The following is a 72089-nucleotide window of genomic DNA, read 5'->3' as shown; positions in this document are numbered from 1 at the left end:
GAGCCCCTAATTAGAAGTTAAATGCTCATTAGTAAATAAACCATTAAAGGACTTTTGAAAGAGCATCCCAGTTAAAAGCAGAATGAAAGTGAGAAGGGTGGGATACCAGCAGTTTGTCCACTTTAGTTGAGAGGTATCTAACATTTATACAATATATTGTTTAAGACAGGTAAAGGATTTATTCTCTAAAGCAACTCTGGCAAAGCTGGCCATACACAATGGAAGCTACAAACAGGAAAATAAAATTCCACTAAATGTTTTGAAAATATTCATCATGCAAATGGAATGTAAGCTCTTTGGGGGTATGTACCATTTCACTTTGCTTTGTATCCCCAGAACATAGCACAGACCTTACCAGCCTAAATGCTCAACAAACCCTTGCTGATTTATAGGTTGGTACCAGATAAGCAGCATTCAGGCAACTAGAGCCCTCAGACTATATTCATGAACCCCAAAGTAGGAAGAGCCAAAGTAGCCCAAGAAAACCCAAGACTTGCCCTCAAAAATGGCTTGCCTGGAACCTTAACTCAAAACATTACGTCTCAGAAGCCTCTTTGAAGTATTCTATGTACATAAACTATTGCTACCTGAGGTCATAGAGTGAGTGGAAAATCCACAGATATGACAAATGCAGAAAAACTGTTTGTCAGCTTATTAGATTTTCCAAGAACTTTTGCACTTTGTGCTGTGTCTTCAGTCTAGAAAAACTGTAGTTTTGGTAACCTTAACAGTGTTGGAGAAGACATGGCACTGGTGCAGAGCCAGTACTCAGGGAGCTGCTCAGTTCCTCTTCTTCCCAGCTCCCAAGGACATTTTTTACATGTCCCACCCCTCTGTCCAGCTGACCAAAGCAAGCACTTTCTTCCTCAACTCTCTCCTGTAATCTGGGGCTCCAAGACAGCTTGCATTTGCCTTCTGGGCACTTGAACTCTGAAAAGGTTTACCATTGAGGGAAGGACTGTGATTTCATAGGTACAAGATCTTCTCAGGTGAGGAAACTTTCTTGGTTCAGCATGTTCTCTGCAATAGTCTTAGAAAAGTAGCCTGAAAAACCTGTGAGGTTAAGTGACTTGCCCTGGATCAAACAGCCAACATGCTTCAAAGGCCGGACTTGAACACATCTTCTTGTCTCTAAGGCCAACTCTCTATTCACTACACTAACACTGTCTCTTTGTAATTCTGTTAGGAAAGGAATAAAAGAAGCAATTTTCCATCTAGATTTATTCTATAAAAAGAGACAAGAGTAACTTCAGAGTTGTTCTTTTAGTATTGTCTCATCAAACCTAACTATTTTTAGTTGCTCTATTATTTTTGTTTTAAAAATTATTACACACTTTGTAATCATTTTAAAACAGCCATTTCAATATGCAAAGAACAAAAAAAAGAATAGTATATGAAACTGAATGTCTGTTATACACAGTCCATTTACTCCCCTTTTTCAGAACCAACTTTAGCTTCTTTATTTTAAATTTCCTACTTCTAAAACAGGATCCTAATCAATAAGGGTTTATAGGATTTATTGAGTGCCTCCTGTAGCTTCTATTAGCCCTGTGCTTTGCTTTACTTTGTGGGGAATAGACACCACAGGATAAGACAAGGTCCCAGTCAAACTGGTCCAAGAAGAGTTGTTGAAGGCCTAGGGCAGTAGCAGTAGAAATGGGGGGAATCATGAACAGAAATTATCAACTTCAAAGGAAAAATCAATACGACGTTATGACCTACACACCTTAAATAAATTATGGATCAATATCATGGGTTTTTACATCATAAAAAAAAAGATAACCTGGGCTGTACACTGTGTAAATGGACAAAAAGTAAACAGAATTCTGCCTATTAGATGGTTCAGTCTACCCTGATTAAGTGAGGTATTAATGAACATTATGCTTTGACCCATCTCTGCTCATACTCCTAGCACCATCTGCTGTAGAGAAAGGGAAGGAATGCTTGAGATTTATTTCTAAATTTTGATAATCATTTGCTTTTACTGACAAAAAAAAACCCATAGTCTGTAAAAAGAAAGTTCATCAGAATCCTTACTCTGCTGTGTTGTACAGTATAGCCTCATTTATGTAGCCTCCATTATTTTATGATTTAGTAAAATTAAACTTGTATAGAGCTTAAAGATACCTCTGTGCTACTAACAAAATAGTTTACTAAGCAAACTTTAAGTACAAACAAGATTATAAAGAGATTTCTTAACCTACTTGTGAGTAAATTGGGGAATTGTGGGGAAATGGCAGGTATGCTGTTAGAGGAATTCAGGTCTCACAGAAACATACAGGAAAAGTTTTTTAAATCCACTAGTAAAAAAAAAATGACCTATAAATTTAGAACCTGGAGATTTAGATAATCCAGGGCAGGTAAAAGATACAGAAAACAAAAACACAGTTCTGAAAACAATGGGGGGAAACCTCCCAGCAAGGGGGAGGCCTTGGGTCAGAAAAAAATTTTTTTTTAATTTGGGAAAATTCACAATTTAAAAGGAGAATTAACAATTTTCAAACATTTTAGTACTCTTGTTGTCCCCCTCCCCATTTTATTTGTCATTTTAATTTTTTTTTATTTTATACAGTTCTCAGTTTTGTTTTATTTCTCTTTTTAAAAGATTATGCTAAGGGCTGCCTAATAGATAATTCCTAGCTGTGTGACACAGCAATTCACTTAACCCCAAATGCCTACCCTATGCTACTCTTCTGTCTTAGAATTGATATTAAGACAAAAGATAAGGTTTTTAATAATAAAAGATTATTCTGGACATATCTAAATGGATTGTCTAATTTCTATGCATGGGGAGAGGCATGAATAGATTTCTTTGGATTTTTGCCCACCTGCCTCTGAAGGAGATGGATCCTTGATTGGAATGGAGCAGAAGGACCACAAGGATACCACTTTGTTCTCTTCTGACAATAGTAAGGGTGTGTACTGAACTTGAATTATATCTATCTGTCTTCTCTAAACATTGCTGATCTGTGGGCATGGTTTTTTCAATTTGAAAAGCAACAAATTTATACATACCTTAGAGGACCACTTTACCCTAAATTTCCCTATCAGTATAATTTCTAAGCCCTAACTCAGATATTGGCTGCTCTGAGTTTAAGGTACTCTGTCAGCATATACTCAAAGCCATATGGGTAATGTTCCCCCTACCAGTGAACCAGAAGACACATTGGTTTTTTATTTCATTTTGTTTTAAAGCTATTTCTGACTGATTGACAAGAAGTTCCACCAATATACATATAGGTTATACCTCTAAGATACCATACCACCAGTGGGAGGACATCTTTGTGAATGTGCCATGTGCTACTGAAAAGAAGGTGTATTCCTTTTTATCCCTATTTGTTTTTCTCCATATATCTACTAACTCTAATTTTTCTAAGATTTCATTCACCTCTTTTACCTCTTTCTTATTTATTTTTTTATTTGATTTATCTAAATTTGATAGAGGTAGGCTCAGTCTCCCACTAGTATAGTTTTACAACCTATTTCCTCCTTCAATTCTACTAGTTTCTCCACTTGAAATTTGGGTGCTATACCATTTGGTGCATACATGTTGATTAGTGATATTTCCCCATTATCTATACTCTCTTTTATCAGGATGTATTTACCTTCCCTATCCCTTTTAATCAGGTCTATTTTTACTTTGGCTTTGTCAGATATCATGATGGCAACTCCTGCCTTCTTTCTGTCAGTTGAGGCCCAATAGGTCTTGCTCTACCCTTTAATTCTGAGCTTGTGAGTATCTACTCACCTCATGTGTGTTTCTTGTAGACAACATATGGTAGGATTCTGGATTCTAATCCACTCTCCTATTCATTTAATGGGTGTGTTGTTATCCACATAAGCAGGAAAAAGGCAGGAAGGTCACACATGCCTAGAGAATGCATGATTAATGTGTGCAGGGGAAATGACACCAGGAACCTGTGAGATCAAAGCAACTCACACCTCCAAATGCTATAGATTTCCCAATATCATCATGCTACTATTCATGAGACTTTAATTATTCACCTCTTCTGGGCCATCTACTACATCCTGCTTCTTAACATCTGTACTCCAATGAGTCACTCTCTCTGACAAGGGATATAGGGTTTGTTTGTTTTTTTTGTGAATAATCTAGGGCTGTGTTGGTGAACCTATGGCACACATTCCAGAGAGGGATGTTCCCTTTACCCTCTCCATGTATGCCTGAAGACATTTCTCACATCAACTGTTCCTCTGCCCAGCAGCCCAGTGTGAATGCTTCCTCCCTGCCCTATCTGGGGTAAAGCATGGGGCTCACATATGGCATGAGGATGGAGTTTGGGCACTCTCTAAGAGGTTCACCATCACTGATCTAGACTATAAGCCATCCCACCCAGTTGACCAATCAGACAAAGCTTGTAAAAGACACTGGAATTTGAAGATCCTGTACTTCTTGAAGCTGTTATAGGGAAGATTACTTTAACCCCCATTACCCTACCCAATTATGGCCCCTCTTGTCCTATGTAAACTTTAGTGCTGAGCTAGGTAGACAGTACTGAAAAGGAATAATAACTTGTCCCTTCCTTAACAACAATCTTTTGTTACTGACATTTTATTCTGTCTTCTGCCAAGTATATAGTTTCATAGATTTGGTGGTAGAAGGAACCTTAGAGTTTATCTAATCCAACTTCCCTTCTTTTTCAGAGGAGAAAACAAAGCACAGGTCTAGTTAAAGCCTTATAAATTTGAAAAGGCTGAATTAGCTAACTTCCTAAAAATCAGAGCTATCTAAAAATGAAATGGTATGCCCCTTGTGGTAATCAGTCCTGGAAGGTATCCAGGCATTCAAGGATGTTATCAAAGCCTTCTCTTGTCTGTTGAATAGTGATTGTATTTCTATACTATCAAGAAAAGTAGGACATGAGAGAAGACTTCTGGGTAAGCATGGTAGCAGTCTAAACATGGGTCACTTCCTCTCCCCATCACACACCGACAAGGACTACCCCAAAAGACGTTAAGAATCATTTGCAGAGGAGCAGAGGAGTACAGTAAGGCACAGCATTGAAGGTGCATGGGATTGGGGCTTTTCCAGTGTATAAGAGGGTCAAAGGGCTTACACCAAATGTGAGCAGATCCACCCTCCCCCAACCCCACCTACAGAGCCAGAGCCAGAGTCAGTGCACGCCAAGATGAGCGAGCAAGGGGCACCTCTGGAGTGAGCAAGGGGCACCTCAGGGTCCTTGGGAGCTAACTAGGACCACAGGGGACACACCCCTGAAAGCAGCTAGGCGGGAAGCTCCAGTGCAATAGAGAGCACAGACCTTAGGTTCCCAGAGCCAGTGCACCTGCCAGAACCAGGGAGAGAGTGAGGAGTACTTCTAGAGTGAGCAAGGGGCACTTCCAGGTCCTTGGGAGGTGACAAGGACCATCGGAGAACTACCCCTGAAAGAAGCTAGACTGGAAACCCAGGCGGGCAGGAGAGCACAGACCTTGAGTGCCCCTGGGAAGGTAGCCTTGAGAAGAGCTGCACAGGACTGTGGAGATTCGAGAGCTTGCCTCAGGCAAAATCCTTGCTCCTTAACTCCATACACAGAGAACTTGCCCAGCTGACTCAGATTTCTAACTAAACAGGGAAGGGAAAACATCCAGGAAAATGGCTAGTTGTGCACAGGAGCCTCAAAATCCTCCCCCTCCCCCCAACAAAAAAACAAACAAACAGAAGGCTGTGACCCTTGAGAATTTTTAGGGAGGGAAAAACCCAGCTACAAAGGAAATACTGGATGAAGTTCAAACAAAGGCAAAAACCTAAAAAAAAATGGAAATTGTCCACAAGCCCTGGAAGAATCTCAATTGGAGCTTATCAAAAAGATGGAAACCTTCTGGAAAGAGAAGTGGGAAATGGTTAAAAATAATGAAGAAATCATAGCTGAATACCAAAAGGTTAAAGCAGAAAACCAGGCCTTAAGGACCAGAACTGAGCAACTGGAAACCAATGATCTTGCAAAATAACAAGAATTAATGAAGCAAAATCAAAAGACTGACAAAATAGAAGAAAGTATAAAATATCTCACTGACAAGGTGACAGATCAGGAAAACAGAGGAAGGAGAAACAATTTGAGAATCACTGGTCTACCTGAAAAATCAGAAATAAACAAACCTTGACACCATACTACAAGAGATCATCCAAGAAAACTGCCCTGAAGTTCTTGAACAAGGGGACAAAATAGACATTGAAAGAGTTCATAGAACACCCTCTACATTAAACCCAAAAAACAACTCCTAGAAATGTAATTGTCAAATTCCAGAACTTTCAAGCTAAGGAGAAAATCCTACAAGAAGCCAAAAAGAAACAATTCAGATACAAAGGAGCACCAATCAGAATCACACAAGACCTGGCAGTTTCCATACTAAAGGACCACAAGGCCTGGAACACGATATTCAGAAAGGCAAGAGACTTGGGTCTTCAACCAAGAATCACCTATCCAACAAAACTGACTATATACTTCCAGGGGAAAGTATTGGCATTCAACAAAATAAAAGATTTCCAAGTATTTGTAAGGAAAAGACCAGAACTAAGTGGAAAGTTTGATGTCCAAACACAAAGATGAAGAGAAACATGAAAAGGTAAATATGAAAGAGAGGGAAAAGGAGAAAAGGGTTTTTTTTTTATTCAAACTCTCTTCTTTAAGGGCTACAATTAGATCAAATTATATATATTATTATATGGGGAAAATGTTATTTGTAACTCTAAAAATGTTTTCTTTATTATAGTAAGTACAATAATCATTCATAGGAAAAACTTGGGCCATTAAAGGCTATAAAACAATATGCAAAAAAGGGGGTGGGGGAATCAATGATGGTACTAAGAGATACTTGAAGAAATAAAATAAATAGAATAATCTTTGTCACAAAAAATACACACAGGAAGGGGAGGGAAAGAATACTCTTATAAGAGAGAGATGAAGAGAGTGCTAATAGGTAATACTCAAATATTACTCTCAGTGAAATCAATTCTGAGAGGGAAGAACATCTAGATCCATTGGGATCTTGAAGTCCATCTTATCCTACAGAGTAAGGAAGAAGGGGAAACTAAGGGGGGTAGGCGAAGGGAGTTCAAAAAAAAGGGAGGAGAGGAGAGGGGGAAGAGAACTTAACAGACCCTAAAAGAACCAAGAAGGGAACAAAAAGGGAGGGGCCAGAAAGGGAAGCATATCAAGGGAGGGGAATAGGGAGATTGACTAAAAGTAAACCACTGGTTTAAAAGGATATAGCAAAAGAAGAAAGGTCAGAACTAGGAGAGGATATCAAAATGCTAGGGAATTCAAAAGTGACAATCATAACTTTGAATGTGAATGGGATGAACTCACCCATAAAATGTAGATGAATAGGAGAGTGGATTAGAATCCAGAATCCTACCATATGTTGTCTACAAGAAACACACATGAGGTGAGTAGATACTCACAAGCTCAGAATTAAAGGGTGGAGCAAGACCTATTGGGCCTCAACTGACAGAAAGAAGGCAGGAGTTGCCATCATGATATCTGACAAAGCCAAAGTAAAAATAGACCTGATTAAAAAGGATAGGGAAGGTAAATACATCCTGATAAAAGAGAGTATAGATAATGGGGAAATATCACTAATCAACATGTATGCACCAAATGGTATAGCACCCAAATTTCAAGTGGAGAAACTAGTAGAATTGAAGGAGGAAATAGGTAGTAAAACTATACTAGTGGGAGACTGAGCCTACCTCTATCAAATTTAGATAAATCAAATAAAAAAATAAATAAGAAAGAGGTAAAAGAGGTGAATGAAATCTTAGAAAAATTAGAGTTAGTAGATATATGGAGAAAAACAAATAGGAACAAAAAGGAATACACCTTCTTTTCAGCAGCACATGGCACATTCACAAAGATTGACCATATACTAGGTCATAAAAACATGGCATACAACTGCAGAAAAGCAGAAATACTAAATGCAACCTTTTCAGATCTTAAGGCAATAAAAATAATGATCCGTAAGGGTACATGGAGAGCCAAATCAAAAATTAATAGGAAATTAAATAATATGATTCTCCAAAATCGACTAGTCAGAGAACAAATCATAGAAACAATTAATAATCTCATTGAAGAAAATGACAATAATGCGTCATCCTTTCAAACTCTATGGGATTCAGCCAAAGCAGTACTCAGGGGAAAATTTATATCCTTGAGTTCATATATTAACAAATTAGGGAGGGCAGAGGTCAATGAATTGGACATGTAAATCAAAAAATTTGAAAGCAAACAAAATTAAAACCCTCCAGAATAAAACCAAATTAGAGATCCTAAACATTAAGGGAGAAATTAATAAAATCGAAAGTGATAGAACTATTGAACTAATAAATAAGACTAGTAGCTGGTATTTTGAAAAAACAAACAAAATTGACAAAATATTGGTCAATCTAATAAAAAAGAGGAATGAAGAAAATCAAATTACCAGCATCAGGGATGGAAAGGGAGAACTCACCCTCCAATGAAGTGGAAATTAAGGCAATCATTAAAAACTATTTTGCCCAATTATATGCCAATAAATATACCAATCTAGGTAATATGGATGAATATTTACAAAAATATACATTGCGTAGATTAACAGAAGAAGAGATAGAATTCTTAAATAATCCCATAACAGAAAAAGAAATTGAATAGGTCATCAAAGAACTCCCCAAGAAAAAATCCCCAGGGCCCAACGGATTCACAAGTGAATTCTATCAAACATTCAAAATACAGCTAATCCCAATACTATACAAACTATTTGACATAATAAGCAAAGAGGGAGTTCTACCAAATTCATTTTACGACACAAGTATGGTACTGATCCCAAAGACAGGCAGGCCAAAAACAGAGAAAGAAAACTACAGACCCATCTCCTTAATGAACACAGATGCAAAAACTTAAACAGGATACTAGCAGAAAGATTCCAGCAAATCATCATGAGGGTTATTCACTATGATCAGGTGGGATTTATACCAGGAATGCAAGGATGGTTCAATATCAGGAGAACCATCCACATAATTGACCATATCAACAAACAAACCAACAAAAATCATATGATTATCTCAATAGATGCAGAAAAAGCCTTTGACAAAATACAACACCCATTCCTATTGAAAACACTAGAAAGTATAGGAATAGAAGGGTCTTTTGTAAAAAATAGACTCGAATACAGGACTACAATCCCCACGAGCCTTTGCTCCACTTCCCCAGAATGCCTTGTAATCTCACCTGGGCTGAGATCGAGAAGGTATTTAAGCTGATTCAAAGGCTTTTGGGGGGCTCTCTTGGCTCTTTTGGACTTCTGTTTTGGAGCAGGCGAGTCTCTTGCGTGATGTGAGGTTATTTTGTCTAGGCCTCTGGCCTAGGCACATGTTTCTTACTTGTATATTCTTTAATCTTTAACCTTTAATAAACCTCTAAAAAATATAATACTTCTTGCAGAGAGAAACTAATTTCTACCTGCCTCAGTCTCCCCATATTCCCTAAAATTTAATCTTTACACTTTCCTAAAAATAATTAACAGTATCTATCTAAAACCATCAGCCAACATCATCTGCAATGGGGATAAACTAGATGCATTCCCAATAAGATCAGGAGTGAAACAAGGATGCTCATTATCACCTTTATTATTCAACATTGTACTAGAAACACTAGCAGTAGCAATGAGAGAAGAAAAAGAAATTGAGGGTATTAAAATTTGCAATGAGGAGACCAAGCTATCACTCTTTGCGGATGATATGATGGTCTACTTAAAGAATCCTAGAGAATCAATTAAAAAGCTAATGAAAATAATCAACTTTAGCAAAGTTGCAGGATTCAAAATAAAACCACATAAGTCATCTGCATTTCTATATATTTCCAACAAATCTCAGCAGTAAAAATTAGAAAGAGAAATTCCAGTTAAAATCACCCTAGACAATATGAAATACTTAGGAATCTATCTGCCAAGACAAACACTATATGAACTATATGCCAAGAACTATATGAACACAACTACAAAACACTTTCCATACAACTAAAACTAGATTTGAGCAATTGGAAAAACATTAACTGCTCATGGGTAGGACGAGCTAATATGATAAAAATGACCATCCTACCCAAACTTATCTATTTAGTGCCATACCCATTGAACTTCCAAAAAACTTTTTTACTGAATTAGAAAAAAACCATAACAAAGTTCATTTGGAAGAACAAAAGATCAAGGATATCCAGGGAAATAATGAAAAAAATACAAAGGAAGGTGGCCTTACAGTACCAGATCTCAAACTATATTACAAAGCAGTGGTCATCAAAATAATTTGGTACTGGCTAAGAGACAGAAAGGAGGATCAGTGGAACAGACTTGGGTTTAGTGACCTTGGCAAGACAGTCTATGGCAAACCCAAAGACCCCAGCTTTGGGGACAAAAATCCACTATTTGATAAAAACTGCTGGGAAAATTGGAAGACAGTGTGGGAGAGATTAGGTTTGGATCAACACCTCACACCCTACACCAAGATAAACTCAGAATGGATAAATGACTTGAATGTAAAGAAGGAAACAATAAGTAAATTATGTGAACACAGAATAGTATACATTTCAGACCTTTGGGAAGGGAAAGATTTTAAAACCAAGCAAGACTTAGAAAGAGTTACAAAATGTAAAATAAATAATTTTGACTACATCAAATTAAAAAGTTTTTGTACATACAAAATCAATGTAACTAAAACCAGAAGGGTAGCAGCAAATTGGGAAACAATCTTCATAACAAAAACCTCTGACAAAGGTCTAATTACTCAAATTCATAGAGCTAAACCAGTTGTACAAAAAATCTAGCCATTCTTCTATTGAAAAATGGGCAAGGGACATGAATAGGCAGTTTTCAGATAAAGAAATCAAAACTATTAATAAGCACATAAAAAGTGTTCTAGATCTCTTATAATCAGAGAGATGCAAATCAAAACAACTCTGAGGTATTACCTCATACCTAGCAAATTGGCTAACATGACAGCAATGGAAAGTAATGAATACTGGAGGGGATGTGGCAAAGTCAGGACATTAATGCATTGCTGGTGGAGTTGTGAATTAATCCAACCATTCTGGAGGACAATTTGAAACAATGCCCAAAGGGCACTGTCTGCCCTTTGATCCAGCCATAGCACTGCTGGGTTTGTACCCCAAAGAGATAATAAGAAAAAAGACTTATACAAGAATATTCATAGCTGTGCTCTTTGTGGTGGCAAAAAATTGGAAAATGAGGGGATGCCCTTCAATTGGGGAATGGCTGAACAAATTGTGGTATATGTTGGTGATGGAATACTATTGTGCTCAAAGGAATAATAAAGTGGAGGAATTCCATGGGGACTGGAACAACCTCCAGGAAGTGATGTAGAACGAAAGAAGCAGAACCAGGAGAACATTGTACACAGAGACTGATACACTGTGGTACAATCGAATGTAATGGACTTCTCCATTAGTGGCAATGCAGTGATCCTGAACAATCTGCAGGGATCTATGAGAAAAAACACTATCCTCAAGCAGAAGATAATCTGTGGGAATAAAAACACCGAGGAAAAGCAACTGCTTGACAACAGGGGCCAAGGGGGATACACGATTGGGGATGTAGACTCCAAATGAACACTCTAATGCAAATACCAACAACATGGAAATGGGTTCGGATCAAGGACACATGTGATACCCAGTGGAATCGGGCGTAGGGCTATGGGAGAAGTGGCGGGAGAGGAGGGAGGAAAAGAAAATGATTTTTGTATCCAATGAATAATGTTTGAAATTGACCAAATAAAAATAAAGTTTAAAAGTTAAAAAAAAAAGAAAAAGAAAAGTACTGCGACAGTGAAGTCTCACGATTACTCTTTCAAGATATCTAAAGAAACATAACTTACCTCATGTGACTTCAGAGGGTGTGAGTAGTATATTTGGCTACAAAGGAATGCAGAGAGTGAAAAACACCATTGGAGCTGTCCAGCAAACTAATGTGCTATGAGCAAAAAACAGTGAACTCCCTGTAGCTAAGAATGTTAAAACAGAAACTTTAGTGCATTTTATTTCCATCTGCTTCTGCCTGAACTAGGCTGGTAATGACAGTTTATGGGTTGGATGACCATATTTTTAACAGTATTATAGAGCAGATACTTCATTAGGTGGAAGGCAGGTCAATATGACCAGATCCCTTCCAAATCTAGAATTCTATAATTTATCAGCATCAACAAATGTTGTTCTGTCATTTCAATTATGTCCAACTTTTCCTGATCCTGTCTGGGGTTTTCTTGGCAAAGATACTGGAATAGTTTGCCACTTCCTTCTATAGATCATTTTACAGTTTTGCAAACTGAGGCAAATAGGGTCAAATAACTTGCCCTGGGTCATCCAGTGAATAAATGTCTGAGGTTAGACTTGAACTCAGGAAGAGAGGTCTATCTAACTCCTGGCTCAGAACTTTCTCCATTGTGTTGATAGCTGCCCTATGAACAAACATAAAGTATCATTTAAGGGCAGCTGTATACAAACCATGCATATAGGTCTCTTTGGATATAAGATTGTCAGTGGACCTACGCTGGAATATCAACAAAAGGAAACAAAGCATCAATCAAAAAATGGAATGACAGAATGGAAATTTAGAAGAGTTAGAGTTTAATGAGATCATCAACTGTGAGAGAGCAATTAGGTCTGAGAGTTCATTGGTATTACTCTAGTTGTTTTTATCTTTCTTTTTTTTTCTTCTTTATTATGTTCCAGCCTACTTAAGAATAACACATAATGGATGATAAAGTCATCTCATTAACAAATAAGGAACTAGAATCAGACCCAGAACTGAGAGATCATAGAGATCATCTGGTCAAATCTCTTACTTGGTGCATAAATTTGCTATATAATATTCCCAGCAATTGGTCATTTAATCTATTGATTATGAGATTTAGAGATTATTTAGACTATTCCTTTTTATACTTAGATATCAAAGTATTCATTTTACATATTGGAAAACTGAGGTCTAGAAAGTGAAGTCAACTTACCCAACATCATGCTGTGACTTAGTACAGAGTTGGGATTTTAACTCAATCCAAATCCAATGTTCTTTCCACTAACCACCTTGCCTTCCTTTAAACTCAACCCAAGAGGAAGAGTATACTATTTGGGGGCAGTTCTATGTCTTAAAAAGTTCTTCCTTATATTAAGCTTAAATTGACTTCCTCTAATTTCTACCCCTTTGAACATCCTCTAAAACTTCCCAGAATAAAACTAATTCTTTTTTCCAGATAATCATCCTCCTGGTGTTTGAAAACAGTTATATTCAAAACCCAAACAACCACAACAGAACTTGAAGGGATCTAGAATCAGATTGCAGACCACCATGGAAAATGATCATGTAGATCATTTTCAACACTTACATCACAGTGTAATTGCAAGGACTTAATGAAATAATGTGTATAATGCTTTATAAACTTTAAAATTTAGCTATGATTATTTACAAATTCCTTTTTTGAAGATAAATAACATATTACATATTTTTGAAGATAAATAACATATTACATATTTTAATGACAGTTAAATAATGTATTATATTTTTATTATTTAATTATACACTTAATTATTTAAATATTAGTTTCTACTTCCCCCAGAGAAGTGATATGGATAGTGAGTTTATTTTTCTTTTGGACTTCTCTTTTAATCATTCTGTTTAGCCTTCATATTGTGGTTTTAGAGTGAAAAGGGATGTATTAGACACTATCTAGTAGAACCTCCTCATTAAAAAAAAATTCTTACTTTCTGTCTTAGAATTGATACTAAATATTAGTTCAAAGGCAGAATAATGGTAAGGGCCAGGAAATTAGGATTAAGTGACTTTCCCAGAGTCACACAGTTAGGAAGTATCTGAGGCCATATTTGAACCCAGGGCCTCCCATCTCCAGATCTGGCTCTCTATCCACTCAGAAACCTAGCTCCCCCACAACCCTCCCATTTTACAGATGAGGAAACTGAGCCAAGAGGAATTAGGTAATTCATGAATGGTAAAAAATAAGTAGCAGTTATCAGAGATGGGATCCAAACACAAGTTCTTATACTCCAAAATCAATATTCTAACACTACCTCTAATGTCTGAAAACTTATTAGTTGCTTTTGTTGATTATGGGCTATGCCTTACTAGATAAGAAATTGATCCTTTTAAGCTCAAATAAAGCTTCTTTGTTTGTATAAATGGAAATCTGTCAAATTAGTTTCCAGCCAATTCTTTAGTACATTCTCTAAGCTTATGATATGATATTAACTCAGGAGATGACACAAATATAGAAATCCAGAGAAAAGTATTTATTTCCTTTCAATAAAGAAAATATATTACCTGAGGGATGAAATTAAGATCTCTCCAATTTGGTAATTTCAATATAGGCAAGGTGATCTATACAGCAAAAAGTATTATCCATTAGCAAATAAACAAAAAACAATTGATGGTGCTATACATCCTATGGAATCAGTAACATTCTGACAGTTAAAGCAAGATAAGCCTAAATTACAGCTTTTCACCAACACTGATGGAGCCAAGACCATGACACACAGAATCCGTTATAAAAGATGGCCTAAAAGTCATTTACTAAATATACATACATAGTTTTTGCTCCTTTTGTTACTACATACTTTTTCTTGAAAGTAGAAGAAGGAAATTTTTGATAAATTGTTCATCTGTCTTCACTGGCAAATATTGTTCCTGGATTTCTCAGTGGTTTCCAAGTCTAAGTCCTAGGAGGATAGTTTTATAGCTAGAAGGCTAGGGTTGTGGCTATAAGCCTATGGCCTAAGCTAAAACTGAACATGGCTCAGAGTCCTTCTTAGCTTTGGATCTGAGAACAGGTACCTTCAATCCAAGAGACTGTGGAAGAGATTGACCATATTCACTACAGAATCTTTGGAATTAAGGCAGTGTTCCCCATACCGCCCTCCTCCCACAGAAGTCCTGTTCACAGTTGTCCTACTTAGTGGCTATTTCCTATTTGTAGAAGATAATACCAAACCTAGTGTTCTATGTAAATGTAAGCTCTCTTTTGGCAAAAAGTCTCATATAAGTAAAAGTTACAAAGGAAATTTGAGGAATCCAATTTAGGCCACTTGAAAGAAACTTTTAGTGCTGTGTATATATAGATAATACACATTGCCAGAGATAATTATGGAACTTATCTAAATTTTGAGGCTTGAAGAGGTTGACAATATTGCTTCAAATTGCTTCAATATCCCTCTAATTTTATACTGTAAATTTTCTACAGTAAACTTGTGCCTTATAATACTTTTTGCTGTTCTGTCAATCAATATTTTATCACATTTGGTCAAAGATTTAATGCTAGGCCAAAATTATACCCAGAACAAATACTTATATAAGCAGAACATCCAAATATGTTTTAAAAATTGAGTCTTTATGATTTTGTGAAGTTTTAGTCAAAATTATATGTGTTGTTTTCTATCACTCAACCACTCTCTTACCATGCCATTTCAGTAAATGTCTTTGAATAGAACTGTGTATCCTTGAATGACTGGAGTAAAGATGGTGTACTGGTAGGGACTTGTGAGTGCTAGTTTTAGAAATATAGGTCCAAAGAGTACTTTGACCTGGGTGTAATCATCACCTCTTGGGGATTCAGAAGTTGGGGACAGCTCAGAAGTGGTATAATAAAATATTTTTTATGTAAACTTTTCCCAAAAAAAACCACAAAGTTGTCCATAAAAGTATATAGACTACAGTGCTGGCTCAGATTCTTTGTCCATATATAGGTGGAATACATAATTCACATAATTTGTTCTGTTTGACCCCAAATAGTAAAACTAGGAACAATATGAGAAAAATTGCAGAGGCAGATTTCAACTTAATGTTAAGAAAAACTTCCCAACAGTCATACAAAAGTGTCACCAGGAGTTAATGAGTTCCCTATCACTGGGGAGTCTTCAGATGGAAGCAGCCAGAAAAGCTGTAGAAGAGATTCCTGTTCAGGTAGAGGCTGGATTCAACAACTTCAGAGCTCTGGGATTCTGTGATTCTGGAACAGAACCCTTCTTGGGTGTTTGTTGGGTATTAATTGTAGTTAAGAAACATCCTAATAATGGATAGTAGTGATGCAGGATGTCTTCAAGCCTTTTTGTGACTCATTGTTTGGTATCCAGTTAGACATATTGTGACATGCAATGATATAAGAAGTGAGGAAAATAAACTGACCCATTGTCCTATTATCATGATGGATACTGATGTAGCTGTTGCCTCAGGAACTGGCAGTTCGAAAAACACTCCTCTCATGGAAAGATGAATTCAGCATCAATTTGCTAATGACTAAGGAAAGTAAGTAATCATTGGCATTGGGGTTCAGATTTATGGAAGTTCTAATGAAATGAAGAATTGTACTTAAAAATTAACACATCTGTCAAGGGTTTTTGTATTTTTTAAAACCTTGTTGACTTTTTTTCAGATAATTTCTGGGACTTTAGTTACAAAATGACTAAATATAAAGCCTGTTCATAAAGCTTAGATTTTTCATTTGGTACCATAAGTGAATCTATACTTTAGGTGCCCACAGTTATAATATGTATATAGAATGTATAGGTTTCTTTTATGTTTTGATAAGCATATTACTGTGACTGATATTCATACCATGATAGACTAAAAAAATAGTAACTTTGTAATGAAAGGAATTTCTTGTGGTCTTACTTTCTTATGAGTACGGATTGTTTAAGAAACCCTAGAACTGTAGAGGAGAAAGAAACCTTAGAAAGATCCTTCTTTGTACCACTCCTATTTGGTTTTATGCCTTTCTTTGTATTTTAATCAAGTGCCCATGTTTTATCTCCATTAGTATATTATAAACTCTTTTAAGGCAGAATCCTTGTCACTTGTTTTATTTCTCTCTTTCTCAAGCCCAGTATGTTGTTTTACAAAAAGGTAGGCACTTAATGCAGGCTTGTGTTAGAAGAACAAAGGCTAGCATACTAAGGGAATGAATTGCTTCTGAATATAAAGAAGCACCAACTTTTGTGGCACTGACTAAGAGGGAGACCAATGAGGGCTGGAATTGTCAATCAGGGAAAGTTTCATGGAGAAGTTGCTCTTAAACTGTGTAGTCTTAATGGCAGGAGTTAGAAGGGAGAGAGGGCTTGTGTGGGCATTGGAGGTGGGGGAAGTAGTATGGGAGAGTATTATATCTCAACCTATTATTGCTCCTAAATTCCTTATTTTCACTTCTCAGAATAGAACTTTTCAGTAAGACCTAGACAAAGGTTCAAGTTCAGCCACCAATGGATCTGGGGCAAGTTCCCATGATACCAGGCAACGAGGAAGACTTACAGTAGCTGCTGCTACTATACTGTATATGCTATCCTTCAGACAAAATATCATGTAACAATGTGCGAAATGATTCCAAATGATTCCAACTACCCTGTACCTCAGGTCTTATTTCTTTTGCTTTTTATTTTTTCTGCTTAATACTTCTTAGAAGCAGAGAAATTCTGATCAGCAGGCTGAATTTGATTGGAAGTGACATGATAAAGTTAGCAAAGAATCTGAACCTGGAGTCAAAGGACTTGGGCTTGGGTCCTGTCTGGCTCTGCTACTCAATAGCTGTATGACTTTAGTCAAACACTTCCTGTTGGGGGCCTCAGTTTTCATATCTAAAGTGGGAGGGATGGGCTAGATGATCTCTAAATGTTTCTTCCAGTTCTAAATCTATGATTCTAGGTCAGTATTCTAATACTGCTGACCTCCTATCCCTTGTGTATACATGAACCCATCAGTTAAATATCGAAATATTTAATATCTACATATCTGATTAAACTTGCCATTGAGTGAAGGATTATAGCTCATTGATGGAGGCAAGTATACTAACTTGAGATGGCTAATAGGCCATTCTTGGGAGGTAGCACCAATTGCATGATGGCTATTTAAATTCAGATATAATGCACCTTAATTAAGTCAACATAAATAAAAAAGAAATACATTTACTATCTTTCTCCCAAGCCAATTTCCCTTCCTTCTCTATATCTTTCAATGGCACCATTACCCAATCAACAGAGTTTGAAACTTTGGTATCACTTCTGACTTCTTCCTCTCCTTTGCTGCTTATTACTTTGTCCTTCCGTTGTAACAATATCTCATCCATCCATTCTTTTTGTTTTCATTGCCATGATTATAGTTCAGACCTGATTCAGTTTATCTGGACCATTTCTAGAGCCTTTAAGTAGTCTTTAGATCAGCCTAACTAGTCTCTTCCTTCAGTCTCTCCTCTAGTCCATTCAGCTGAAAAATAACCCTGGGCAGAAATCTAGGCCAACTTGGGTGCTTGAGACTACTAGCCTTCTGTCTCCAACATAAATGCAATGAGACTTTGCCTAGCATCCAAGGATTTCTAATTCCCCCACAAGTCCTTTTGGCCTTACTAAAAATGTCCTCTTCCTTTCCTATATATATTCCTGACTATAATTCAAACACGGGAGAAGTTGGGTTTTTAAAAAAATACTAACAACTAAAGGAAAGGAGGAAAAATAAATCAATTTTATGGATTGATTATGTGGGTATAAAATTTAAATCCAAGATATTTTAAAAATGCATTATAAATTAAGAGATAGGTCAACTTTCTGGGGTTAACTTTTATTCTCATATAATTTTTTTTACCTTATTTTTCCAAATGTGATCTGTTCTCTTCTGTCTCTGAATCTGGACTATGTTCCTTATCCTAAGTCTGAGATCCCTTTCAGTGTTCAATCTTTGGTAAATCTTTGGCCTGTTTCACTAACTTTTAGCATCAATGTCATTCTTTGCAAGGCTAGACCTGTTTGACACCAATTGAATACAATTAAGAATCTCACAGTGCTATCACACTGTGCACTTGCTCTTTTGAACTTATATAAACTCAAGATTTCAGATGGAGAGTGACATACTCTCAGAGTTTGAAGTAGGGCCTACTCCCATGTTTGTGGGGGCTAATTCCAAGAGTTCGAGAGATGGTCAGACCCCATCTCCCATTCTCCAACTTTTAGCAACAAATGCTCTCAAACAGACTTCATGTGGTAAAGTTGTTCAGTTGTTTCAGTCCTGTCTGACTCTCTGTGACCATATTGGAGGTTTTCTCAATAAAGATACTAGAGTAATTTGCCATTTCCTTCTCCAGCACACTTTGTAGATGAAGAAACTAAGGCAACAGGGTTAAGTGACTTATTCAGGGTCATACAAGTAGTAAGTGTCTGAAGCTATATTTAAATTCAGAAAGGTTAGTCTTCCTGACTCTAGACCTGGACTACCTAGCTGCCCTGTTATAAATGTTACCTCCATTCCATTAAAAGGTAAAGATAAACTAATGCAAAATTCATCCAATATTTGAGCATAGTAGGTCAGATCAGATTTATGTGGAATGTGAAAGCTTCCAGAAATCCACTAGGGCACTTCCAGTTGACAGACATGCTCCTTCAGACCAGTGGAGTTCTGTTTCTTTGACTAGCCTTCAATATGTACATAAAAACATCAGTGTCCCTGTGGGTTGCAGAAGGACCCTGGAAAAGTGATGTATTGAGAAGCCAAAATGATTTTGTTTTCACTTTGTAAAGAAAACCTTTGCTTCTCTTTTCACCAAAAATCTTGATTATTTAGGAATGATAATTGGTTAGTGTTCACATGGTTAAGCTCATAGACAGTCTTTTCTAAACTCATGATTGGTCTTCTGGGCAATTCTGGGCAAATTCAAGACCCTCTGGTTATTATCTGGATAGAGTCTATGATGATGATGTTTTCAAAATTAGTCTTAGGATGACATACAACCAGTGCTTCAGAGTCAGCTGTTATCTCTAGATAAGCAAACTAGACTAGGTATTAGTAATTATCTTAAGAAGGGCAATGGAAGAAATAACATTTATCTTGGGGTTTGAGACAGAAGCCTTTTATATGTTACAAGAAAAGAAAAAGGAATTTTTAAAACTTTTAGTTGTACAAACTATGAAGTTATAAGCTACTTTGCTCCAAACTTGGCAAACAAACAAAAAAAAAAGGTAGTAAGTCACAATGCAAACTTTTTTTTTCCTGCTTAGGAAGATTCTTTTCAAATGAAAGTCATACTTGTAGGTATAATAATTTGTAGTGTATGGTAAATTAAGAATGATAAGGGGATGGGGGGATACAACTAGGTGGCTCAGTGGATAGAGAGCCAGGCCTGGAGATGGGAGCTTCTGGGTTTAAATCTGGCCTCAGATACTTCCCAGCTGTGTGAGCCTGGGCAAGTCATTTAATCCCCATTACCTAGGCCTTACTGCTCTTCAGTCTTGGAGCCAATAGACAATATTGATTCTAAGATGGAAAGTATGAGTTTAAAAAAATAATGATACTGGCTTTTTTCATCTTAACTTTGCTTTCTACAGGTACAAATACAACTGTGACATCATCATGTCTAAACTGCGAAGGGTATCACAGCAGTAGAAATAAGGTACTGGCCTAAAGCAATCCACAATCTAATTTGTTCCCAAATAGGAATTTCCTTTACAATATTCTAGTCTCCATTAGATCTTCAGTGATGGGAAATTCTCTACTGTCTAAGACAGTCCATTCTACTTGGAACAATTCAAAACTATTAGGAAGTTTATATTGAGCTGAAATCTGCCTAGCTACAATTTCTATACATTATTTTTTCATGCTATCCTCTGGGGCTAAGAAGAACAAATGTCATCTCTATTCCACATGACATCCTTCAAAATTCTCAAAAAGGTCTTATATCCTCCCTGAATCTTTTCCATGTTAAACATCCCCTATTCATTCAATATAATGGCATGACCTCCAGTCTGTACTTCATCCTTTGGTTGTTCTCCTTTGAACTTGTTTCAGTTTGTCAATGTCCTTCCTACTCAGATCTACTCATATCCCAGCTGGCCCATTCAGGGGAAAGTCCAACTGAAGACTTATCACCTCCCTCATTTTAGACGCTGAGCTTTTATTGATGAAGTCTAATATTTTAGCTTTTTGACTGCCACATCCCAAAACATACTGAGCTTACTTAAAGTCTGCAAAAGCCCCTACATATTTTTTGCATGAAATTATTATCTAACTTTGTCTTTCTTATTTTATACTGGTACAATTGATTTTGGGAGCTCAAATATAGGATTTTGTATTTCTCTTTATTAATTTTTATCTTATTTGGCTCAATCCACTGGTCTAGCCTGTCTAGATCTTTTTGGATCCTATATCAACCTTCTAATGGGTTAGCTTTCCCTTCTAACTTGATTTAATCTGCAAATATGAAAAGCATTCCTAAGTCTTCATGAATACCAATGACAAAAAGTTGAATATCACAGGGCAAACTAAAATCCTTGAGGTACTCCACAGTCCTGGCTCACATCACTTCTCTACAAATATGTTTACTCAAAAGCCCATTGTGATTTCATAACACATGGACATGATACATGAAGTAACAATACTGTACATAAAACTCCCACCAAAAGTGTAAAGAGGGCTGTTTCATCATAGGAATAATCATTACAGGAATATTTGTTCCCAAAACACTGCTTTCATCATGTGATTCCACTCAGAATTTGTTAAAAGGTCTTGATTCACCATCTTCTTTCAGAAGTCTAGAGCTTAGTTGACTCATAATAGTATTTGTGACAAGGAACATAGCTGAAGAAAATCTTTAGAATTTCTTGCTCAAAAACATTTCTCCACTATTTGTAGTAAGAATGAAATAGGATTAAAAAGTTATTTTAAAAGGAAATTTTCTTTTATTAAATTAGGAATTTCTTCCCATCCCTATTATTTGAAATCAGCCATACCATAGGCATTTCAGTTTTGAAGAGGGGGATGTTTGGGATTACAAATGTCCTCTTTCCACATAGGAATACATATAGTTTGGCTTTATTAAGTATCTTAAATTTTCTCTTTCTTATTTACCTTTTTTTTAGGCTTCTCTTGGGTTTTGTGTTTGGACTCCAATTTTTCTGTTTAGGTCTGGTCTTTTCCTCAGGAATGCTTGGAAATGTATCTTATTGAATGACCATTTTCCCCCCCTGATAGAATATACTCAGTTTCAATAGATAAGTGACTCTGGGTTGTAAACCTAGGTCTTTTGCCTTCCTGAAAATCATATTTCATGCCTTCTGATCTTTTAATGTGGAAGCTGCTATGTCCTGTGTGATCCTGATTATAGCTCCATGGTATTTGAATTGTTTCTTTCTGGATGCTTGTAGTATTTTCAAATCCTAGGCATGGGGGGGGCTCTTGAATTTAGCTATTATATTCCTGGAAGTTGTCATTTGAGGAGCTCTTTCTGGAGGTGATCTGTGGATTCTTTTGATTTCTATTTTATTCTCTTGGTCAAGAATATGTGGGCAGTTTTCTTTGATAATTTCTTGTATTATGATGTCCAGGATTTTTTCTTGATTATGGCTTTCAAGTAATTCAATAATTTATGAATTGCCTCTCCTGGATCTGTTTTCCAGGTTAGATGGTTTTTTAAATGAGATTTTTCATGTTTTCTTCTATTTTTTTGTCATTCTTTTGACTTTTTTTATTTTGTTGTCTCATGATGAAATCATTGGCTTCTAGTTGCCCAATTCTAATTTTTAAGAAATGATTTTCCTCTGTTAGCTTTTGAGCCTCTGTTTTTAATGTGGCCCATTTCTTACATTGCTTTTATTTCTCTTCCCTATTTTTCCTCTGCCTCTCTTAATTGATTTTTGAAATCCTTCTTAAGCTTTTCCAGAATTTGAGTCCAATTCTTATTTTTCTTTTGGATTTTGCATATGGTTTGCATTGCTTTCACTCTCCCCTTCTGTGTCTGCGCCTTGCTCTTTGTCTCCATAAAAATTCTTTATAGTTAGGTGCATTTTTTGATATCTGCTCTTTTCCCCAGCCTTTTTAAAGGTAGGTGCAGTTCTCTGGGAGGATAGGGGCCCCCCCTTAAACTTCAGTCCTTCTTTGATTGCTACCCTTAACTTTATTTCTGGGTTTCTTCAAGTTTCAGTTCTTCCAAGATGGCATAATGGCTTATGGGCTGGGAGCTCTGAGAGGCATCTCCCCATGCTGATTCAACTAACCCCTGAGACTGCTGATAGCTGAAATTCTAGCCTCAAACTTGGGTATAGGATTTTGGTATCATTCTGGTGTGACACAGCAGACTGATCTGCCCTGGAGCTCTGCCTTGAGCTTTTGTCAAGAGGGCCTGGTTTTGGGTCTACTACCCCAAACTGGGATCTATGTCCTCACCACAAGCTAGAGCTGGAAATCTTGGCCTCTCTCAGGACCCAAACAGATCAAGTTGCACAGCACATACTACCCTGATCTAGAATTTCTGGACCTGGCTGAAAGTTTGGTTGGAACTTTAAAAGGGGTATGTGTTGGGTTGGACCACTATTGGGGCTTGCTCCTTACTCCTTGCTGTAGACTCCTTCTGGCTGTGCTCCCCTCTCACCCCAGTGCTCCAGATGTTTTTTGCTTACCTCTCAGGATGTTCTCCTCTTGAAAGGTGCTTCACTTTTTCTCCTTGTTAGTTCTTTCATTCCTGTATTCATTTTGTGGCATTATTTTAAGATTGGCTGAAGAGGATTTTCATGGTGGTTTCGAGCTTCCCTGCTTCTACTCTGCCATCTTGGCTACAGAACCAGAAAAAATGAGGAATATGTTTGGAGAAGTTTTGTTGGGATACTTTGGGTAGGTCAATGATAAGGTGGAGTTATGGATAGTCAGAAAGTAAAATGATGTTAGTGGGTACCTAATGCTGGAGGTATAAGAGAAGGAGGAATCTGGAGTTTAATGGAAAAAGGAAAATTTTGCTTTGCTACTCCCTTCGGAAAGAAGGGAGTAACACTGCCTGAATGGCACTGAGTAGTCATGTGATCCAAGAAGCTATATCTCTTTGGATTTTAAGACTTAAAGCTGCACTGGATGTTAGTGATCATCTAGTCCAATCCCATTATTTTACAGATGCAGAAATTGAGGTCCAGAAAGGCTAACTCCTTCATCTGGTATTCAAAGCTTCATGTAAATGGCTTGCCATCACCTTCCTTTTCCTATTATTTCTTTCTATGACTCTTATGCTTCTGAAAAACTAGACTACACTCATACCTTCATAATTTTGTTCAGGCTGTTCCTTATGTCTAGACTGCCCTCCTTCCCTATTTTGCCTGTTAAATTTCTGCTCAGTCTTTAAAATTCAGCTCAAATACTACCTTCTTCAAGAAGCCTACACTGAACCCCTCTAGTAGAATACATCCTTAGGTTTTCTCAAACCTTTCACCTGGTACTTTAATTTCTAAAATTGGTCAATTCAACAAATATTTATTAAGGATATACCTTGTACCTGGTACTGACTATACTTACTTGATAAGTAAATAGAAAATATAGAGAAGACATATAAAAATAAAGAATTTATGGCAAAAATAAATTTATCTACAATAAAATAAATAAATAAGGAAAGAAAGACCATTTATTAAATGTTTATGGAGGGATACAAATGGATTTAAGAATAGTCCCTGCTCTCAAGGAGCTCACTAACATTCAGCTGCAGAGGAAGCAAAAAAAAAAAAGTCCATAGATAGATCTTGAAGTGAAGTTGCAACTGTAGCCTTATTGGTTTCTGATATTGTTCCATCTGATTGTGGACAGACTTTTCTTTTTTTGATCTTAATAGTTTTGGATCTCTGAGGATGTAAGAGCTACATAGATTGTCAAGTTATATCTCTACAAGAGGTTCCCCTGACAATGTTTTTTTGTAGACCTCAACGAGATGCAAAGACAAATAATATGATTACAGGACCCCAGAAATTTAACTCATCCTAAGATTGAATCCAACTACCACGTTTTTGTAGAAGTGCCCCTAATCTGAAAGGCCATCCTAATGGACTCTCCACATTGGAAGTGTTATAGTTATTTGTCTACTACTCAATAGAATTCAACATGCATGGCAGTTAACTGTTGTGCTAAGCTTTAGGACTACAAAACAAAAACAAACCCAAAGTAAGACCTTTCATTCTTACCTTCAAGAAGCTTACTTTATGTTGAGAGGATAGATCACCAGTGAGGCTTATTGGAAAGCTTGCTCTATCTGGAGTGAGGAATAATGATGATGATGATGATGATGATAATGGTGATGATGATAACTAGGATTTATGTAGCACTTTATGGTTTATAAAATACTTTAGAAATGTTATTTCATTTTATTCTTATGACCACCCTAGGAAGAGGTAGGTGCTATACACACTTTACCAATGGGGAAACTGAGGCAAACTTGTTTTTTTGTTTTGTTTTGTTATTATTGTTGCTGTTGTTTTAAGTGACTTGCCTGGGCTCACCTACTTAAGTGTCTGCGGCAGCATTTGAACGTGGGTCCTGCAGATTCCAAGTCCTGCACTTTATCCATTGCAAGACTTTATGAGTTCCAGTACTGTCTCTGGCACTTAATAGCTGGGTAATAATCACAGGTAAGACATTTAACCTTTTTGAGTCTGAGTTTCCTTAACAGTAAAATGAAAGCGTTGGACTAGGTGTTTTCTAAGGCCCCTTAAACCTTGAAATTTCTGATTCTAGTAAATTTAGATAAGTAAATACAAAAATGTACAAAAAATATATAGCAATGTCAAATAGGGTTGAGTGGGCTCAGAAGACTCCCCATAATGGCTCTTGAGTCCGGTCTTGAAGGGAGTTCTGGGTCCAGGAGGCAAAGGTGTGAGAGGCATCATCTCCTGACTCCGTATACTACACCTAAGGCTCCTTGGGGCAGGGATCTCTGGGTGGTCTGAACTTCCCCCTAGAAAGCCCAGCTAGCTCGCTCAGCAGGAGGAAGATCTTGACTATTCTGGCTATTACTGACAGATCCCCTAAAGGAAGTCCTGTTAGGCTGTTTATTGAATCTCTTGGGGCTAGGCTCGGCCCCCGCCTCTGGGTGGGGCCAGAATTTGCAGCTAATCTTCCCCTCCTCCCGAGAGTTCCCAGCCCCGGGTGTTTACTAGAGGAATGAAAAGAGGGAGCAGAAGGAGGAGCTAGAGCAGAAGCACCGCCTCCGCCCGGGTGTCTAGCTCGTTCTCGCGCCTTGGTTCAGGGGCGCGCCCACGGTAGCCCCCTAGGCGCGCGACCCAGCTCCGTGGCGTCGCCCGGCGAGAAGGCTCTGTCACGCAGGCGCGTTCGCGCGGCGTGGGCGGCGGCAGAGGCGTCCCCGGCTTCCTGGAGGGCCCGGGGAGACAGCGCAGCCGCCATTTTGTCTAGGGCTTGTAGCTGCGGCTCGGGACGGGGGAGGTGGAGGCTGGGCTGTGTCGCTCGTCCGGAAGACCCTTGGGTTGCACCGAGGTAATGCCCCAGGCGGGTGGGCGAGCGGGGACGGCTCTGGCCTCTAGGCCTCACGGCGGGGGCACAGCACCGGCTCGGACTGCCGCGCCGAGGGCTCGAGTACCGGAGTGAGGGGCGGCGGGCGGGGGCCTGTGGAGCTGCCCGGGGCGGGGGCGGGGCGCAGGTGCTGCTGCAGCCTCGAGCCCTGTGGTTGGCCGGGTTGTTTGGGGGCTGGTGGCGGTTGAGCCCCTGGCCGCTGCTGAGACGTCGGAGCGGACAGGACCCCAGGCAGGCAGGGGACTTTGGAGGTCATCGGACTTCCAAGCCCCACTATGGTACAGACAGGGACACTGAGGCTCAGCTGGGGGATGCCACTTAACCGAGAAGGCACGGGCGCTAAGTGTCAAAGCTAGGATTCGAACCCAGGTCCTCGGAGTCCGGGAAATAATGCTTGCGTTCTCACCCTCGCGTCTCGCTCGCCCGCGACGGGGTTGGAAGATCCCAGGTATCCCGAGAGTCGGAGCTGCCTGCGGGAGTCCAGGGGTGGGGGTGGGGGCGCGACGAGTGGGGAGGGGGAGTATCAAAACTAGCGCTTGCACTCTGGGGCTGCGCCAGTTGGGCTTACAATGGGAGGGGCGGGGCGAGAGGAGATGCCCTTGCTAGGGACCATGGACCAGAAGTATTCTGCGAGCTTGAAATTGCTGTGTAACCCCCAAGCGCCCCCCCCCCCCCCCCTTGTGCGTGTGCTCCGGGAGTGGAAGCGCTCCAGCTTTTTGAAAGCTGTCCAGTGAGCGGTGTTGGAGCTTGACGCTATTGATCCTGAAAAGTCAGCCTTTCTCTCACGTTTGTTACATGTTAGGCATTAAAAAAACAAAAAAACAAAAAAAAAATTAAGACCACGTCCGACCAAAGATTTTCTTTGTGTTGTTGTTTGTCCCCCCCTTCCCTCCCCCCCTCCCCCCCCCCCCCCCCCGCAAAGGCCTCTGCTGTTCCAGAAAGTATGTGAGGCAGTAGGTTATGTGGATTTGGGGTTTGTTTTTGGACATGTTGGTAATTCAGCCTTAAAAATCTAAAAAATAGAATAGACAATAGAATTTAGTTTGCCTCTGCGGGTGATGTAGAATTAACACGGATCTGCTAGTCGTATGATGGATGACCCTTTAATTGTTAGGTAGAATGTGACATTGACAGTGACCCAGCCAGACTTTCTTGTGGATTGGAGCAATGACTTCCATAGCAAGGAGACAAACATATTTAACTGATCATCATGTCAGCTGATACAGCAAAACTAGACACTTAGTATTGTTTAACAGTTTGTTGCTCTGCAACTTACAGAATTTTGTAACCTATCAGATTTAGTTTTCTAAGAGGGATACAATTAGATCCTTTAAATTATATACATGAAGATGTTTAGGTTTAGTTGATGTGTCTGAAAATTTGAGAGTAACTTTCCCTAAGGTTAATAACTGGAAATGCTAAATAAAGTAAATAACAATTATGCCTCTGTCCTAATGAAAGACTTGAGGGCTTCAATTCTTCAAATAAAAAAACCTTGACTATTTAAAATAAAGCCTAAATACTAAATCTATACACTTTTGTAAAGGAAGTCAAACTCTCTTTAGAGTCTTAACCAATTGTGTTATGAATTATATGCTTTCTGCCTTCCCCACACAAAGTAGCAGTGTTATTGAAACAGCACAAACAGCCCTTAGTCATCAAGAAAATATTACATATTTCTATTTATTTAGTAAGGCAAGGGAATCTACAAATTATTTTATAAGAATTTTTGGCAAAAATGATTAAAATAAATGTAGTCAGACTATCCTTTGAGAAATGAAGTTGATTCCTTTTATCACTGATAGCTGTTTTTTTAAAAACTCGACATTTATTTTATAGTGTAACATTAATTAAATCACATATAAATTATCATAGATAGAGCTACAACCAGTAAGTTCTTTAAAAAAATAACTTGGAATGTAATGGGAGGACACCAAAGCCATAAGATTTAGATCTAACTGGATGGTCCCTTTAGGGATCATCTAGTCCAGCCTCATTATATATGAAGAAGAGATTTTCCCTGACACTAAGGTTCTAAGATCCCAAGTCAAATATAATTATCGCAATTGAATGCCATTTCTAAAGGTTTTGAAGCTTATTTCAGGTCCTTAAGTTTGTTTGTTCCTTGTCCTGGGCTAGCAAAATTGAGTCAATTAAAATTGCATAATAACTTCCTAATTGGCTTCCTTCTCCCCCCCCCCCTTAATTTTCTTTCTTTATTTTATTTTAATAACACATTTTCACATACATTTTCCAAAATTATATTATTCATGTTTTCTCCCTCCCTTTTTTCCTTCCCACTCCTGGAGTTAACAAGCAATTCAATCTGGGTTATTCATGTATTATCAAGCAAAACACATTTCCATATTACTCATTTTTGCAAGTGAATAGTCTTATAAAACCAGAGTTATATATCATATGTTATAATCTACATTTATACTCCAACAGTTCTTTCTCTGAAGGTGGATAGCATTCTTTTTCATAAGTCCCTCAAAATTGTTCTGGATCATTGCATTGCTTTTAGTAGCAAAGTATCACATTTGATTGTCCCACAATATTTCAATTACTGTATATAATGTTCTCCTGGTTCCGCTCATTCCAGTCTGTATTAGATCTCTTAGGTCTTTCCTGTTCTTTTCAAAATCATCCTGTTCATCATTCCTTATAGCACAATAGTATTCCATCACCATCATATACCACAATTTATTCAACCATTCCCCAATTGAGGGACATCCCTTTAGTTTCTAGTTCTTTTCCACCACAAAAGCACATCTATATTTTTATACAAACAGGTCCTTTCAAGTTTATTTTTAATCTCTTTGGGATACAGACCTAGTGGTGGTTTCTTTCTTTTTTAGTAAATAGTGAAAGTTTTCCTTCCCCTTTTATGCAACTACTTATTTACAACCTAATGACCTTTGACTGCTGAACTTATTGGCTCAGCTACATAAGAATTCCAATGTTTGGGTTTCACCATTTTAGATTTAATTGCAGTGGATAGGATGTGAAAAAGTGTTGGTTTTAATCTAGGGACTAAAGTTGGAGGAAAGTACAGCTCAATGGAATATAGGAAGAGGAATGAAGCAAATATGGTAATCAGTGAACCAAGGTTTAACTTAATGCCTGTTCTGTGTCAGTTACTTTGCTAGGCTTTACAGAGACAAAAATGAGAGTACTTGCTCTCTAGGAGTTTACGTTCTATGGAATTAGGATTATGTAAGTATCTTCAAAATAAATACAGAGTAAATACAAGGTCTGGGGTTAACAGACACTAAAAGCTGGATGGTCAGAAAATGTGTCATATTATTTGATCTGAGCTTTGAAGAATTCTGAGGACAGCAAGGAAGGTTATAGTACATTCCAGATATGGGGGACAATCTACACAAAGGCAAAGAGATGGGATGAAGAATGTTATGTAATAGCAAGAAAGACCAGTTTTGCAGAATTATTCTTGAAGGGGGGGAATCATATATAAATTTGGAAAGGGATGTTGAGACAAGACTGTGAAAGGCTTTAAATGTCAGAGGTGTTGGCATTTTGATTCTACAGGTAATAGAGTGCCATTGGAATTTCTTGAGTAGGTGAATGATAAGGTCAGACCTGTGCTTGAAGAATATCTTTTGGGGGGCCAGGCTTAGAGAAGGGAGGTCCTTAGGTTCAAATCTGGCCTCTAACACTTTCTTAGCTATATGGACCCTGGGCAAGTCACTTAACCCCCATTGCCTAGCCCTTACTGCTCCTCTGCCTTGGAACCAATATACAATATTGATTCTAAGAAGGAAGGTAAGGGTTTAAAAACATGTATATATCCTTTTGGCCTCTGTATTGAAAATAATAGATTGGTGAGAGGAAATATTCAAAGTAGGAAAACTGTATAAGATTTTGAAATAGTTCAGAGGAAAAAATGATGAGGGGTGATTAAGTTATGGTGGTCTTTTGAGTAAACAAGAAACAGTTTGTGGAGGAGTAAAATACACAAGACTTGGCCCTAATTGGATGACAAAATGTTTCATTTTGACAGAGATGATAGGAGAGATTGGCTAGATCCTCATCTCGGTTGGATATGGATAAGCCCTTTCAAATATGACTTAAAATTAGATAAAATGAGGATTATTGGGTGTCAAATTATATTTCACAAAAATTCTTTGCAGAAAGATTTTAATAGCTTTTTACCTTTTGGTCAGTCTTATCTCTAATGCATTATGTCTTTAGAGGACATAGAAGACCTTGAACTCCCTCATCTGTAGAAACTGAAAATAACTTTTTTGTAATTTTTTTCTTATTTAAATTATTTAATCTATCAATCCTTGGAAATGAAGTGAAATTACTTTAGTCTGAATAACATTATGTAAATTATTGAGGGATAGAAGTAGCAGTTGCTTGGTACAGTTTTCCTTGTTTGATAATACATGGAAGTAAATAAGGCATCATTTCAAAAAATGTTTACAGTTATGAAATGATAATCTGTAATGTAATCATTATCCTTCCTTTCCCCTTCTGTGTCTTTTGTTTGCAGATGCGGCATTCAAAACGAACTCACTGTCCTGATTGGGATGGTAGGGAAAGCTGGGGTCATGAAAGCTACAGTAGCAGTCACAAACGCAAGAAGAGATCCCACAGTAGTACGCAAGAGAACAGGCACTGTAAACCACATCTACAGTTTAAAGAAGCAGATTGGTAAATTATTTGAATTAATAAAAATTGTGACACTTATTAAATGTAAATTATAGTTTTCAGCTTTCACCTTTTTAATTTCAAAAATATTTATTGAGCATATATTCTTTGTAAAGCACTTGTGCCAAGTGCTGTGGGGTAATTCCAAGAAGCAAAATAAAATCAAGCATGCATAAAAAGATAGGTAATATTGTAATATAGTATATAAGTACTAAGTTGAGTATGTAGATAAGAAATGCTAGAAGAAAGTGATGAATAGCAAAGAGCTTTATAGAAGGACATACAAATTGAAGTGAACCTTGAAAGGTAGAATGGAATGGAGAAAATGAATTTCATAGTGTTTAGAATTATTGAAAGTTCAGGATGCTTATGTTCATTTAAGATTTAACTACCCCCTAAAGGCTGTGGGAAGGGTTCCTGAATCTCTTCGGCCCTTTTCTTCAAATAACCTTGTATTATACCTCTCTCTGTAATATCTCCTACTGGGTTAGACTCAAAGCTTGAGGGCAATGACTGGTTAATTAATTTTGTTATGTCTTTTGTCCGTAGTGCATTTCATGGTACCTTCCATGTATTTGTTGAATGGAAAGTATAGCAAAGCTATCCTGGCAATATGTAAGCCAGTAATTTAGAAAATAAAATAGAGAGGCACGGCGTATAATGGATTTAGAGCCAACCTCTAAGTCAGGAAGACCCATGGATTCAAGATCCCATTCTGATTTTTACTGGCTTTGTGACCCTGGGCAAGTCACTTAACCTTCAGGCAGTTCTTATGACTTTTAAAGCTGGTACTGATATGTACTGTTAGAGGAATTTCCTTACTGGGAACATTTTTTTACTAAATATATATATATATGTGTATTCTTACATATAAAACACATATGATATTCATATACGTACATATGAAATCAATAGGCTAATCAAAATAAATAATACAAAAAGCTTGGTTTTTACAAAATCTCAAATGTATTGAAACTTACTTTATTCTATCTCCTTACTAGTACTTACAATTTGGGTAATGAGTTAACTAAAATGAAATTTTCTTTGAATTTGGGTAATGAGTTAATTAAAATGAAATTTTCTTTTAAGTATTTTAAGGAAGACAAACTCTTTCTTAAATCGTTTTCTCTTTAAGAATTAATCATAAGCTTTCCAAGAGTCAGTGTTTAATTCTATCTTCAGAGATCTCCTTTTCTCATTTCTGTTTTGTTCTCTTTTGCTTTGAATGGGGAGAGCCTTTGGGGAATTTGAAAGAGTCTTCTAAATTAGCCAGTAGGGGTTACTGTAGAGCAGTATGACTTTTTTTTTCCTTTCTCTTAAGCAGACTTGTTTTGTAGAACATGAGCTTATGCTTAGGCTTGTCTAAGTGGCTACAAAATTTGGTTCATAAGACTTACCTTTGTGATAGAATTTTAAAATAATAATAATTCAAATTATACAGATCTTAAAAGCTTACAAAATGCTTTTCCTTCAAAAACCTGTGAACTAGGTGTGAGTTATCCCCATTTTGTAGATGAGGAAACTCACAATCAGAGAGAGATATAAAGTGTCTATTTTAGGGACCGAGTCCAGGTCTTAGGACTCTATATCTAGTGCTCCTTTTTCCTATGCCACATTAACTTGTGGTAAACATAACCCCTAACAACAGTTATATTGGATTCCATTGCTAATACAGCTTTGGAGTTACTCTATCAGACTAATCACTAATAAGTGAAAAATGTCTCTAGGGTAAAACACCGAACAGTGGGAGTCTGTTGGGACTCTCCTTTATTGTTGACTGCAGAATTCTCCTACACACTCCATTGAACATGTTTATATTTGTATATGGAAAAGGGAGGAGATACTATAATTAAGATAAGATTATTAAGATTATATTAGTTATGCATGTTAAAAAATTAAGCTTTTCATATTGAGACTAGTTTACATTTAGCTCAATACTTTTTTCATAGTGACACTAAGGGAAAAGTTGTTTTGTTGGTTGTTGTTCTTTGTGATTCTGCCTTGTGCAGTTTTATATGTTTTTTAGTAACTTAGTTTATGTTTGATTAATACAAAATTAATCATTCTGTTAGCAAATGGTTACTAATCCCACAGTTTTAAAAGGACTACTAGCTGTAGAACAGTTTACTATTTTGTCTGCCTTAGCCATTTTTTCCCTCTTATTATGGGATCTGAAATATATTATGCAATATAGCTGTCTAGATTTCAAAATCAGTTTGCTCCTTCCCTGTTAAATGTAAGACAATAAAGATTCACAAGTACTTGTGAAATTTTTTCTTTTATTAGTCTGGCTGTGATTAAGAAAGATACTTTAGCAGTTACCTTTGGGAGAAATGTAAACTTAAATTAATTTGCTAGTTGCTCTTCCCTTGGCAAAGTAGCTTTGTGATACCAGAAGCTCTTGGTATAACTTCTTATGTTAGAACTGCTGTATCTAAAGCAAAAGAATGATTAGCATGTACTTTAAATGTATTTTCAGTCATTATTTGGAAGTAAGATCCTTAAATGAGAGAGATTATCGTGAGCGGAGATATGTTGATGAATACAGAAATGACTACTGTGAAGGATATGATCATAGACATTATCATAGAGACTATGAAAGCAGTTATCACAACCACTGCAGTAAATCTTCAGGCCGAAGCAGGAGAAGTAGTCCAAAAAGGAAGCGTAATAGACATTGTTCAAGCCATCAATCACATTCGGTATGATTGATTTTTTTTTATTTTGGCTAGATTCTTGTAAGAGCTCTTTATGAGCACAAGAGTTTGGAAAAACTTCATTATATATGTAATTTTTAATTGAAAATATGTTACAGCTGTACTTATACATTATATGGATCCCTAAATGAAATTTTCTGTATTGATTTCCATAAGTAATCCCTATTAACTAACACTCATTTATCTACACTTGCTCATTTTCAGCAGGCCAAATCTTAAGTTTGGTATAGTTGAGTTTCCACTTATTTTCAACTAATGCCAGAAGAAATTTTAGTTTTGTATTTTTATCATGTAATCATCAGCATACACTATATTATAATCAAGTAAAGCACCTTTCTTTCTTTTACAAATCTGAATCTTTCATAGAACTCATAAATTAAAGACATCCATCCTTTTCCTCAGATTTCAGAAAGAAATGAAAAACTACACTGGTGGATAACTAAAATCTGTTAATGTGGAGATATGTAGTTCCACAGAACAGTGCTTCAGTATCTGCAACTGGACTAATTGAGTTTCTGAAAATGGGTGCTGAATGTATAATTTGTGATCTGAAAATGTTTCCTACTTTTAAACATCTTCAGCCATTTCACATGTCAATTTTACATTTATTTTCTTTCCCAAGTTTGTGTCAGTAACACAGCATTTATTAGGTTGAACATTGCAAATAGCTTTTATTTTTCCCCTTTTATTGACATATGCTTTGAAATATTGCTTGATAAGAGCTACTTTCAAATAATCTTGGCATTTTAAAACTTTTTGACAACTAAAGAACTCAACTCTCAACACATAAGCTTTTAAATAAACCTGATAGCAAGAGATTAGTAAATCATGACATTGCATTCTTTAAATTTCAGACTTCAGTTATATCAGTGTTTAAAGAAACAATTGTGTTGTTTTTTTCTATTGCCACTTTAAGTATCTTATCTGAAAATCTGTTCCTTGCCATGTTTTTCTTCTGTAACATAAACTGTGCCCTGTGAATTTCTGGGGACTGAATTTGAAATTGCTCCTGCCAACTGTTCGTGGCCTGGTGCGTATCTGAATGCCTGAATATCTCCCTGCTGAATGAATTGCGTATTCTGCCCTGAATTCACTCTGATATATTGATTGGCTGGACGATCTTGGTGCTGCCCACTTGCCGTTCCAGAAGAGTCACCGAAGGAAAAGATCCAGGAGTATAGAGGATGATGAGGAGGGTCACCTGATCTGTCAAAGTGGAGACGTACTAAGAGCAAGATGTATAGAATATTTTTCAACACTTTTTTAACTTTGCAGACAGAATAATCTGTTAAGAATAGTATGTCAGCGGGGGGCTAAAAGAACTCTTCATTGCTTTTTTGTTTTGTTTTTGTGGGTTTGTTTGTTTTACATTTCTTCTTTTCTGTAGAATTTAAATATTCCTATTCTAAAGTTTCAAAATAGATGATGGAATTTGAGCTTAGAGCAAGAAAGATAGTTGTATCTAATTGTTTTTGTAGCAGCTGACAATAAAATAATTTATTTGAGTGCTGAGACCTTAGTTATACATTATAGTGACATTTGAAAATAATCTATATTGATAGTATTTTATTGTTTGAATAAATTGATAATCATTTTCTCTGAAACTTAAAGCCTTTTTTTTCTTTACTTTAGATGAAATTGTTGCTACTTTGGGTGAAGGAGCTTTTGGCAAAGTAGTAGAGTGCATTGATCGGGATATGTAAGTTATTCTTTTCTTTTTTTTTTAAAACCTTTACCTTCCATCTTAGCAGCAATACTGTGTATTGGTTCTAAGATAGACAGATGATAAGGGCTAGGCAATGAGGGATTAAGTGACTTGCCCAGAGTTACACAGCTAAAAGGTGTTGGAAACTAGATCTAAACCCAAGACTTCCCATCTCTAGGCCTGGCTTTTAATCCACTATGCCACCTAGCTTGCCTCTTCATTTGTTTTTGGAACATTCATATGAAAACTTGGGCCCATGTTATTTTGAAAGGGAATAATTATTTATTTTGTGAATAATTTGTGAAAGTGATAGTAGGGAATATTGCTGTTTTTGTTTACTGGGGAATAGACCCAGTGAAAGCTTTTTGTTAATTGTCTCTTGCTGTTTGGCTGGGTAAGAGAGTGACTAAATATACCGAATAAGGTGGGATTTTATGAAATTAGAACAGATATACAAAAATCAGTGGCAGGTTGAGGACTAGTGTTTCTTTGTCTTTAGTTCCTTTATTCTAGGAGAGAGAGGTGTAAAACTACTCCACTGTCTATTCTTGGATGCATTTGGCATTTGGCCAGGGAAGTAAGAGGTGTAGGGTGACCAAATATGCTTTGGGGGAGGAGAGAGTGAAAGATATTTATGTATATTGCTCACAGTGATAGTGATAACAAGCACTGTGTCCAGGCTAAATTTTTAGTCTTCCTTTTTTGATTTTTATTTTTCGTCATAGGAAATAAAAGTATTTACTTCTGAAAATTGCTAAATATTTAATGTAGTAAATAGCAAGCTGATTCACTTAAGGCAGCTAGCTAGAAGCCTTTTGGAGAGTGCATTATATAGTATTTTAATTCAAACCTGAGGCACCTGTGATTTTGTTAGTGTGGGGTTCTTCCTTATATGCAGATTTCAACCCCTAGTTTGGTGGTCTACATGCCTCATAGTTCCCTGACCCTCCCCTCCCCCCAAAAAAGCTATATATAACCACTTTATAACCAACCTAGTGATGAACTTCCAGCAGATGTAGATAATCTGTTCCTTGATCCATCCTTTTTGAGTCTTCCCAGTTTGATTTAGGGCGAGACAAAATTTGCATTCCACCTGTGTAATCTTTGAGACCCAGAGTGATCTTCATGCCATGATGAGGCAGGGAATGAGATTTATTTGGAGAATAAGTGAGGGAAATGTGTGCAATCCTGCAAAATGAAAACTTACTTTAGAATATGTCAGGGTTTAAAATAATCTTCTACCTGTCAATTTTTTCTTTCTTTTTTTTTAAAGTAAGTATGCCAACACAAATTCCTCATATCTTATGTTATAAAATAAAACAGTTGTAAAGCAAAGCTTTGTGTTGCAATACCAGCTCTGTTATAGTAGTTAGCATTTTTGTTAAATGGCATTTCCTAATATCTTGATTTTTGCTTTTAAGGGATGATACGCATGTTGCAGTGAAAATTGTAAAAAATGTTGGTAGATACCGTGAAGCTGCTCGTTCAGAAATCCAAGTATTGGAGCATTTAAACAGTACTGATCCCAATAGCGTGTTGTAAGTATTAATTTGGATTTTGAATTGTCATGCCTTCTATAGAAAGCTGTATATCCAGTGAACTAAACATTATTTTTTTATCATGTATTTTCAGCCGATGTGTCCAAATGCTGGAGTGGTTTGATCATCATGGTCATGTTTGCATTGTATTTGAACTGCTGGGACTCAGTACTTATGATTTTATTAAAGAAAATAGTTTTTTGCCATTTCAACTTGACCATATCAGGCAGATGGCATATCAGATCTGCCAGTCCATAAATTGTAAGTTTATTTAATGTTAAATTTATGCAATTTGAAGATAAAATTGAAGAATAGGAACTAATGGATACCTTTCTGTTTTCTTGTAGTTTTGCATCATAATAAGTTGACCCATACAGATCTGAAACCTGAAAATATTTTGTTTGTTAAGTCTGACTATGTAGTCAAGTACAATTCTAAAATGGTATGTTGGTTTTCTATAAATATGGTATGATTGCTTTAACTCCTCTTAATCTCATTCATGCACATTAACTTGTATTTTCTTTCAGAAACGTGACGAACGCACACTGAAAAATACAGATATCAAAGTTGTTGATTTTGGAAGTGCAACTTATGATGATGAGCATCACAGCACTTTAGTATCTACACGACACTACAGAGCTCCAGAAGTCATTTTAGGTTTGTAGACATTGGGATTCTTAATTGATTCTGGTTACATATAGCTATAAGGAAAATCCTCAAGTACTTGTACAGGCTCAGCAGCATTATATTGACATGTGCACCTACCTTTAATTGGCTGGAAAGATAAAATATTATATGTGTGTGTGTGTGTGTGTGTGTGTGTATGTATATATATATATATATAAACAAACAGCATAAATAGCAGATGGATATAACCTTTCAGGAATATATGCAAATCTGGTTTATGAGCTCATTAGAATTGTACTCTTTTTGGCCAGTGAGGGACATTAACAGGTATTAAGTTTGTCAGAAAATCCTGGTGTTGAGAAGTATTTTTTCTTTAATATTGCCTCTTCCATAAGATGCTTTGCTGAATGCATTAGGGCTTCTCTTTTAGTAAATCATGAAGCCTAATTTAATTGGTTGTGGGGTCAGTCCATGCCGCCAGCCATTCTTTTTTCCTTACCCCTTCAGGAATATTTTTTTTTTAAATTGGGGATTCATAGTTTTATGTGAAGTCATCCTTTTCACTTTGAGTTTCCTAGTTTCCATGTTTGTCTTTCTTCTTATTAAACTACTTTTTTCTTGCAGTTGTTTGCAATTGTGTCTACTTTCAAGCAGTAATAGAGAATTCAGTTGGTTAAGAAATCAGAGCTCTAGTTCTAACTCACCGTAACTTTGTTCATATTTCATCTTCCATAAAATGAGAAAGTTCGAACTAAATGATATCTTAAGGTCTACTAAGCCTTATCTTTTAAGTTCTATAATAATTGCTTTTTATTTCTCAGTAAGCCATATTTATGTTGTTGATATAGCTATTTTAATTATGCTTTCAAAATTTTTATTTTCTGAAGAAGAAAACATGGATATATATACTTTGGGGTTTGGGTTTTAAAAGATTATTGCAAAAATGAATAATATGGAAATAGGTTCTAAGTCATAATATATGTATAACCCATTGGAATTGCTTGTTAACTCTGGGAGGGAAGAGAGGAGAGAGAGAACATGAGTCATATAACCATGGTAAAATGTCTTTAAAATAAATAAATAAAAATTATATTAAAAAAACTTATTTTAAAAAGAAACAGCTTTTCTCTAAGCTCTCTAAGGGTCAAAACAAATTGTATAGTTAGCTAAATTTCATTATCCTACAAAAGTATAGATTTGGGAAGCCTAGGTATGCAATTATTGAAATCGTCAATGACTATATATATGTACACTCATGTATGCATTTATGCAATGGATGAACCTGGAGAGTTGATGTTAGTGTTGAAAAAAATGTTTAAATAATAAATTAACTTTTTCTTTCTTACACTAGCACTGGGATGGTCTCAGCCCTGTGATGTTTGGAGTATAGGCTGCATTCTCATTGAATATTATCTTGGTTTCACAGTATTTCAAGTAAGTACCTAATACAGAGAATATAATTTGTTAAATCAGTATGATAAAGTAAAAGTCATAATAGCTGATATTTTAAAGCACTTTAAATGGCTTGCTTGCAAAATATTCTTTGTACACGCTTATTTGATCCCACAACAAACCTGTGAAGGGTGGTAAGTACATGAAATTACAATATTACATATTGAATTAATAATTAGTAATTTCATATAGTTTCTGTGCTTGAATCTTTGGGGAAAAGGAAGACTTTTAGTTTCTCTCATGAAGGGAACTCTTGCCTATCAATGGAAATGGGCAGCTCACTGATCATTTAAAATCTTAGAGTTATATAGAGAAATGGAGAGGTTAAATGCCTTCCCCTATAATTACATGCTGGTCTGTATCAGTGGCAGCATTAGACCCCTAACTTGAGAGCTGACCAAAATTGCCTCTATTTTTATATTCGTAAAATGGTTACCAACTACTTCTCATAACATAGTAGTTGCACAGTTATGTGTCATGTTTAAAGTTGCAAAAATTAATTTATATAAGCTTTCAGTTTAAAAAAAAATCTGGATTTACATAGACTTTGCCCTGGTTAGAGTATTAGATTTGAAGTCTAGTCTTGGCTGTGTATGACTAAGAAACTGACCTTGACTTATTAATAAGTTACTCGACCTCAGCTAAAGGTTGTGGGAGAGGCGGGGTGATCATTAGTAGTTAATATTTGAGTACTTACTGGGTATTATATATAGTTCTTTCCAACTTCTTCATAGGGACTATGCATCAAAATATTGGTAAGACTATTTTGAAGACAGTATAGAGGAAAATAGTACAAGGTACAAATAATTTCAAAGCTACATCTACTTAGTTGTGGTTCTTTATAAAACCAATTATAGAAATATTTTGAAGGGTGACTATATAAATGAAGGGTAGTATTCATGATTTTAGTTATTGTATTGAGTCAAAGAATTAAGGGATTAGTAATATTTAGATTTAGTGGTTGAAATTAGAATAAGATACCTACTACTTGTTTATCTTACTCCCAATAAATGGCTTATATATGAAAATATTAGGTTTAATGTTTATAAGGAGTTTTCATGTATTCTGTACAGTGTAGATCATTAGCTTGGATTACAAATCTGGTCTGAATTTTTTTACCTCAATGTTAATTATTGCCATTTTTAGAGAATATACATTTATACTCAGTGTTATGGCTGCTCGCAAACAAGTTTGCAATTTTGTCCTGTGGAAACTTAACTGATAAATATAAATTCCATTTTATTAAGTATATTGTTATTCCCCCCAATTCTGGCCATATGGATATTAGAGATTCTGAAGGGAAATAATAAATTTAGTCCTGGTCTGAATTTTTAAACCTACCCTCTGAAATTAAATGATGTAGCATATAATTATGCTATTAGCAAAAACCAAATTGTTAAATATGAAATATATTGTTTAAGTGTCATATTTTTCATATGCAATAAAGCATTATACATATATTTATATACTTAATATATACATATATGTTAGCTAGATGGATCAATGGATAGAGGACCAGTCTTGAAGCCAGGAAGACATCTTCTTGAGTTCAAATCTGGTCTCAGATACTAACAAGCTATGTGACCCTGAGTAACCCCTTAATCCAATTGGTCTCAGTTTCCTCGTCGGTAAAATGAGCTGGAGAAGGAAATGATGAACCACTCTGGTATGTTTGCCTGCCAAGAAAACCCCAAATAGTCAGACATGATTGAAATGACTAACTTACAACATATATTTAATCCTTTATTGAATTTGCAGAGAAATTGGATCATTCTACATTATGTCCACATGTTAGCTGCATTTATGCACAATATTTACTTACCAACTAAAACTCTTTTAGTCTCAATATTGGCAACCAGCAAATAATAGGCAAATTTCACTGTTAGGAATAAAAATACAAAAGAATAGAACTCTACTTTCAAGTAGCTTACATTTTACTGTGCAGAATACAAAATGTTCCCAGATAAGTACATAAAACAGTACATATAGAAAGTTTAAATGATGGCCATATGGGGCAAGAGATGAATAACTACTGTGGGGGAATTAGAAAAGGCCTCTTGAAGGATGAGAGGCACATGAGATGATTATTGAAGAGAGATGCATTGAGGAGCTAGGATTTTGAGGGAGGAGAGGATTCTAGATATGGGGGACATGATAAGTAAGCCAATTTTGGTGGACAGGAGACTAACTGGGAGAAATAATGTGTTACTTGCCTAGAAAGATATACTGAAGCCAGGTTGTTAAGAGGCTTTCATTGCCAATCAAAAGGAGATTGTATTTTATTCTTTAGGCAATGAGGAACCATTCTATGTTCTTTGGGCCTGGAGAATGGCATGATTAGATCTGGTTTTTAGGAATACTATATTGGTTTAACAGCTCTGAGGTAGATTGGAGAGAGGCTAGACTTGAAGGTAGGTGGGCAGACCAAACTACTTGGACTACTTGGAAGGGTTATTGAAATAGTTCAGGCAAGCAATAATAAGGGACTATAAACCAAGTTAGGTGGCTTTTTGATTGATTAGAAGTAGTTAGCTAATGTCATCGATGATTCCAGAAATAAAAAAGTATAATTCTGCTCAGGACTAGTGATTCTATGGACACTTCATAAGAACTACATAAGTTTTAACAGTTGAAACTTAAATCAATTAACTTAATGGAACTTAGTTCCATTAAATCAGTTTTAAGAAATACAGTAGCCACAGTTTTCAAGTTGTCAGAAGCAGTCAAACTAGTTATTTTAAGAACTTAAATGTTAAGTTACTTTTCAATTATTATGGTGAGTTTGTTATTAGGCTGTTCACAGATTTACCTAGTTAATGGCATCATAGCTGAAAAAGATATAGGCTAGTACAAGGAATATGATGAAGAAATCCTGTAGAGATTAATGTTTATTTCAGGCTATAGGTTGATAAATGATTTCCAAGTAGTTTCAGTATATACATTGAACTTGTTCCTTTTTTTTTCTTTTTAAAATCTGTACTTTTTATTGCCTCTGGACCTCAGTTCTCTACATCAGAATTACTAACTCATAAGCGAGCACCCCATTTAAGACTTTTTTGTTGTTGGGTATGGGACAAACAGTGTGACTCATGGAAATAAACTGCATGGTTTTGAATTTTTGGTTTCTAGCTAATTCGGCCCTTCATCTGACATCAATGATTTATTTTTTCTTTTTTTTTTTTAAATTTTATTTAGAATATTTTTCCATGGTTATATGATTTATGATCCCCCCCCAACTTTCTCCCTCCCTCAAAGCCAAGAAGCAGTTCCACTGAGTTATACATTTATCATTGTTCAAAGCCTATTTCCATGTTATTCATATTTGCAGTAGAGTGATTCTTTAACATCAAAACCCTAATCACATCCCTACTGCACTTCGTGGTCAATTATATATTTTTCTAATGCATTTTTCCACAGTTCTTTCTCTGGATGTGAATGATGTTCTTTCTCATAAGTTCTTCTGGATTGTCCTGGGTTATTGAATTGCTGCTAGTAGAGAAGTCCATTACATTCGATTTTGCCACAGTGTATCAGTCTCTGTGTACAATGTTCTCCTGGTTCTGCTCCTCTCACTCTGCATCAATTCTTGGAGGTCGTTCCAGTTTGCATGGAATTCCTCCAGTTCGTTATTCCTTTGAGCACAATAGAATTCCATCACCAACATATACCACAATTTGTTCAGCCATTCCCCAAACAATGGACACCTTCTCATTTTCCAATTTTTTGCCACCACAAAGAGCCTGACTATGAATTTTTTTTAAAAACCCTTATTCTGTCTTAGAATCAATATTGTGTATTAGTTCTAAGGCAGAAGAACATGAGGCTAGGCAATGGGGGCCAAGTGAGTTGCCCAGGGTCACACGGCTAGGAAGTGTCTGAGGCCAGGTTTGAACCCAGGACCTCCCATCTCTAGACCTGACTCTCAATCCATTGAACCACCCAGCTGCCTCCAGCTATGAATGTTTTTGTACAGATCTTTTTCCTTATTATCTCTTTGGGGAATTTATAATATTTGCAAAATATTCTGCATATTAAAGGACTATTTTCATGTATATAGGATAATTTTTCTTTTTCTTTTTTTTTCTTTTATAGACACATGATAGTAAAGAACACTTAGCAATGATGGAACGGATATTAGGACCTATACCAACACATATGATCCAGAAAACAAGGTAAGTAAGATGTAGGACCAACATTCTTAATGAGTACATATAGTAGGAATTGGCAGATTGACAGGCATGGAAATGGGAGATGAAATGCCATCTGTGGAGGGATGGCAAGCAGATTCATTTGAGTTAATTCCAAGGAAAATCACACCCTAGGTAGAAACATTACTTTGTTTCTTTATCCTGATGAACTTCAGTGAATGGCCTAGGCCCTCCTTACAGTGTAGACTCTGAAAATTTCAATGACCAAAAAATTGGTCAACCCTGAGCCAACCTGGTGAGATGTTTCACTCTAATTGGGTTAGGAAATGTATGGATTTTTTTGCTTGACCTGTACTGAAAACTTCTCCATCTTTTTATAAGGCCTGTTATAGCATGTATTGTGCTGTCATAGGCTTTATGATTCCATGCTTATTTACTTATGTAATACTGTATTGGAACAATTAAGGCTTTTATTTGGAAATGGAGCCTGCTTACTTGTAGCAATTGACTTCCTGATTAATTAGAGCTATTGGTTTGAAAGTAACTCGGACTAGTATTCAGTTCTAAATTCTGAAGAAATCTTTTTTTATTTATTTATTTTAGGTGTATAAGTTACTGAGGGGGAGTATCTTTCTTTAAGTATTTTTTGTAGCTACCTTCTCATTTCGACACTTGCAGAGAAATTACTGATCTGTGGAGGGTTAGAGAACCCAAGCTCATTCTTATGTAGAATATTTTAAATGATAATGTGGAGTGACTAAAATTTGGATTTTTATGCTAGATCTTAGAAATAATTTAGATTTTGAGTTAACTCGTTTTGTTAATTATTAGATTATATATAGATATACTTAAAATTGTTTTAAATGGTCAAATTTATACCCAGAGCACTAGGTTATTAAATATGTGATAAGCAGCAGCCTCATTTTACATTGGTTATTTGTGCAAGATACCCAATACATCCCTTTATGTTTTAATCTTACTGATTGAAACAAAGTGAATTGAGGAAAAGTATATGTGCAAAATACCCAACTGCTTACCATTTGTGTTTCTTGGATGAGGTTGTGCAATTATAAAGTTAGGAGGCCATGGCTAGAAGTTGGAGAAATATCTGTGGAAAAGAACAAAGAGCTTACAGAGAGGGAAAAACGAATAAGAAAGATCATTTTTTTTGAGTATAGAACACAAAAACTATTATCACCATGAAATTAGTACAGATATGTACTATATGTTATGATAATACATATATAACCCAGATCAAATTGTCTGCCAGTACCTGGAGGAGTAAGGGATGGAGATAAGAGTTAAGTTTGATCATATAACTTACGGAAACTTGTATGCAAAGGTGCAAAACAAAGTGTTTACTTATGTAAAACCTGAAATGGGGAAAGTTCTTACCGACAGAATAGTGATGAAAAAGATTTTCATGGAGGAGGCATATGGCTTTTAACTTAGACTTTTGAAAGTATGCCTTTAATATATTAAGGACTTTATTATTATTATTTTATTAGCAGTTCTCATTATCCTCACCTGGAAAATTGGAATAACTTTCTAACTAGTTACCTCCCATTTTACCACTGCCAGACAGACCAAACATGTGTGTATCTCTCATGTCACCTCTGTTCAGAAATTCTCAGTTTATGTCTTCTACATAATAAAATTCAAACTTCTTTGATAGACATTTAAAGTTCTCCATTAAGGTGCCACTCTACCTTTTTAGCTTCATCATTTTGGGAATGTTTAGTATGAGGCATTTGTGAATGGGTAGATGATTTTTCCCATGAGAAGATGAGTCTGGAGCTGAGTGAGAAGAGGTTGGGACTAGAAGTCTAGAGTTGGGAGTTACCAACACAGAAATTGAATTTAGGGCAGTGGATGAAATTTCCTAGGGAGAAAGTATATATGTACACAAGAGGGCCAAGAATATTCATTCACTTTAATTGAGATGAAGATGAGATAAGAGTGGCTAGGAAAACCAGGGAAAATTGGTGTCTGAAGTCATGAGAGGAGAGCCCATAGGTAGAGAATGGTAAATGATCAATAGTATTAAATACAAGAAAATTGGAGTGAAGTGGGCAGAACCAGTAGAATTATTATGCACTATATTTATGTTATGGATAGTAGACTTTGAAAGACTTAGTAACTCAGACCAAGCACATTTCCAAAGGAATCATGCTAAAACATGCTGCCCAACTCCAGATAAGAGAGCTAATGGACCCTAGTCATAGCTAGTTCAAATTGAAGCATATGTTCTGTTTTTGCATGGTGGGGAAGACATAGCTAATGAGGGAATTTTATTTTGCATGACTGTACATATTCATAGTGGGCTTTGTTTTTCTTTTCTTCTCAATAAGTGGGGGAGTGGGAGGGAGAGATTTCAAGTTGAAAATAAAAGGTGGGGAGTGTAAAAATGTTAAGGAAAATGAGGACTAGGTAAGAGAGAGGCCATCACCTCTCTTAGTCTTAGTTCTTCATCCTCAAAATTAGGGAATTGAATTAGATACCCAATAAGGTCCCTTCCAGCTATTATTTAGTACTGACTAAGATTAATAATCTTTGCTTAGTACTGACTAAGATTGAAATCTAAAGTTTCAGTAGAGTTATAGGAGGCAAAAAATTGGCTTCCTTGGTTTGAATGAATAGATAAGAAATACTTATCAGGTGTGCATAGTCTTTGAGATATTAAGCACCTAAGGGGTGGGAAAAGATGGTATAGGTAGCCAGAAGGTTGAAGAATGATATTTTAGATTTTGAGAAATTTATATGTTCACAGGCTCATAGAAATGAACCTCAGTAGATTGAAGATAAATGGTGGGTTAGGAGTGGTTATGGTGTTGCTGGCGATTCTTAAAATAAGGTGTTGTCCTAAAGAGGTATTGGGATCGAGGGTGCAGATAGATAATTATAGTCTTAGTGAGTAGCAGGTATACCTTGGTACTCTTCTTTGACCTGAAAGAAAGGGTAGATAGTGAAACTGTGGGTGTTAAAATTAAGTTTACTTACAGTGATATAGTATAGTGAGCTGAAAGTGGTTTTTGTATAAGCTTTTTATAAAGGTATTTTCCTACATAGATGTCAGAATGTTTAATTAATTTTTATTGGGGGTTTTTTTGATCTATGAATTAACTTTTGGTAAACATTTGAACTTTTTCTTTTAGAAAACGCAAATATTTTCACCACAATCAGTTGGATTGGGATGAACATAGTTCGGCTGGTAGATATGTTAGAAGACGTTGCAAACCATTAAAGGTAAAATTAATAGATATGCAGTTTTCAATATTTGAATCTTTAAGGCAGTGATGGTGAACCTTTTAGAGACTACATGACGGGACCCTGCCACCCACACAAACCCCCCCCACACACACACACTGCCCCCACACCCCCCCCCCCCACACACACACCCCCACCCCTTGCTGAACTCCCAGGTGATTCGCAATGAGGGCGTGCTGCTTCCTACCTCTATGAGTATCCACCACTGCATTCCAGTCTTGCTCAGGGCCGAGCAAGGGGGCTTCTGCTGGGCTTTGCCAGGGTCAGGAAGATGGGGGAAGGCTGGGGCGGAAGTGGTTTCTTATTACAACTGTGGGGTACATGTCCTTGTGGAGTCAGATTCAAACGCAGGCCCCACATGGCCTCAGCTTGACTCTGTCTCAGAGATGCAACCTGGGTACCTTTTAGGCTTTGTTTATATTTGCATAACAATGTTGCACCAGTGGGGGGGGCCACTACAACTTTGAGAGTGGGGCTGCCTATTGGTCTGTGACCCACATGGAGGTGTGAGCAGGGGGTGGAGGGAGCACAGTTAGCCTTTGCGGGGCAGGGTCACCCCCCCCCCCCCTGGAGCTAGCTGGGAAGGAAAAAAGTAGAGATCTTTTATGGGGTGAGGCCAGCCCAGTGATTGGAGAGAAGATGACTCTTCCCCCCACCCACCCAGCCACTAGTCCCACACAGGGGAGAGAAAAAAGGAGGAGAATAGCCCAAGTGCTCCACTCAGAAGGGCAATGGAGACTGTGGAGAGGGGGGAGAGAGTAGCTTCTTCTAAATACTTCTGCCTTTCTCCTAACTAACTCTGCCTGGGATGGTGCATGTGCCCACAGAGAGGTCTCTGCCATTTTTGGCACACGTGTCATAGGTTTGCCATCATGGCTTAAGGTATTCCCCCTCTTAAACACTTACTTTTTTCTTTCAGGAATTTATGCTTTGTCATGATGCAGAACATGAGAATCTATTTGACCTGGTTCGAAGGATGTTAGAGTATGATCCAGCCAAAAGAATTACCTTGGATGAAGCATTACAACATCCTTTCTTTGACTTATTAAAAAAGAAATGAAATGTACAATCAGTGGTCTTACTATATAACTTCTCTAGAGGAGATTACATAAGACTGTGTCAGTCAACTAAACATTCTAATATTTTTGTAAACATTAAATTATTTTGTACAGTTTAAGTATGTAAATACTGTATGTTTTGTATCAATGCCATATTTATCTTGTTAAGCAAGTATGGTCTTGATAATGAATGTTAATGTAAAAAAATTAAAGTTAATTTCCATTTTTAAAAAAATTAGTTACCATTTTTAGAGGTCTTTGGCTTGGTAACATTTGTCCAGTGTTCATGTTGATCTTGTTTTCTTTGTAAATGGAGGTTGACCCTTTCAAGTGATCTTTCTGAGCAAAGGGTGATCTTGGCTACTTTATTTTTAAATGAATATTCTTTATCAAAATTTGGAATGTGAACCTTTTTTTAAACCTTTAAAACTTCCTATGATTGTTAGCAAATAAGTATTGCTTCGATGTAGCGAAGCAGATTTTTGCACTCTTATATGCCAATGGTTTCTAATTCTTAGGGAATATTCTCCTTTATAATAGAATATGTTTACACTTGACATTTTATTAAATTGAAATTTTTGTATCTAGTAAAAGATAACATTGGCCATGGTGAAATTCTGCAAGAAGTAGAAAAGGCTTCCAGATTGTCCAGTATTCATTTTAATGGAAATATGTATATATATATGCCCTCTCTGTTATAACATGATAATTTATTAATTATCCCTCACTAGGGTACAAAAGTGGAGATGAAAGAAAAGCTAATTTTAGCACTTTTTAGTTGGGCTTCCAGATGAAATCTTAATGATTAAAACATTGGAACAAACTTGTGCCATCAGGGAAGGAATTTCCATTGGAAATTATGTATGGAATAAGCACAGGGATGGGGACTAGTACCCTACTAAGGAATTTAGTAATCTTTTCTGTCCATCTTCATATCTGTAAAATGAAAGACCATAAATACCTCAGGAACTTATTGTTAACCCAGGGTATTAATAAGCAGCTAATATTACTTAACAAGGTACTAAAATTTTCTGAAAATTAAAAGGCATAATTGGAAAACTTTTAACAAGATACTAAGTCACCTCTGTAAAATTCAGAACTTAGATGGTTAGTAAATACTCTTGTTAAAGATGTAATTTGAATGTTTTATGAAAGACTTAAGGGCCACTAAAATCTTAAATAATCTTAGTTGATTAAATTTATCTATTAACATAATTACATCTTCTACCAGGTAGCAATTTATTTTAGTCTAGCATTCATTAAAAACTTGATATGATTGCTCTTTTAGAAACAAGGCTTTTTTTTTTTGCAATTGATACTCAAATGCTTTGCTAAATTTTGGAAGTTCTATATTGACATTAAAACAATTTTTTTATACTTGCTTTTATATTTCTAATAAATTTTAGATGTATACTGTATGAAGGAAGTTTTTTAGAATGGCAAAAAATAGTAAAGCCCAGATAGTTTAATTTTCCAATATTACAATTCTGTTTCTTAAAATTCAACCACTTCAGTTGCACTATACTGCCAAATGGAATTTGGCTACTCTACAAAAATATATCAACTAAAGTGTTTTCCTTTTCTCTGCCCATCTCAGTTTTTTGAAGCTGACGTTTTTCTTTTTTTTTTTAACAGTTTCCAGGGAAACAAATTTTAGTGGGGGGGGGGTAATAAAATTATTGGCTAGACTATGTAGGTTGTATTATCTAGATTTCATTGCCATTGTCCTTATTGCTGAAGGATGAATTCTATGAAATATAAACTTAAAATATTTACCTATAAACCAGATTTCATTTAAATCTGTTAAATATTGCCAAAATTCTCTGTCAAATAATGTTTCAAAATGCAGACTTGAAACTCAAACTTGTTATACTTGTCTTCTTGAAGTATATACCAAAGTTAGTTGAAAATTGGACTTCTCCCAAAGTTACTGAAGAAACTGTTAAATATGAAACTGGAGTCAAAACACCAATACCTACTATTAGAATAACTAATTGAAAATTGACTGTGTTTACTTGAGAATGCCAAGGTAATATGGTGTTAAGAGAAAGAGCACTAGAATTGGGAGTCAGGAGACCTGGGTTCAAATCCAGAGTCTGACATTAATTTTATGACTTGGAAAATTACATGCTCTCTTCGAGCCTCATTTTCCTCATCAAAAAATTGAGATAATACTTGTAATACCTGCTTCTCACTGTGGTTATAGGGAAGATTCTTTGCTAGACTGGTAAAGCTGCTACATGAATATTCAAAAGCAGTTTTATAGGGGTACTGGAACTGGTACTATTTCTCCATTTACTGAGTACTGGGGTGAGGGAAAACATTTTGGCATTCTGATCATTGTTCTACTCTTTCAGGAAGATACACTTAAGTGCTTACAGTGTAATTGAACTTTTTTCTTTTAATCAAAGGATATTGTGGATGATTTGTACCAAAAAGTTTAATACTAGGATTTCACATCCTTTGTATTAATGTGTTTTTAGTCTATTTTTATAGTGAGTAGCATAGTTTAAAAGTGATCTGAGCCAGAAATCAGGAAACCTGGATAATATATAGTGATATGAGTCACTGCATTTTAAAGTCTTAAACTTTTAAAGCAATTCCTCATCTGCCAATTATCCTTTTCTACTTTTATTTTCTCTTAAGTATGTGATATACTTGCATACCAGGAGAGATAAATTTGGTTACCTATCTGTTTTTTTTGGAAATGACATTAAACATTCTTTTGTTAGTATAGTATGTGAAGTTATACTATAAAGACCTGAATTTTTTATCTGAAATCAAAGTAGGGCTCTGTTTCTTGTAACGAAGTTGTGTTGGCAAAGAGAAATGAATTTTCTATAGAAACTTGTTCATTTTTGACTAGTCAAAATAATGTCTACTGTATAGATATTTTTATTTATTTTCCTAACATTCCCGTTCCTGAGTTTTTTGTTTGGTTTTAAATGCTGCAATTATGGAAAACATAGATAATTAAAGGCTGGAAACTAGGTTTAAGAATCATGGTCTAGCTTTAAACCCACAAAATTTCGAACATTGAAGCTGGAGCCCTGTGGGCCTAGTTATTTCAGATGTAATTAACAGCAATTGCATGGAGTAATATTTAAGTTCAATGAGTTGAATTAAAGACCATATGTAGATGTTGGGGTTTCGCTTGAATTTTTTTCAGGTCAATTTAAGAATTTTACATTTGTAAATATGAGATTTGAGATTTTCTTAACTTTTTTTGTGAGTACTTTTAAACTTTGGTTATTTGTACTCAGAAAAAAGTCATCTTTTACATAAATAATAGAATGAGTTGGAAGGGTTCTAAGGAATAATGGTAAAAGTTAGCCTATAAAAAATATTCAGCATCCCCTGGTTTCCCAGTTTGCTCTTATGCTTGTATGGCAAAGAGGAGACTACTACTGTGTTCCGTGTTCCTGCTCTGACCACAGATTGATAAACCATTTTGTTGTTTGCTTTTTGTAGTTTTTCTGCCACCTTTACTGTCAGATGTCACTTTTTGCTCCCAACCCTGACCTCTCTTCCCCCATGCTCCAGTTAGCTAGGTCTAATTTGCTATAAATTAGAAAACAACATGTGTAAAGACAGATAGATTCTAAAAGGCATTTTTATGTGGGTTTTAGTAGACTTGTGGTGTTTTTGTTTTCTTTCTGGTTCTGAGCACAGATAAGCTTGGCTTCCCTACCCTTTCAACAAAATATGCCAATTAATTGCATGTATCCTTTTTTCTGAATTTTAAAGTTTGCATTATTCATGAACCCCCAGGCATTAATCCTATCAAATAGACCTGTTAGTTTTGCCAAGCAATCTTGTTCAAGCTATCTATTTTAACTTCCTATCACAAACCTTAGTAATTTGGAACTAGGAAGATAGGAGAATCTGTCTCAAGAACATTTCTAATTTTTCTTTAGTGGAATTTTTTTTGTTATTGTTTTTTAATGTTTCTACTGATTGAGACATTTGCAGTAGGAGCAGTAGAGATTCATAGAGAAGACTAAACTGCAGATTCAGAGTCTCAACAGAAAAATCATATTGGTCATATGAGAAAACTCATTGGGGAACTTGGTCTCAGCCCTGAAAAACATTGCCTATATCCATAAGAAGATGATTTGAGGCCTAAGTTTCCATTATGTTCCTTAATTAGAAGACCATAGGTTCAAGTATAATTATTAACAATCAGAAACCATATTAAAAAAATCAAGCATTTAAAGATGAACCTGAATAAGATACATGGAATACAGAATGGCAACCTAAGTTTTTAATGAAAATTTCTTTAATTATAGGCAACACTTTGTAAACTTGTATATATTACTCCCTTAGAGTTGTAGAATTACTGGCTGTAACTTGGTAATCTATTTGCAATTGAGTATTCCAATTGAGTATTAATTTCTAGCATATGGATCATATATAATTTTGGTTTTTAAAAACTATTCTTCCCTTTCCCCATACCTGAGTATGCCATAGAGTTAATGATATGAGAGTTAAAATTATCAAACCAACAGAAACAAAACAATGCTTCCTCCTAAAAAGGTTTTAAGAAACTTTTTGTGGATGTTAAAATTTTCCATGGCATTTGGTGAAAACATTTGTTTTTAAGAGATCCAAATTTATGTAAAAGGTGATTATGGATGGACCCCAAAAGGTAAAATGTTCAGTGGTGAATATAAAATGAGGAAATGGGATAATAATAAAGAATTCAATATATTTTTTCTTAAAGTTTAAGGCAAATTAATTAGCAATTCATCAACACAAGCTCCAAAGTATATTTTTAGAATAGCAAACTATGACATATGAATTAGAAGTAACCAAACAAAAATCTGTAAAATATAAAGAAAGCCTTAAAGCAATTATAGAAATAATATTTCCTTATTTTAAAAAAAAGGCTGACATGTTTTCAGATCTAATAAAATGATTAAATTTTACAGAAATTTTTTTTTGGACAATGGAACACTACATCACAGAGAATTGATAAAAGTTGTGAATACCTACACACCATTAAATTTATTGAATTTTACTAGTATTAAACAAGGAAAAGAGCTAATACAATTAAGAAGCGAGAGTGAAATTTGAAAGCATTCCATATTCAAAATCCAAATAACCTCAACTAGCAACAGAGTTAACAAAAAAAGTCATACTAATGGCTTCATCATTTGCATTTGTTTTTGACAATGAGTTTAAAATAGCAGTTCAAGATTAGTATACTACCAGAATTACAGGATGTCCCAACTTAGATATTGGGTTTTATGAGAAAAATGGTAGAAACTGTTACCCATTATATCAAGATGTAAAAATTTAGCTTTCAAAATAGAAGATAGAATCAAAAGATTAAAATTACTACAAGAAACTCAATAAATTTTTTTAAGTACAAATACTTTTTTGTAACACCCCCCCCACTTCCCTTACCTTTAATTACTTTCCCTTGTCTTATTCCCCTTCTCTGTAGGATGATAGAATTCTATACCCTACCAAGTATACTCATTTTCCCCTCTCTGAGCCAGTTACAATGAGAGTAAAGTTTAAGTATTGCTTTTCAGCACCCTTATCCTCCCCTCTCTGTTTACCCCATTCTATTTCTCCCTTCCCTTTTCTCTCAGTGCAACCCTCTCAGCCCTTGATTGATTTTTTTTACATATTCACATGCATACATATAATCATACATATTCCATATCATCACATTTACATATACATCATATCAGCTTATTTCTCTACCCCCTTTCTGAGTAAATTCCTTCTACTCTACTACTAAGAGTAATTTTTGAGAATTACAGATATCTTCTTTCCATGTAGGCATATAAATATTTTGACCTTAATGAGTCCCTTAAGTTTTATTTCCCTTTTTGGGCTTCTCTTACGTCTTGTGTTTGGACTTCAAATTTTTGTTTAGGTCTGGCTTATTCCTCAGGAATGATTGGAAGTCTTTTATCTTATTGAATGACTACTTTTTCCCCTGAAAGAATATTCTCAGTTTTACTGGATAAGTGACTCTGGGTTGTAAACCCACATCCTTTGTCTTCCTCTATATCATATTCCATGCCTTTTGATCCTTTCTTGTAGAAGCTGCTAGGTCCTATGTGATCCTGATTGTAGCTCCATGGTATTTGAATGGTTTCTTTCTGGCTGCTTGAAGAATTTTCTCCTTGACTTGGTGGCTCTTGAATTAAGCTATCACATTTCTAGAAGTTGTCAGAAGATTTCTTTCTGGAGGCGATCTGTGAATTCTTTCCATTTCAATTTTATTTTCTTGTTTGAGGATCTCTGGGCAGTCATCTTTGATAATTTCTATTAGTGTGATGTCCAAATTTTTTTTCTTCATCATAGTTTTCAGGTAGTCTAATTCTCAAATTGTCTCTCCGAGATCTATTTTCTAGGTCAGTTTTTTTAAAATAAGATATTTCATGTTTTTGTCTTTTTCATTCCTTTGATTCTGCTTTATTTCTTGATTTCTCATGAAATTAGTTTTTAAATGGCCAATTCTGATTTTTAAAACCTGATTTTCCTCTGTCAGTTTCTGGTTCTTTTTCAATTGGCCCATTTCTTCTTGCATCACTTTCATTTCTCTTTTCCACTTTTCCTCTGCCCCTCTTAATTGGTTTTTGAGCTCTTTCAGACTCTGTGTCTAATCCACATTTTTCTTTTGGACTTTGCATGTGTTTCCTTTGCTTTCACTGTCCCCTTCTGTGTCTGTACCTTGTTTTTTGTCTCCATAAAAATTCTTTAGAGTTAGGTGCTTTTTTTGTTGTTTGCTCACTTTTCCTATCTAATTATAGGTAGTCTCTGTTTTTTGGGAGGTTGGGGCACCCTCTTAAACTTCAGTCTTTCCTTGATGTTATTCTCAGTTTATTTTCTGGGTTGTTACTAGTTTACGAGATGGTCTGAGGGCTGAGAACTCTGAAAGCCCGGTCTTCCTGCTGATTCAATTGACCCTTGAGACACTGATAGCTTAAAGACTTGCCTCAGGCTTAGGTGTAAATTTTTTATCTCACTCTGAACTTGATCAGGTCAGGAGCTGATCAAATTCTAGTTTCAGGCTGAAATGTTTGGTCTCACTGTGTTCTTGATCCAGTAAGGTATACCCTTGATTGCCCTGTCCTATAGTTTTTAGTTTTAGGCAAAAAGATCCTGGGGGGGGGGGGAGTTCTTCCCTTCCTTACTGTCTTCACCCCAAACTGTGAATTATGTCCTTATCCCAAGCACAGACTGGGGTTCCTGGCTTTGCTCTGGGCCCACATGGTTCAGCCCCCTTCAGTCCAGATTACTTTGGGTTGGGACTCTGGACTTCTCCACATGTTTGAAATTTCAAGGGGTATAGGTTGGCTTGGACCACTTTTTGCAGAGGCAAGATCTCAGAGTCTGAATGTTGGTTTGGGCTTAGGTTCAGAACTTGTGACAGCAGATGTGGCTTGCTCTTGGCTTGCTCTTTACTCTTTGCTATATAGCCTCTTGCTGGCTCTGCTCTCCTCTCACCCCTGTGCCCCAGATATCTGCCTACCTTTTGGGTTTTTCTTTTCTTGAAAGTTGTTTCACTCTGTCTCCTTGTTGGTTCTTTCACTCCTGTATTTGTTTTGTGGGAATGTTTTAATCTTGATTGGAGAGGATTCTTGTGGTGACACAGAGCTGCTGCTCCTTCATCTTGGCTCCAACCAGTTTTGTTTTTTTTTTACATATAGTGATTTAAAAATTTGTAAGCTTTAATTTGTAATTACTTTCTTATGTAAGGTACTTTGAAATTACTGTAAAAGTAAAAGTTAGTATCTTTCAGATAACTTGATTCTTAATATGACAGCCATTCCTTCCTTGCAATTTTAAACATTTCTCATGGTCTGATAATTAACTCCTGGGTCCAATCTCAATGTTTGTTGTATGGCCCAAAACACTTGGAATGCCAGCTGGAAATGCTGTCAGTTCCCCTCCCATTCCCTTTCCCAATATTACACTAGGCAAAGTGCTTGCTTAAAATTTTTCCTCAGGTGACTGGTATATGAATCTTACCCCTTTCTGTGTTGCATTTTTTAGCAAAGGAAGGATGGATGAGAGTTTGATATGTCCAGTGTCATCTCAGGCCCTTCCAGGGTACCTACCTCTTCCTCCTCCAAACTCTGAGGTCTTCTTTCAGAACTCACTAGCACTAAATTGGACAACCCTTAGGTCAAATAACTGCAAGGTCAAGAAGATTGTGAATAGGATAAAAAACAAATTAGACCCCCATTTTAAGTTTGAAGTAGTTTAAAGGATTCTCTAGTATTCTGCAGAGCGAGTTAATGAAAGGGTTTTTGTAGGATGAAATTTGTCCTGGGCTCAATCCAGCCTTTCTCTTGGCTTAAATGAAACTTTATCTTTGGGTTTTAGTTATCTTGGTTTAACTGCTTAGCCTACTCAATGAAGACAAAAAATGAACTGACATCTACCCTCGGCTGTCTTTCAATAACATTAAGTAATGCTGAAGGAGATCTTGTATTTTTACTGCTGCTTGCTTTTTTTTTCTTTTAAAATTGATACATTAGGGCAGTGATGGAGAACCGATGGCACAGGTGCCAAATATGGCACTCAGAGTGCTCCCCCCGCCCCCGTTCATTACTAGAAAGTCAGAGGGGACTGGGAGCAGGGGAGCTTCTCCCTTCTCCCTCTCCACTGTGCATGATGACATTTTTTCACATCAAACCTCCTTCTACCCAGCAACCCAATGAGACTGCACAGGGGGTATGGTGGGTAACTCACAGGTGGCAGAGCTAGAGGGGAGTGGAGGGCTTTGGATACTCCTTTACCCCTTTCTACCAGTGCTGAGGACATTCCTCACTTTGCTCACTTCTCCGCCCAGCAGCCTAATGGGACCACTTTCTTCCTCCCTTGTGTCTGGTAAAGGGGGGCACTCAGTGAAGGTAGGGGCACAGCACATGGTCTCTGGGGGTGAGTGGGCACAGCACTCTGTCTCTAAAAGATTCACCATCACTGCTCTAGGGAGTATGTTCTATAAACCCTGACTAGTCTCAAATACCAAAGGATCATATCCTCAATACCATTGCCTGGTTTTCAAGTTTATATCTGTATAGCTATCTTGATTTACTACCCATTCCTTCCCATTCCTTAATGACCTAAGTAGCCTACCATTCATCTGTTTGAAGCCCATCTAGTATTCCCTCTTTGAGTCATTTCTATATTCACTTCTCTCTTCATGAACTCTTTCCTGACTACTATAGGCATCCCCCAGTCAAAAAAAATTTTTTTGCACTACTCAATGAAGCCTCCTTTACTTCTGTTTCATCTCCCAACTATCAAAAGTGAAATTTTGTATACCTCACAACCATACCACTTGGAACATCATAGTCATTCTCCAAATAAAGAGAATTCTGGGACCAAAAAGGTTTATTTCCTACTATTAAGCAAATGTCTATAAAATAAATATTGTTCCAGAAGAAGCCAACTGCAGTTGCTTGATGACTGAAAGGGAATACTCCAGTCCTGTCCATACTTGAAAACTGGTTTTGAAGGCTCCACTGTGGGGAACTGATTGTCCTTAGGTATAGCTACTCTGCTCTAAGATCCTAATACAAGAGTACAGTTTTTTCTTATCACTTCTCCAGGACTATGTGTGGCAGCCCAAGGACTATGTCACTGTAGACAGTTCCTACCTGCTTTTCTCTGCTTCACTAAATCATACAAGAAATAAACTTCAAACATTGATGACCCAGACACTGGACTTCTTCACTGAAGCTTTACTACCTCTAGAAGTAGACTCTCAGATGCTAGGCAAGACTAGGAACCAACCATAGACTCCATGTGCAGGATATCTTCTGACTGCAATATTTCATGAGATGGGATGAGACAAAGGAAGTAAGGCTGAATGGGGCCCTTCTTGGTATTTGCTAATTCTCCATTTCTTGGTGTTTGAGAGCAAACAGGTTGATCCTGGTCTTCATCATGGGATTGAAGAGTGGGAGTCCTAATCAAAGGCTACTTCCCTATTCTACCAAAGTCCCAGATTCCTTTCTAATCCCAGTGATTCTGGGCTACTTAGAGTCTCTTCCCTTGCTACCTTTCCTCTCCCATCTCAAGTCACTTCAGCTCTACTCATTCCCAGTTCCTACCCTCTCCTGTCTTTTTCTATCGTGCCTTCTGAAAACTTTTGAAGTTAACATGCTTACCACATTAGACTTCTTCCTTTCATATACCCTCCATCTACTTTGTGCTCAGGACAATCTGTCTCAGACACATTATATCCTTGCCCATTCTCTTAAGTACCAGGCAACTCTTCCTTGAGTTCCACACAGTGGGATAGGGAGGAATAGCCCCTTGCTGCCATCATTTATCAGCTCCTCCTCTTAGCTTCACAGCACCCATCATTATCATTTTACCCAGTTCTTTGTTGCAGCCACCTAACCACCTCTGAAAGCAATTCTTCTATTAAGGATTTTAGTACCTGATTTGTTGTTTTTCTTTACACTGTAACTCAAGCCCTTTATTCTTTTTTAAAAAATTTCTACAAAGATATTTTCCCAGTTATACATAATAACAATTTTCAACATGTTTTCCAAAATTATACTATCCAAATTGTCTCTTTCCCTCTTCCCCCCACCCTCTTGGAGATGGTAAGCAATTTGATCTGGATTATAAATGTATTATCATGAAAAATATATTCCCATACTGGTCACTGCAAATACTCACAGAAAACCAAAATCCCAAAACACAACCATAAATAAAGTAATATGAAAGATAGTATGCTTTGATCTGTATCTGATGCCTTCAGTTCTTTCTCTGGAGGTGGATCATGCCCCTCATTCTTGAGAACTTCAATAAACACAGTGGTAAGCACCTTTCCTTTCCAGCTCAGCACTTTTCATCTTCCATGACTGGAACCTTTACTATGCCTTAGGTGAAGAACGAAATATGAAAAGGGAAGGAAAACTTTTAGCTAAGTCTTAAGAACTGAGGCATTTCTCAGGGTAATTTTAGTGTCAGGGTAGTATAATGGAAGAAGCATTGGATTTGAAGTTACTACTCTTCAATTCAAAATCCTTACTTTGATGTTGAGTCTTTGGAGTTTTCTAGGCAAAGATGCTGGAATAGTTTATAATTTTCTTCTCCAGATCATTTTACAGATGAGGAAACTCAGGCAAACAGAGTTTGGTGACTTGCCCAGTGTCCCACAGTTTGTAAGTGTCTGAGGCTGGATTTGAACTCAGGAAGACTGGTCCAGCACTCTATTCTCTTTGCTACTTACCTGCTATAATCCTGGGCAAATTACTGCTCTAATCTCTGAGCTTTAGTTTTCTAAACTTTTATCTAATGCTTGTACTACATACTTCATAATTACTGTAAAGAATGTAGTTTATAAAAGCTTATAGTATTACATGAATGTCTGTCAATTATATATTTATTAAACATGCAGGTTACTCAAGTTACATGAAATGAGATTAAATATGGACTAATTTTAAGTTATCAGTTTTAGAAATTTGGAAGCAAATGGAAGGAAAGCTGGAAGTCAGGAGATCTGGGTACTTAATCCTGCTAACCTGACCTTTGGAAATTTATGGTAAGTTATTTCCCCAATCTGGACCTCAATTTTATAAAATGAGTAGGTAAAATGAATAGGTTGAACAGATGATTTCAAGGTACCTTCCATCTCTAAAATCTTAGAATATTTATTGCAACATTATTTACTGGGCCTATTTAATGATTAGATTATAATCAGTAACACTGCAAAAAAGTAGGTCTTGATGGGGGTGGGGGTAGGGGTGGGATGGGGTTAATTTCTTATCCAAAAGAGCTGCAGCTAACTAACTATCCATATGGTGTGATCTCCCACTCAAGCAAGAATTTTGTAACCTGTCATTTAGAATCTCTGACCCTTTTTCTTCACCTGTAAAATCGTGACCCTGCTTCAGGGTTTTCTTGGCAAAGACACTGGAGTAGTTTGCCACTTCCTTCTCCAGGTCATTTTCCAGTGGAAGGAACGGAGACAAACAGAGTTAAGTGACTTGCCCAGTCACACAGTAAGTGTCTGAGGTCGAATATGAACTCAGGTCTTCCTGACTTCAGGACCTTCACTTTATCCACTACACCTCTAAGTACCTGCTAATGTTCTCAAGCCCCCTTTGTAAAGATAAAGCATTACATAAAGGTCATCTGGTACTACTACCTCTAGAGGTGTGTTTTCACTCCGTAGCATCCTTGTCCTACCTTCTGGGCCATGTACCCATCACCACAGTGGGGCGCTAAAGCCTTCTATCCGTGCGTTTCGACCAGAGTTTGAGGGAAGTAGGTGATCGCAAACAATTTCGTCTCCTCAAAGAAAGTTAATGAGTGAGCTGGTAGGGAGGCTCGGAAGAAGAGGCGGGTGAATGATAGACCCTATCTGACTTCACACCCATGTCCATGGTAGTGGGCTGAATATACTCTCAGTTTCGTCTGCGGGGCTCGAGCTTGGGAGGAAATCCCCCATTACTGAGCTATCCCTCATCTCCGTTATCGCTAAAACCCAGGGCAAGTCCTCCCGCCTTTCCCTCTAGCTCGGGCGCCTGAGGGGGGCTAGAAGTCCTCACGCTCTTAGCTTTCGGGTCCAGGCACCCAGGAAGGGGCGAACAGAGGGTAGAGAAGCAGAGGGGAGGGGAGCAAAGTGGGGCAGTGCGCTCTGAGCCAGCCCAGCCTTCCCGCAGCGGCTCGGCCCCGACCGCCCCTCCCCTGGGTGGTTCCGGGCTCCTTTTCGGGCAGGGTTTATTTGCATAGAGGAAACTGCCGAAAGTGGCCGCTGAGAAGTTGGGTAGGAGGGCGTAGCGAGTCCCCGTGTAAAGCCCAGTGGCTCTCTACCCTGATAGCGGATGGGCCCCAGCTCTTTCCTCAGCTCGCCGAGGTCCGGGCAGTGAGCGCGGAAAACCTGGGCACTCGGAGAATGCTCTAAGGCGAACCCCTCAGCCATCAGCTCCATCCCCATCGCCTAGGGCGCCCCCTCCGCGAGCCCCACCAGAGCAGAGCCGACTCTTAAGTAAAGCTGCCCTCGAGCCTTCCCTCTCTCCCACCCGCTCGGCGCTGCATCCCGTCCCCTCAATCCCCCCAGCTAGATGGGCGCGTGGGAGCCGGGCGCCCGGAAAGGCGGCCCTGCGGGGGCTCCCGCGTATCCCGCGTGGGGCAGCGCGGCGGCGCTGGCGCTGAGCGCGCTCTGCCTGCTGCTGTCCCTGGGCTCGGTGGCCGCCTGCCTGCTGCTGAGCGCCCGGGCTACCGAGCTGCAGGGCAGGGTGTCCGCGCTCGAAGAGGAGCAACAGCAGCGGCAGCGGCGCACGGGCTGGGGTTCCCCCGAGACGCCTGGAGACCTCATCTCCTGGGCAGAGTCCCACCTGGAGCGTCTCCTGAAGGAGGTGAGTCCGGCCTGGCGAAGAGAAGATGAGGAACTTCCTCGATGGTGGTAGTGGTGGTGGAGGGGGGCAGAGGCAGAGGGGAGACATTGGCTTCCAGCAGCGGGGTCAGGGCATAGGGCGGTAAAGGGTGTCTAGTGTCCCGAAAAGCTGATCTGGGGCGGGAGTGTCTAGAACTTGTCAGCCAGAGTAGCTTGAGCTGGAAGGGATCTTGGCCATTGCCTGTTGGGACGTTTTATAAATGGAGAAACTGAGGGCAAATTACTTAACCAAGGGCACTCAGGGAACCGAGAGTAGAATCTAGGTCTTCCAGATGTGCTATCTGTCTGTCGGCCCTTTCTGTGCAGGGGCAGGTCCCATTGACTCCCGCGTGGCAGTGGGGATGTGAGACGCCTGGGTTCTGTGCTTGGGCTCTGCCCCTACTCGAAATGAGAACGGAGGTGGGGTCCTCCGGTCTGTGGCTTCTCCTTGGCCCCATCAGTAGCTGGAGTAGAAAGTACCCTGACCTTTCCCAAGAGGAGCACCTTCTCTGGGGAAGAAAGAATAAAATCTTCACGTGTGTGAAGAGCCAGAAACTATTTGGAGAGAAGTGCTGGAGAATTCAAGAGCTACTTTGGGAAGCTACTGTGCTAGGCTTCAAGAGACAGATGAAAAAAAGAAGTATAAGCATTAAAGCACCTACTGCATTCAGAACCATGGGCTAGGCAGGCCAGAATTTTGGAGTTTAGATAGCATGTAGTTAAAAGGTTGCCAACCTGGATCTTTGGGTTTATTAGGGGAATTAAGACAGATGTAGATAACTCTAATGTACAATATCTCATGATAAATACATTAGTGAAATGTAAAACAAAATGCTATATTTAAAAAATCATTACTTTCCTGGAGATTAAGAAAGATTTCCTAGCAGAGGTTGTATTTTAATAGAGCTTGAAAGGATGAATAAGAATTCAGCTGGCAAAGAAGGGAAGAAAGAATATTCTAGGCACAGAAAACAACTAGATCAAAGATGCCAAACCAAGAAAACCCCAGGTGTGTAGGAGCAAAGAGTTATCAGGTTAGTCTAGATTTAGTACTTAACAAGGCTAACTTTAGACAGGTGAGATCTGAGAGGGCTTTCTGGAAGAAGTAACAGCTGAATTGGGGGAAGCTTGAAGGAACAGCAGCTGGACATGTGGAAGGAGTAAACTCTCCCTTGAGCAGAAGTTATAACAAGATTATATGTTAGGTAGAAACATAGAATAGGTGATAGAGTTAATGTGAAATAAGGCTGGAAAGGCAAGTTGAAGCTAGACTGTAGAAGGATTTAAATGTTAGGCTGAGTATTTTCCTATTTTATCTAATGGAGAATAGAGATATCCTGAAGGTCTTTGAACAGAAGGGTAAATTGAGTAAGGTCATAGCTGTTCATTTTGAAGAGTACTTTCATAGTTAAAAGAAGGATGGGATCCTTTGATGATTGGAAACATATTGGAAACTGACCCAGATAGGTTAAATAACTCACCCAAGGTCTTATAGTAAGAATCAGAGGTAGAATTAGAACCTGGATCCTTTGATTCAAAATCCATGACTCTTTCCACTGTACCATTCTACTCTGCTTTTTAATGAATTATATGTGTGTATATATGTATATTTTTTTTAACCTAAGAATATTTGCAGACAGAAAGGAAAGTACCAGTATGGGCTAGTGAGATTAGAGATGAGAGGTCCTGGAATCAAGAGAAGGCATGGGATCAAAGGCATAATTGAAGGGATGGCTTATATCTCTGGGAAGGAGAGTTCAGTTGGTAGCTTGAGGAGGGAGGAAATAGTTTGGAACAGCTGCTGTAATGAGTGTCTGAGTGTAATCAGCTGAACAGCAATGGAGCCCAGCTCAAGTTAGATTATATGAATCTGCCTGGACCTGGTCAAATCAATTCTGTGATGTCCTTCATGGCAGTCTGGGAACAGAAATGAAGAAGGTAGATGGTGGGATTTATCCAGGGTTGGGTTAGGGTTTCAGAATGGGAAAGATTTCAGAAAGACACAGTGGGGGGCTGGGGGAGAAAGGATTCAAGGCTGGAAATTGGTAGCTCGTTCTTTTCTAAGGTCAACATGTAAAGGTAGGACAGGGGTAATGAAGTGGGGAACAGGAAAGAATGAGTGAAAAACACAAAGATCAGGCTTAGGAGGGAAATACTAGAAGAAGCTAGAATCATACAGGGGAATTTGCCAAGATCAGAATCAAGCACTGGGGATGCAAGATTGTGTCAAAGTCTGAGAGGGACACCCCCCCTCCCTCCATTGGCAAAGGTAAAAATGGAGGTCAGAGGCCAGACAGAGCTCTTTGTTCTTAAATACTCTTAGGTTTCTGGAGTTATGTGTAGCAATAGGGAAATGGATGATACTTATGTATCTTTTAAATTTATTTAAAGTTTTGTTGATATATTTTGCTTTCATATCACTCAGAGATAAAGTTGGGGGTGGGGGAAAGTTCAGCAAAACTAACCAGTGGATTGATTATTCATTGTTCTATACCTCTAACCCCCAACCTCTGCAAAGAAGCAGGGAGGTGTGTTCTCGTGACTCTTTTCTAAAATGCCAGTGTTGGCCATTATAATTAAATAGCATTTAGGTTTTGTAAGTTGTGTGTATGTATTGGTTCTTTCCACTTGCATTGTTGTAGTCATAATGTATAATGTTTTCTTGGTTCTTTCTTCATTTTGCATCAGTTTTATATGTGTTCCTATTCATTTCCAAGTTCTTCATATTCACAATTTCTTATGGTGCATTAATATTCTATTACATTCATGTGTCATAATTAGTTTAGCCCTTTCCCAGTTGATGACTATCTACATTGTTTCTGGTTTTTTTCCTACCACAAAAGTGCTGTTTTCCAGGTTTTTTCAGTAGATGAGCTCTTTCTTACCATCTTTGACCCCACTGGGATAGGACTAGCAGTAAATTCTCTGGGTCAAAAGGTCTGGATGTTTGAGGGTTGCTAGAAGCCAGCCAGGAATTATGGTTAGAGACACCTTTGGCTGAACCAGACCTTTAGGGAAATAGAAAAAAAAAAACACTGACTGCTAGGACCCTACCTTGGAGAAATTTCTCAGCTCATATTCCTATCATAGAAAAAGAATCAAAAGAGCCCTTATAGAGAACTTCCACCTACTAGAATGTAAGCTCCTTGAAGGGGAAAGGAGTCTTATATCTATATCTGTAGTCTTAGTGTTTGGCACATAGATACTTTAAAAATGCAGATTGAAAATTGGCTGAACTTCATTTAAGCCCTATCATTTTATAGATGAACAAACTGAGGCTTGGAGAGAAGTGACTTAACTGAGATTGCAAAATGAGTTAGTGGCAGAACTGGATCTCTTAGACTTTTGTAGTTGTTTTTGAGTTGTGTCCAATTTGTCATGACCCCTTTTGGGGTTTTCTTGGCAAAGACACTGGATTGGTTTTACATTTTGCAGATGAGGAAACTGAGGTCAACAGCATTAAGTGACTTGTCCAGAGTCATACAACTGGCAAGTGCCTGAGGTCAGATTTGAACTTAGGAAGATGAGTCTTCCTGACTCCAGGCCTGGTACCCTATCCACTATACTACTTAGCTGCCCTCTAATCTCCTCCCCCATTAAATTCATAATCTGGACTGACTAGTCAGAATTTGAACCCAGATCTTCTGATTCTTAAATTGGAAACATACATTTTAATAATGTTACATTTACGTAATGTTACGTTATTGTAACAACTAATTGAGTACTAAAAATGCAAGAAGATACATGAATTAAGGTTGAATAATTTATCCAAGATGTGTGTGATTTTCAGAGTTCCTGCCTAGTCTGCTTAGCCCTGGGACACATGTTCTGCCATGGACCATATGCAGTCACATGTTATTTTCCAAAGCATTTCAGAGACAGCTGTAGAAGCCATGTAAGAGGAAAATGTAATGTAGTGGAAAGAGTCAGGAGACTGTAGACTTTACTCTGGGTGCAAACACCAACTAGTGTGACCTTGGGCAAGGGAGTTAAGTTAGCTCACCTCTTCAAACCTCATTTTCCCCATTTGGGATTTAAGGCTCATCAGGTAGTTATAAGAAGAACACTTGGCAAACACCCTAAGATCCTAGAAAAATGGGAAATTGTTTATGGTATTATTTAAACTGATTTCAAACAATCCCAAATGCAAGATGACTTCTAAAAAGTATGTGTTTTTAGTTTGTAAGAGAGATTGCAGATCCAGGAAGAGGGGTAGTGAGCAGGGCCAGTTTCAGGAATCCCAGAATATGAGAATTGGAAAAGACTTTAGTCAGTCCATCTAGTTTAACTCACATGAGAATACAAGGTGCTGTTTTCATAATACTCCTTGGAGGTCAATGTAAACAATCTCATTTTACAGATAAGGAAACCGAGGCTAGGGGGATTGAGTGACTTGTTCAGAATTACATTGGTAATCCCCAGGACAGCATACCGGATACTCATCTAGCCTCCAAAGAAAGGGAGCCCCTGACCTCTGCAAGCAGCCCACTCCATTTATGGAGAGCTCTAATTTTTCAAAAACTTTTCCTATCATCTAGCCTGAATTTGTTTCTTGGCAACTTTCTCCATTGCTCTCATTGGTCAATCCATTGCTAAATGTTTATTGAGTACTTAGTATGTGCCAGGCAGGGTGCTAAGCACTAGAGATTCAAAAGGAGTCAAAAGCCAATCCTGCTTTCTAGGAGCTTAAATTCTGATGGTGGAGACAATATACAAATATGGACAAAGCAAACTATTTAGAAGCTAAATAGGAAATAACTGAGGGAAGGCACTAGAATTAAAAGGGGATAAAGAATTATGATCCCCTCTCCACATGATGGTCCTTAAAGTACTTGAAGACCTCAAAGAATTATAATATTGTATACCTTTTGACCTAGCAACACCATCATTAGGTCTGTTTGCCAAGGTGATGGAGGAAAAAGGAAAAGAACCTATATGTTCTTTAAAAATGTTTTTAAATTACATTTTTTCAATTACAGGTAGAAACAATTTTTGACGATTGGTTTCTGACATTTTGTGATTCGGACTGTCTCCCTCCTTCCCTCTCTCTCTCCCCAAGGCAGTAAATAGTCTCATAGGTTATGCCAGTGCTTTCATGGAATATACATTTCCATATTCTCCATGTTCTGACTGAAGACACATATCACACATACAATGAAAAACTCATGAAGGAAATTAAGTGAAGGATGGTGTGCTTTGATCTGCAATTTTATTCCAACAGTTCCTTCTTTGGCTGTGGATAGCCTTTTTAAAGAAAAAAAAATTTATCATGAGTCTCTTGGGGTTATCTTGGAACCTTATTTCTGCTGACAATAGTCCTTCATAGATGATCATCACATGATATTTCTGTTCCTGTATATGCTGTTCTTCTTGTTCTACTCACTTCATTTTGTATCAGTTGATCTAAGTCTTTCCAGGTTTTTCTGAACTCATTGTTTGCTTTTCTTATGGTGCAATAGTTTTCTATTACAACCATATACCACAGCTTGTTCAGCCATTCCCCAGTTGATGGACATCCTTTCATTTCCAATTCTTTGACATTATAAAGAGAACTGTTAAAATGCTTTTGTACCAATAGGTCCTTTCCTCCTATATGTCCCAAAATATTGATAACAGTTCTTTTTGTGATGGAAAAGAACTTGAGCCTTCTCTTCTCTGACCTAAACATCTCTAATTCTTTCATGTTCTGTTATTTCTGATATTCTGTGACTCAATTTTGAAGTTTTCTTTGCAAAGATCCTGGAGTAGTTTGCTATTTCCTTCTCCAGCTCATTTTATAGATGAAGAAACTGAGGCAAACAAGATGAAGCAATTTGCCTAAGGTTACCTAGCTAGGAAGTGTCTGAGCCTGGATTTGAACTCATATTTGAACCTGATTCCAAGGCCAGTGCTCTATCCATTGTGCCATCTAGCTGCCACCAGTTCTTCCAACTGAATCTCATGTGACATGGACTCAAGGCCTTTCACCATCTTGGCTGCCCTTCTCCAGACCTTCTTGATTATGCTAACCTTTTTTAAACGGTGGCTCCCATAATTGAACTCAATATTCCAGGTAAAAATCTGTGTGGAATATGGTGAAGCTGTTACTTCCCTGTTCCTAGAATTATGCTTTTGTATGGGATAGATGGCTGCTGACTTCTCTTTCAACATGACAATTCTTGGTTTTGGGAAGATCAAATTCACTTTTTTGTCCAGCACGTTGTTCTGTTGACTTATAAGCAGGGACATCAGGGCTGGTCACTGCCATTGAATGACCTGTTGAATTTGTCTTGGCCATTGCCAATTTTAGTTTAAAGTGAGAAGGGAACCTCCAACCATATCCCTGTTTGCTTTTCATATCTAAGCTAAAGTTGCAGAGTATGCAAACCTATTCTTGACCACCATCATAGCATTGACTCTGAATGGATTTCTGCTGGCCCCTGGAAAGCATTTGTATATTATAAAGATTCATCCTTTGCTCCTATGGCAAATGGTCCACCTGAAGGCTTTATAATTGCTTGGCTTTGGCTCTTCTGCCAGTCAAAGATTCTGTGAGGACTTCTTGATCCTCCAGTAACCAGAGGCAGGATGGTATAGAGAGAAAACATGTTTTTGGAAGTCAGAAACTCCAGTTCCAGTAACCACTGGAGGGAGTACACATACCAAAGAGATCATAGATCCATCAGATTACCAATGTAACCCTGGACAAATCGCTTAATCTCCCCAAGCCTCAATTTCCTTATCTGTAAAATGGGGTTAATAATACTCCCCTCCCAGGAGTTTTAGGAGGACAGTATTTTGCATTCCTAAAAGCACTCTACAAATGTGAATAACAATAATTATGATGATGATAGTAATTGGTCTTTCTCCCACAAGTTTAAAGTCTGTCCCTAGCTATCATATTCTCTAATCAAGGTCCCCCTTTTGTTGAAGAAGGGTAATAATTTATTTTTTAATAATATGAGTTAAAAAGCCACAATTTAATTCCATTCAAGACATCCTAAAAGTGAGTGAATTGTATATTGGGGTAGAGACTAGAAATGGTCTTTTGGGGTCTGAAATGGTCTCAAGCTAGCACATCCCTGATACTCTTTATTCTGAGGCTGGAGAGACTTTGTCTCTCTTTCCCTCCCTCCCTAAGCACTGCCATAGCTGGGGGAACTTGGATGGGCCTCTCAACTCAGAGAGCTAGTGGTGCTTGCTGGAAAGATCCTTCTGACTCTCTGGACCACCTCATTTTACAGAAGAGGAAACCGATCAGGGCCAATAGCAGAGATTTGCCTCAACTCATAGATCTGAGAAGTGCACTAGCCAGGATTCAAATCCAGGTCTTCTAAGTTAGAAGCTCTATTATTTCTGCTGCACAGTCTCCCATTCTTTTTGACTTCTCACAAGAAAGGAAAGAAAAAAGTTGTTAGAGTTGTATATTTGATTATTTTTTTCAGTTTTATGAATTAGCCTGCCCCTTCTTGTAACAATAACATCATCACTACTTCAAGGTTTGCAAAATTTTTTACATCATTTGAGCCTCAAAACAACCCTGTGAGATAAGTGCTAGATGGGTTTTGCTGTAGCCATATTAAAGCTGAGGTGGCATAACTAGTAAGTATCAGGCAGGTAAGTATCAAATCCAAACCCAGATTTCCCCATTTTCTGCTTCTAGGCCTGGCTTTCAATGCGCTGAGCTACTTAGCTTGTCCTCTAATTCCTTCTTACTGATGACTAAAGTAAGGTTCACTCAGGTTAAATAACTTGTCCAAGGTCACATAGGTAGCAGGCACCAGAGGAAGGATTGGGACCCAGTGCTTCTGACTCCCAAGTCAGTGTTCTTTTGCCTGTATCACACAGTCCCTCTCTTTGTTTAATGGTGTAGCAGAACATAAGGTCCTCCAGGACAGGGATAGTATCTTTTTTTTTTTTGGTCTTTATTTTACCAACTCTAACCTAGGACTCTCTATACCACAGATGCCTATTAAATGCTAGCTGAATGGAATTGAATGTTGTGGTCAGTGCTTTAGCAGACAATAACAAGAGTAATGTAGTAATAATAATATCATTAATAAAGTAATTTCACAGGGAAACTGGGTGGCTCGGTGGATAGAGAGCCAGGCCCAGAGATGGGAGGTTCTGTGTTCAAATCTGGCCTCAGACACTTCCTAGCTGGGTGACTCTGAGCAAGTCACTTAACCCCCATTTGCTAGCCCTTACTGTTCTTCTGCCTTGGAACCAATATACAGTATTGATTTTTAAGATGGAAGGTAAGGGTTTTAAAATAAATAAGCAAACAAAGTAATTTCATACCTCTCAAATACCATCAAGACATGACCTAGAGGCTAGAAGCATACACCATAAACTTGAAGTTTTTCATACACTACTCTACAAATAGATCTCAAAATATTCTGGAAAACATCACCATTAAACTGTCCCAGGACCAGAGCATTATCATAGGCTAACTCGATCTTCCAGATAAAATGTTGATTGATAAAAACTTAAGAACGGGGGCAGGTAGGTGGCCCAATGGATTGAAAGGCAGGTTTAGAGATGAGAAGTCTTGGGTTCAAATTTGGCCCCAGATACTTCCTAGTTGTGTGACCCTGGGCAAGTCACTTGACCCCCATTGCCTCACCCTTGTTGCTCTTCTGCCTTGGAACCAATACATAGCATTGATTCTAAGATGGAAGGTAAGGTTTTTTTTTATTTGTTTGTTTTAAACAACAACAACAAAAACCCCTTATGAACAACATTTTTAATTACTGTCATCCTAACAAATACTTGTCATGTCTGGGAGGCGTAGAATGAAAAGTTCTCAGAATATAAAGATTCGGTCGAAGAATTCAAAATCACATAGTAACAGGATGAGGAAAATATGGATCATCCTCATCATCCTCACTGGGCTTGAACCAAGGATGCTTTCATTGATTCTACAGAAAAAGAGCTGTCATTTTCATGCTTTTATTCAATCAAATAAGCATCAGACCTTTATTAAGCACCTACTGTGTGCCAGACACAATATTAGGTGCTGGAGATAGAAGGACAAAGCAGTCCCTTATCTCAAATTTACATTCTATCATACAACTGCCAAACAAACAAACAAACCCACCTGTGCAGTAGGCCTTAGAACACTAATTATAAAAGAATGAGATAGTGATTTGTTTCGAGCTCCTTTCTATTGGAACTCCATCAAAGAAGAAGGAGAAGAGTAATGGTACCAGTAATGTGACATTTCTGTTCCACTCTAAGGTTGGCAACATACCTTACATACATCACTTTGTTTGATCCTCACAAGAATCCCAAGAAGGCAGCGTTATTAGTCTTTAAAACTGGATTGGGGAGGGGGGGTCGAGCCTGGTTACTTGAGGAGAAGATGGCGCTTATGGTTGAATGACTCGCTCTTTGGGCATCTCCCAATAGGCAGGAGACTGGTTACTTAGGATGGCAGTTAGTTCTCTTACTGTCTATTCTTTAGTGAATGCCTTTTGATGGGAAATGTACACAGTCCTGGGACTGCAGCTGAAAAGCCCCGTGCTGGGGTTAGTGGAGTGTGGGAAGTTGCTATTGTGACTGTTCAGATGTTGACGGAGGGAAGCCGCCAATACAGGGAGAATGAGTAATTGAGTTCCAAACAGAAGGAAAGATTTGTCGAAGCATTTAATATGAATAGATGTAAAGGCTTTACCTTTAAACTTTGTGAAACAGGATTCTGGCTAACATAAGGTTTGTCAGTTCTGATGTTTGTTTCTAGCACTGGTTTAAAATGAAGATGGAATTCTTAAAGCCAGGCTGTTTCTAGCCAGTGTAGGCATGAACCCTGGTTTTGCTGGTAGAGAAAGTATCCCAACGTATAAGCCCTCATTTCCCTCTAGGCAGAAGGAGATGTTTCTGGTTATTGTTTTGGGAAAACTTCTTTGGATTCTACATTAAAAAAAAAAAGAAATTCTTATCTGTCCTCATTGCAACACAGTAAAGTCTTGGTTTTAAAACAAGATATTTAGAGATGGAAGGAAGTTTAGACTTCATCTAGCATAATCTATTCATTTTTCATTAAAATTTTATTAATCTTTTGTTTTTAATTACCTTCATTTCCAAATATATCTGTTTTTCCCAGGGAGACACTTTTTTTTGGTAGTAAATAAATTAAAAGAGAGGATGCATGGCAATAACAGAACCAGCATGTCAGTAGAGCCTGACAGTATATGAAATGCTCCATACCCATAGTCCTCCACTTTTGCAAAAATTAAGAGGTATATTTTCTTCTCTCTTTTTAGCAGGGGGGGGCCAAGCTCATTAATTCTAATTATATAACATTAAGGCTTCATGGGCATTCTTTCCATTTGCATTGTTAGGCCTGGGGTCAGGAAGATTCAAATTCAAATCTGGCCTCAGATACTTAGCTGTGTGATCTGGGCAAGTCACTTAACCGTGTTGGCCTTGGTTTTCTCAACTAAAAGTTTCCTCATACAAAATGAGTTGGAGAAGGAAATGGCAAATCACTCCAATGTCTTTGTCAAGAAACTCACAAATGGGGTTACGTAGAGTTGGGCAGCAATAATTGATGTGACAACAAGGATCACTGGGTATATTGCTTGCCCAGGATCTGCTTACTTAACTTTGCATTGGTTGTTTATATGTTTTCCATTGTTTCTTTGTGTTCTTTACACTCATCATTTCTTATGGTGTAGTAATATTACATTGCGGTCATTTTTCACAATTTCCATCCCTTTCCCCCATTTCACATATAAGGAAACTGAGGCTCTGGCAGGTAAATTATTGGCCCAAGGTCTCACAGAGGATAAGTATCAGGACCAGTGTTAATAGAGGTCCTCTCCTCCCCCATTGTCTCTTGGTAAAAGTTCATCACTTCTATTAATTTCTGTAGAGGCAGGAAGGGACCTTAGAGATGAACTAAATAAAACTCATTTTACAGATTATGAGAAGTTAAGTGACTTTCCTAAGGTCACAAGACCAGTAAGTAAAGAACTTATAGCACATTGCTGGTGCTTAATACTTACTGAATTTGAATGGTTCAATGTAGTCATTCTCTTCAATGTGGCTTCTCTGATCAGACTTTTAAGGTCCTTAGAAAAAGGGTCCTTTGGATATCCCTCCATAGAAATCCACTACAGGGACAGCTGTAGAGAAGAGTAGTGGGTTTGGAGTCAGGAAGACCTGGGTTCAAATCTAGCCTCAGCCACTTATTTGCTATGTGACCCTGGGCAAATCACCCAAATCTTTTTACCTAAAAGAAGAGAAG

The 72089-nt window shown here is 37.4% G+C and overlaps 2 protein-coding genes across 6 annotated transcripts in view; both read left to right on the top strand.

Annotated features, from left to right (window-relative positions):
* The first annotated feature begins 16153 nt into the window (after positions 1 to 16153).
* On the top strand, positions 16154 to 50630 carry CLK4 (CDC like kinase 4). 5 transcript variants are annotated; one of them, XM_007474166.3, is made up of 14 exons: positions 16154 to 16305; positions 20361 to 20425; positions 30821 to 30981; positions 33458 to 33680; positions 34843 to 34933; positions 35328 to 35394; positions 36822 to 36938; positions 37033 to 37199; positions 37286 to 37380; positions 37466 to 37595; positions 38917 to 38999; positions 43110 to 43189; positions 46321 to 46411; positions 47352 to 50630. In XM_007474166.3, exons 1-14 carry the CDS (start codon positions 16293 to 16295, stop codon positions 47490 to 47492), a joined length of 1524 nt encoding a protein of 507 aa, XP_007474228.1. In that variant the 5' UTR covers positions 16154 to 16292; the 3' UTR covers positions 47493 to 50630. The 5 variants fall into 5 exon arrangements, with proteins under 5 accessions (XP_007474228.1, XP_007474229.1, XP_007474230.1 ...); XM_007474167.3 differs by lacking the exon at positions 20361 to 20425 and having other exon boundaries at positions 16156 to 16305; XM_007474168.3 differs by lacking the exons at positions 16154 to 16305; positions 20361 to 20425 and adding an exon at positions 25295 to 25406.
* A 9088-nt stretch (positions 50631 to 59718) lies between these two features.
* The window catches only part of COL23A1 (collagen type XXIII alpha 1 chain), a 492298-nt gene continuing 479927 nt past the window's right edge, over positions 59719 to 72089 (top strand). The window contains exon 1 of the mRNA XM_056811712.1: positions 59719 to 60842. Within this exon, the coding sequence (XP_056667690.1) occupies positions 60549 to 60842 (294 nt within the window). The 5' untranslated portion in view covers positions 59719 to 60548. The remainder of the gene's footprint in view (positions 60843 to 72089) is intronic.

This window comes from Monodelphis domestica, chromosome 1 (assembly GCF_027887165.1).
Source record: "Monodelphis domestica isolate mMonDom1 chromosome 1, mMonDom1.pri, whole genome shotgun sequence".
In the NCBI taxonomy this organism is placed as follows: Eukaryota; Metazoa; Chordata; class Mammalia; order Didelphimorphia; family Didelphidae; genus Monodelphis; species Monodelphis domestica.
This window is presented reverse-complemented; position numbering and strand designations above follow the sequence as displayed.

Bases quoted from the DNA above. Each gene is read 5' to 3' on its own strand.
- CLK4 (XM_007474166.3), top strand. The intron at 37,381-37,465 runs GTATGTTGGTTT...ATTTTCTTTCAG, and splicing joins TCAAGTACAATTCTAAAATG to AAACGTGACGAACGCACACT. The intron at 37,596-38,916 runs GTTTGTAGACAT...TTCTTACACTAG, and splicing joins AGCTCCAGAAGTCATTTTAG to CACTGGGATGGTCTCAGCCC.